The following is a 60,948-nucleotide window of genomic DNA, read 5'->3' on the forward strand; positions in this document are numbered from 1 at the left end:
CGTTTCGTAGAAGCCTTCGTTTGTACATTGTCGAGGAAGCTATTTTAACTTGAATTTTCAATTTATCGTTATGGTTTTCACTTTTTATATTAAAGCTCCCCGTGTGACCGAAGGCTTTAGGGTTGTTAAAACAATTTTGTGTTTAGGTAATTTATTTTAAAGTATCTTGCCCACCGAATCCATGTAATATATTGGTCTGATGATACGCCGGGGACTATCTTTGACGTATCCTAGTTGACATATACGAAATTGAGATTCCATGTAACAAATGTCATCCGGTGCTTACTGGTGGATATCATACAGTAGGTAAATGACATTCTGTCTAATGATTTGATGTTTATTTTAATATGTGGATAATGAAGACCGTAATAGTGAATAGGCCAGCTAGACTAATGTCTCTTGTCTATTTATTGTTATCTGGAAGTTTCTAACTAATTATCACCATTATCTAATACCATTACCTGACGTTTCAAAAGTGCTTACAAACTAAGCCTGATTGAAATGTTGACTTTGACATAATATCCTTTGGAAAATACCAATAAAAATAATTGTAGACTTGGACAATATGGAAACTTACCTACCAAAGCCTCCATGGCCCCAATCCCATAGTTGCTGGACTTACCAATGCTGAGACCTTAAACGCTACCCATTACAAGTCCCGGTGTATGATTTTTTAAGTTAACGGTGGACTCATGAGAAATTTTTATCTATAAAAACATTCGAAATGGCGTCAAACCCATTTTTAACAGTGAATAATTGATTTATTGTCATCTTAAGAGTCCATTATTTACTGTTTATATTGTATTTCTGTAAAACTAGTTTTTGTAAGAGTACCAACATTAACAAAATATTGAAGATTAGTGGTATTTGAACGATCGCCATTTAGAAATTTTTAAAATGATATTGCAATGCGACTGACAGAAATATATCAAAATGGCGACTGCTTTTCTTAGCCCATCGCCATCTTCACTTTTAATTTGCTTTTAACCGCAATATTAACTATTATAAAATTTATTGTAAATAATAACTTGGATTTCCAATGTCTGCTTCCGTTTCAATTGATTTTTACTACAAAAGTGTAATAATAAAATAAACAAAATAATATAAAAAGCTGTCTTGGAAAAGGCTTTTTTGGTAACCAAAAAGGCTTTCTTTAAGACTTTCTAAATATCTCTCTGTTCTAATTTAAGTAAAACAATGTTTTTGTAAAATTATCATTTTACGAACAGTGTTCTTTATAAACTCATCGACATCAAATAGACTATTCAAAATTGTTGTAACTAAACTGAATTGATAGTTCCTGTCAATTTAGTTTTAAATATATGTATTGTGTAACCGAATTAGAACCAATATAATATTATCAGAAAACGATCAACGCTCAGAAACTGTTGAGGACCTCGTAACTTTCTGGCTACTATGTTCTAAAGATAAATATTGAATGGTGATTGATGAATGATTTTCTATAAATTTTTAGAGGATTACAAAAAATATATTAATTTTTCTCTTGCTGATTGTAAAATGACATAAGTGTTATGACATAATTTTACACTCAGTGAGATATGTATAAAAAGTTATCAGATGTTGCCAGTATAAATAAAATGAATACATCCAAATATTGAAACGCCTGTCTGTTTAAAAATTCATTTTTAGGGTTCTGTAGTCAACAACAAACCTTTATAGATTCCCAGTGTGGAATATCGCTATTGGTATTTTTGTGGGTTTTTAGAGGATTTAAGTGCTTATTTAATCTATGAAACCCTACTCTGTATAATTTATTTTATAGAACAGTGGACGCTAAAACCTTTAACTACAGATGTTCTAAATCAATGGCGTTTCAGTATTCGGCCATAAAAGTAGGATATCGATACGAACTCGACTGAAAAGCTTTCTATTTTAAGTGTCGCTTACTTCAGAGACTAATTTGCATTTTTTTTGTAATAATTTGTAGAGTTCCAAAGCCTGTTGGTTAGTAGGTACGTATTGTCTATGAAAATATTATGTAGATGGCGTCGAATTGACAAAGTCGTGCTTTCTTTTTTCCAATATTTATAATTTATTGTGAGGTTTGGATGAAAATATTTACTTGCTTCGATTATTACATTGAATTACATTCAAAATTACACCTATAATTTAACGGATTACAATATATATTGATTGCACCCCAATTTATTGCGTCAAATGGAGTACCGTAACTAAACTTAATATCAATTAAAAATCTTTAACGTGCTCGAAGCTGTGTAAATTAAAATATGTAATAGTCAAGAATGGCAAATATTTTCATCCAGTACCTACTTTGTTTCGATTTTTCATCATTTTTACTGTTCTCTAAATATGTATTTTCTAGAGAATGATGGACTTTTGAACTCTGCAACGCCGACGCTCTGAATAAAGTTCCCATAGACTAGGACTTCTAGTCTAACTCTAGGCTTAGGTGTAGATATGGTTTTTTATAAGACATGTAGGTAGTATTTTCAAATTCTCTATGATTGTAACGAATACGGTATGTTCTGTAAGAATGCGGTATATACAAAATTTATCTCGAAAACATTTTAGGCCCCCTTGTACCGAATGTCATTGCAAGAGAAATAAATCGTTGATAAAATTATATACGAGTTTATTTGTGTCCTCTTTTCCCAATATCCTATTTGTCATCCTCTATTCCCATATCAATATTATACGGACCTATACTACTTAAACGGTTATCCTGAACTTTTGAATACTCGTCTTTAGTGGTACAGAAAAGACAGGGCGCTGAAAGTAATTCTTCTAAACTGATGCTGATAATGATATGTATGGATGACTGTTAGTCAATCATGTCATTACGACTAAACCGATCTGGATGATATTTGTAACAGAAATAGTTTGGAATAGCATGGCTGGTATTTATCCCGATATTTGAAGTTTGAACCAGCCTTGCCAGATGTCCCGAATTTTAAAATCAAAATTACATGTCCCGCTTTTCAGAACTTGACCGTGGGTGCAGACTACTAAGCGCACGCGTGTGGCACACACTTTTTAGACTATTGTTTGAAACGCCATATTTTTCTAATTAATAAAACTTTTTTGATTTTGAATTCTCAGTCTTATTAGTCTTCTGAATAAAAAACAATAAAAGTTATTTTTATTTAGAAACGAATACTTAAGTCTCAACTATTTAGCGATACCTGGTACCATCTGATTTGAAGCATCTTATTTTTTAAAAAATACATTTAGTATGGATATTTTTACAATCTATTGTCACGTAAACGTAATTTGAACTCGAGTAGAAAGATAAATATTCAAAAGCTTTTGTAAGCTTTTTACGATGTCCCGCTTTTTTCACTCAAAAAGTTCCTAAATCCTGACTTGGCAAAAAAAATCTGGCAACGCTGGTTTGAACAGAGTATAACCTGAATGTGTGTAATATGACCTGAATTCGATACGAGTCAAAGATGTGTAAAGAAATTCTTTCTTCACACCAGTAGACAGCAACGCAATCGCAGTATTCATTTGGTACCAGCGCTGAAACCCAAACAAAAACAAAGCAACTATACAATGCGTGCAAAAGTCCTCGACGAATATTCCTATATTTATTGATAATAGTCATCAATCAATAATTTTACCCTGAAAATGTAAACAAAAAATCGCAATTAATTTTAAATATTTTTTTTTATTTAAGCACAAGTATGACAAACATTAAGCATGTTAATTCTCTGCATCTATATAAATGAGCTAATTATTATTATATTCATGTGATTCCTTAAATTCCTGAATTAAATGTCTAATCCCCCCTCAAATATATACTTTACAAATTTATATATAAAACAGTGCGATTCCCAATTGATATTCCAAAAAGTAAAATATTTAATACAAACACTCCTAAACTAGAAAATTCTTAATAACTTACATTTTAAGATATTAATTTGTAGTCATTCAAATTCATTGAATTAATTTTAGTATTCTACGCAAGTGATTATATATAATATAATATTCTAAGAGGCCATAAACCTTCACCGAATTACATAAAAGAAAACAATGACTAAAATGTAGCAAAAAGAATAAAAATGCGGCTAAATAAAAATATCAATAGTTTGATAAAATAATAACAATTAAATGATAATCTAACCCAAATGAATTATCCTAAATTATAATGCCAATTCAAAATTAGAGAAAGGGTACAATTTTTAAAAAATAAATCTACTTCACAGTAAAATAAAAGTACAAGATTGTCTATGACGTCGATATAACGATGAGTCCCGTTGCTTATAGATTATGGTAGTCTATGTTTCTAGTTATCTTGATCTCTTCCCGTTTGTTCGTTGCAAACCATCCAGAAGTTTCCAGTAGATTCGGGTGAAGCGAGCGAAGTCACGGAGGCCTTTTGCACGCATTGCAATTATTATTTCATGTCGGAATTGAATATATTCTTCAAGTATTCAGAAATATGTTAAGTTATACAAAAACAATTCATTAAAAATATTACAATGATCCGATTCCGACATGATGTAAATATAAAAAGTAGACGCCCGCCGAGTACAACTGTGCCAATTTTTAATTTATGAAAAAATGTCACAACATTTATTTTCTTTTTTATTTATAGGTACTTGACGATTAATGCAAGTTTGCTTGATAAAAAAAAATGTATATTGCAACATTTTCTCAGTCCCATTTCTGTAATTAATGAATGAAAATGGTATCAAACATCAGAAAATGAGACAAACGAAGAGCTAATGCATCACATGTACGACAAAGACGACAAAATATAAAAAAAAATCATCAGTTTTGAAATATATGAAATATCAATAAATTGAATTAAAACATATTTACATAAACTATGCACAAAAATTAAGGGAGCAGAAAAAAAATCCAAATTTTTGGGGGATTTTCAACAGGCTGTAACTTATACAAAAATGGTCGTACAGCAAAAAAATAAAAAGCAAATTGTAGCTCTAAGTGTTTAGTTTTTGGATCTGAGTTTGAAAATTTTTTTTTGAAAATATTTTTCGAGTAATCATAAGAAAACCACCGAAAAAAAATTTTCGAAATTTTTTTGGGTTTTTTTTTTATTCTACGGACGTGGAAAAAATTTTTTCGACTCAACCTCCATATGGACCGGATAGCTTGTTTATTCAGATTTAATTTCGTTTTTTTTAAATCTCGATACGAGCATTTCTCGCTGAGATATCGATGTTTGAATGGAAAAAGATCATTTTGTCTTTGATCACGAAAATTAAGAATTTCGCTCTGAAAATGTCATAATTTTTATCAAAAATGAATTTTTTTTTTTTAATTTTTCTCTCAATTCTCTATTAGTGACTAGAAAAATTAAAGAAAAAAAAAATTAGGGAGCGAAATTCTTGCTCCTTTAATTTTTTCAAAAATTCGATCAAGTGGGAAAAAAAACGGTTGGCTGGATTGAATTGAAACTTTGTAGGGTTTTTGTGGGTATATTGAACAGTAAAAGGCACACTTAACGTCAGTGGTTTCCACAATATTTTTGATTGGGCGCTTGATTTTCCGAAAAACGACAAAAAGCCCTTTTTTGGATGCTTTTTCAAATTCATGTAATGATTGAAAAAAATTTTTTTTTTCAAAATTCAATTGCCAATTCTTGTAGAAAATTTATTCAAGTTTTTAAAACCAACCTCAAATTTTTTGTGCGATCATTGGTTGCTGAGATATTGATAATCAAAGACAAAATGATCTTTTTCCATTCAAACATCGATATCTCAGCGAGAAATGCTCGTATCGAGATTTAAAAAAAACGAAATTAAATCTGAATAAACAAGCCATCCGGTCCATATGGAGGTTGAGTCGAAAAATTTTTTTCCACGTCCGTAGATTAAAAAAAAAACCCAAAAAATTTCGAAAATTTTTTTTTCGGTGGTTTTCTTATGATTACTCGAAAAATATTTTCTAAAAAAAATTTTCAAACTCAGATCCAAAAACTAAACACTTAAGAGCTACAATTTGCTTTTTATTTTTTTGCTGTACGACCATTTTTGTATAAGTTACAGCCTGTTGAAAATCCCCCAAAAATTTGGATTTTTTTTCTGCTCCCTTAATTTTTGTGCATAGTATAGAACCAGATAATTAAAATGTTAAAAGGAATATAAAAATAATGAACGAAATATTTATATCTGTTCATCATAACTCTGGGTTAATTTACAATTTGAATAAAAAATTGACTATAAAAAGACAAGCGAGTGATAAAATTATTTACGATTAATGTGAATTATTGCAGAAAAAATATTTAAATCTCGAATTAATTTACTCCTACTCGTAAATATCACTCTCCACGCTTTCACGTGATAAAAAGAACTATTTTCTTTTTTTGTTTAATTACATAAATAAAAGTATTCAATTGTGTATTTATGTTTAAATTAATACTTCGTCAAAATTAAATTAAAATTAATTATTATCATTAATTAAAAACAATTAGCTTCTTGTACTTCTTGGACTTTTTTAATAAAATCGTCAAACCACAAACAAGACGATGACACAAGAAAGTTGGGAAGCCCTACTGTAGTACCATAGACAAGTCATACCGCCATACGAAGGCGTCCAGTAGCGACCGCGATGGCGATTATTTGTAATGATTGATATCAGACGCGTCGATTATAACACGTTGCTACACGTGCACTACATCTGCAGGTCTATTATGTATATTTATCTCAGTATAGATACAACTCAAATAAGTCACTACATCGATTTGTATGGTATTTTCTAATATGTAATCATATAACATAGATATTTCAACGAAATAACTTTGACTTTACGCCAAATGGCAGTGATGTTTTGTTTTTACGATCATTGAAATTATTTGAGTTGTACACCGAGGCCGTATTACACATAATAGGCCTGCTGATCGTAACCGAGCACGCCACCGCGAACGCGAGCTGTACGCCTAGGTTTGGCAAAGACTAAAAGTAAGTAGATGTGATGCATTAGAGGATACAGTTGTGCAATTGTTCTAGACGCGCGTGCACCGTACCTGGCCCCGGTCGCTCCACTTGAGCGCCGAGGCGCGTTCCTCCGCCGCCGCCGTGCAGCCGACTACTCCCTTCCGCGTCCCTCCCGCGTCCCTCCCTAGCCGGCGAGGCAAACAAAACACCAGCTACACCATAAGGCACTCGTATATTTCAATTTTTGTATAAAAAAATAATCTTTGGCGTTATAACGGCGGGCGCGCGACCCGTGGCGCGTTCCCTTTCACGGACTATGGGACGTGTGACGTCATCGTTGTCAAGAAATTGGCGAAAACTTTATATAATTTGCTTCCAATCACGGTAGCTAAAGTATTTCTAAATGTTTATCAACTCTCCTTTATATTTTTATATCCTTCTGTTATAAAAGAAAAATGTACTCGAGCGGAATTCAAGGATCTTTTAACGTAATTAATAATATAAATTTTGTCCATCAAAAAAATTTAAAGAACTTAAAGGCACAAAATATTAAAAAAAAATTACGGCTAAGTCGTATTGTCTTTTGCTAAACACTACTCGAATTCAAATTTATAAATATAATATTGCTTCTAGTTTAAATAGTCTGATAAGATAACTTTTACAGTTATTATCTAAGTCACTGCCCATTGTTCGTGAAACGGAACGACTTCTGTAACCGACTTCTCCGAAAAAAGGAGGTTTCTCTGTGAACATATTGTAGACATAGCCGGGAGGCGCGCACTGTCTCCTGTCCCACTGCGCGGGCCGGTGTCTGTGAGTCCGCTCGCTTCACCCGAATCATTTCCATTGGAAATATCCAGTCTGCCATTTTCTCCTGTGTCAAGCCAGCCCCTCTATGTTTTCACTAGTTTCACTGGCCGCTTCTAATGGGCTTTCTTGAGGGACATCTTTAGGTGCCGGCTCTTGGCTGAATATGTCATCTGATTTTGCTACCTCTTCTTGACAATTTTGTGTATTGTCTATGTCTGTGGACGTTGTATCGACCACTGGAGCTGCAGCGAAACTGGTGTCCACAGCTTCGTTCGCATCGTAAAGATCCATCGGCCCTTGGTCAGTGTCCATCGCGTCTGCTGTAGGTTCATTCGGTTCGTATGTTTGATCATTTTGTTCAGTGTAAGCTGGTTCATTAGATTCTGATTCATTTTCTCCAGGTTCGTATTTATTGCTGTTGTCTTCTGAAATTGCTTCTGGCGCATTTAACATATCACTAGCGTTGCTCTCCTCTGCACTTTGTTGTGCGCTATTGGTCGAGTCTGCAGCTTCTGCTTGTTCTGATTGGATTGCGTCACTGGACGGCTCCTGGGGTATACTCTCCTCCGGCTGACTCTCCTCCGCGGCCCCCCATCTAGATTTTCTATCTTTGTCCCTTCTCTCTTTCCTCTCCTGCTGTTGTTCCTCTCTGGGTGGTCTAGATCTGTCATCGAATGTCCTTCGTCTGTCATTTCTGTCTCTGTTGTCTCTGTTATACCGGTCTTCGTGATCTCTTCCACCTCTCCTATCTCTCCTTCTATCGTCCCAGTCGTTTCTTCTATCCCAATCTCTGTCTCTATCTCCGTTCCAACCTCTGTCATTGTACTGTTCTCTGTCGTCAAATCTCCTATTGCCCCTGTCAAAGAACTCGGGTTGACCTTCGAATCTCGGTCCGTCAAAGGATCTATCACCGTCGAAGTCGTCGAACTGTCTCGGGCCATCGAACGACGGTCGGGGTCCGGGTCCATCGAACGGCGGATTAGGGCCATCGAAAGGTGGTCTGGGTCCATCGAAAGGTGGTCTAGGTCCGTCGAAAGGTGGTCTCGGACCATCGAAAGGCGGTCTCGGTCCATCAAATGGTGGCCGCGATCCGTCGAATGGTGGTCGTGGACCATCGAAGGGCGGTCTCGGGCCATCAAAGGGCGGTCTCGGTCCATCGAAAGGCGGGCGGGGGCCATCGAACGGCGGTCTAGGACCGTCAAACGGAGGTCGCGGTCCATCAAACGGAAGTCTCGGTCCATCGAATGGTCTCGGACCATCGAAGGGCGGTCTGGGGCCGTCGAACGGTGGGCGTGGTCCATCGAATGGCATGCGATTGAACGGTGGCCTCTCGAACATCGGCGGGCCACCTTCGAAGGGGGGTCTCTCGAAGGGAGGTCTGTTAAACGGCGGGGGGCCCATACCATTGAACCTAGGCCCGAAGGGCGCCGGCCCCGGCATATCCATCCACGGCCCTGAAATAAGAGTGATTCGTGTTTAATCTAAAGTAGTTTGGCGCATCGTGAGGAGGGTAGAACAGACCATACCTCTCATTGGGTGTCTAGCGGGTGGACCTCTCATTCTTAGTTCTGCAAATTAAAATAGCTTGTATTTATTTTAATTGGGTATGTACTATTACTACTGATACTATAGACAAACAGTAATATAATTTTTGTTTTTGTCTTTTTAAATTATTGAGATTTTATTCAGCTGTAAAGAAATTATTTTTAAGTAATTTATGATTTAACATTATGTAACACTTAAAGAAAACACAAAAGTTAAGCCATTTCATGCGACTACCACCGGAGTTCGGAGAAGCTGTCTGTCAAGGTTTAAAGCCTATACTGGAGTGAGAGATAGAGCTTGACTTAACCAACTTAAAAGAGGAGTGTTATAAGTTTGGCATGAGTCTGTGTTAGTCATACCTCTGCCATAGGTATAGTATGATCATGGTGTCTTTAAAAAGTAGCGGTAACAAAGGTCCAGACCAAAAAGAGCAATATTTTAGTATATGTTACAAATACGCTAGTTGTCACATTGTTCAAAAGGTCTTAAATTGTTAATTATCGTTTTATTAAAAAATATATCGTGATTTTTTGAGACTTGAATACTCCCAAACATATAAAACACGCAATTTTTTACTTGAGTTTCTAAAGTAATCGTTTATATTAAATTTAGTTTATTTCATCCTTCATTCCAACTTTGTAGTACGAAACTAATAATGTTTATAATCAATTTGATATAAGTCAACTAGCCTAATAAAATATCCTTAAGTAGGTTCATATCAAATAATTAAGTTGGTCCGAAATATATCCGATATCAATTAATAAAAGTTAAAGATTTCTTATAAAACTTAATTTAAATATCACGTATTTTTTCAAATTTTCCAAACGTCAAAAACGCTGTCCATTTTGTGACGTCACTAACACACTTGATGTACTAAACGACGAACTAATTGTTATCTAATATTTTTGTCAAACACTCAATTTGAATTCGTATTGTCAAAAACATGTTTAAAAACTAATATTTTCATGTATTCACGTCTCAAAAAAATATGAGAATTTTTTTCAGTCTAGTAGAACGATAATGAACTATTTAAGACCATTTTAAAAAAAAGTGTCAACTAGCCTATTGCCGGACTCCATCGAGACAACCCTTCGTCAGAGTCGCTTGAAAGCCATAACGGTTTTTTCCAAAGATCAGCACAGGAAGCTAAGTGTCCGAACAATTGAGGTCATGATTTACCATATTGAAGTAAATGTAAAAAAGTGCGTTTGTTTAATGAACTAGTACAATGTTGCCACAAGCCAAAAATATAAAAAAAATATACAAATAGTGTTAGGACTCACCAGCCCTGAATGCGGGCGGCTGGTGGGCGCGCGGCGGCGGTATTGCGGTCCAGCCTCCGGCTTCCTCGCCACCTTCGTTATCTACAACGGAAGATAGCTGCTGTTATCGAATAGTTAACTTTGCGATTGCGATTTAATGACGACCTTTCTGACGCAGTTGGCAGTTCTGCGGCTCTCAACAGAAAGATCCTGGGTTCGATTCCCAGCACGCAGTTAAGGATTTTATAATTGGCTCAAGGCTTAGCTTATTATAGCCACACGCAAAGACATACCGGCAAGCGAATTAGCGTTCCAGTACGATGCCGCGTAGAAACCGTGAGATTTATAGGTAGAATAAAGTTGTAAACTCTTCCCTGCTGCGAATACCAACGCAACAGAAGATATCGTAATGAGTACCAGTGAGTTATATAGCAGCAGTGGAAGATTGTCGCGCGAGTCCGTCTTACTGTTACGAGTAGCTAACTAATAGACTCTTCTTCGAGTTTCATTCACTTCTCTCTGTGTTTCTTACTAAACAAAGTGAATAAGTGTTCTAATAGCGGCGCGACTGTCGCGCTTGTTGTCGCAGGCGGGCAGCTGCCCCCCTGTTAACCATCTCCCACAACTGCTCTTGGAGACTATTCTTGGACTTTGACACACTTCTCTGTCTGTTTTACTTACTAAAGAAATAACTCACTGGTGATCATGACAATCTCGTCTGTTGCGTGGCAGATCCAGCAGCGGCGGATAAAGGCGGAAACACATTACTGACATCCGACGCCACCCGACGTGACGATATCCCACGCGTATCGTACACATTACCAACACGCGATCCCACGACAATTTTTTAAGTTAGTTGAAATTATTATTATATAAGAGGTTTATTTCTCGCATTATTATCCCTGTATTGAGCTAAATACATGTTAAATAAAACATGGTATTGTTTAGCAAGCTAAATTAACTTTTCGACTGATATTTCTGGTGTTTTGCAAAAAAAAAAAACAAACAAGATTCAAGACTGCACGTCACATCACATAAAGAGAAACACGTGATAGAGCAATATTCGCTTGTGAAAATTCTCTGTAATCTGTTATCGCGTGTTGTCTAAGGACACACTGCGTGACATGCTTCGGTTGGTGTGTTTACCCCCACTACCGGTAACACGCTAATCTGGAATGGCTGCGTGGTGGTGGTGTGCGTGCGTCACGTGGCATCGGGTGTTAGATGTGTGTTTCTGGTCATATAAAGTAGTACGATTTGATGTAGCCCAACACGCGTTGGGTCATGTCGGGTCGCGTCGGGTGTCGGTAGTGTGTTTCCCGCTTAATAGTCGCGCGAGTCGGTCTTGCCATTAACCAACTACTAAAAACTCTTCTCCGGGTTAGACTGGCTTTTCTCTCTGTTTTGCCTAGACAAAGATAACTCACTGGTGCTCATGTCGGTCTCCTCGGCCGCGGGCGGTAGGTCCAGCAGCGGCGCGCGACTGTCGCGCTGGTTGTCGCAGTCGGCGGGCTGGTCGTCGGGGCGCGCGTCGTCGCTCTTGCCGTTGACCATCTCCCACAACTGCTCTTGGAGACTATTCATGGACTTTAGACTCACTTCTCTGTCTGTTTTACTTACTAAAGAAATAACTCACTGGTGGTCATGACAATCTCCTCTGCTGCGTGTAGCAAATCCAGCAGCGGCGGATAATAGTCGCGCGAGTCGATCTTGCCATTAACCAACTACTAAAAACTCTTCTCCGGATTAGACTCGCTTTTCTCTGTTTTGCCTAAACAAATATAACTCACTAGTGCTCATGTCGCGCTGTTTGTCGCAGTCGGCGGGCAGCTGCTTGTCGGGGCGCGCGTCGTCGCTCTTGCCGTTGACCATCTCCCACAACTGCTCTTGCACTCTTCTGGCAATTTGACACTTCTCTGTCTGTGTCACTTACTAAACAAAGATAACTCACTGGTGCTCATGTCGGTCTCCTCGGCCGCGGGCGGCAGGTCCAGCAGCGGCGCGCGACTGTCGCGCTGGTTGTCGCAGTCGGCGGGCTGCTCGTCGGGGCGCGCGTCGTCGCTCTTGCCGTTGGCCATCTCCCACAGCCGCTCTTGCAGACTCTTCTCTGAGTTTGGTTCGCTGGCGTTTGTGCTGCGAGGGGACTTCTCGCGACTTCTTTCTCTGTTGGAATTTAATGTCGTCAAGAAATGGATCGACTCGGAAATAATTACTGCCACAAATCGCAGGTGGTCTTGGCGCTACTTAACAAATTGTGATGTACGGCATACCGTGTTAGATAATTTCTGTATTCAACTATTTGGAATAGCAATGTTACATTTAGTATTTTACACAGTTAAGAAAATGAGGTCAAATCCGAGATCTATCCTCTGTGGACTGTTGCCATTGTCTCGTTAATCCCTTAATGGCAAGTTACTAATCTTATCACCATACCGTCATATGAAACCTGAGGTAATTTAGATAAAATAAATAGGATCTCCCGCATATTAGCCTACAACTTCTCCATGCTTAAGAGTATATACCCTTAACTCAGACCAATTATTGTATAGGACCTGCCTCGCTAGACGTTACTTTTCTGTCAAAGTATATGATCAACGATCTAATGCGATTATAAAAACTGTCTCTATAGTATCGATGTTAAATATTTGTAATCGTGTTCGTCGGTTAAAGAGCTCCGTAAAAATACCTTTTTGTGTAATTAAATTGTGTAAAAAACGGACAAAATCTTCTAATTTAATATAAGATATATACAAAATCTAAGCTCGTTTTCCTCAGAAAATGACAGACAATTTTGTTCGTGACTATGAGTGCAATACAGGTCCTTCTATAATTGGTCTGAGACCCTTAACCGTTAAACGATAGAGGCTCACGGGAAGTCTCAAGATGTTGTGACAGCAGATGTTTATTTGGGGTTACGTGCAAAATAATCAGAGCCAAGTATTGAACCATGGCACAGGGGAGTGACCACTTACAGGGACACGGGAGAGAACCCCCCGCGAGCCTGCGCGTGACCACTCACAGCTGCAGTCTGGGAATGGTTTGTCTTCATCATTTTGTTTTGCACAACGCCATAGATGGCGTCAATTTCGCCTTCTTTACTGCCTGCAAGTTACGAGTATCTCTCGTCATAATTGACCCTTTTAAGTTTTATGAAACTCTTCTAGAACCTTTCTAATTTTCGACGTACGATTACACGCGGGAAATTGTGATTGAACTATGTAAATACATAGTTAGATGCAGATTAGCTTTAACTGCCCATATATGGTCATTATGGCATATGCGCCTCACACACAAGCTAAATTTCACTTTTCATAAAAACTACTACTTACTTGAAGTATATTATGTATGCTGGTATACTACTTGAAACGATCTTATATTATATCTTTACCAATATTATAAAGTTGAAGAGTTCGTTTCTTCGATTGAACGCGCTAATCTCAGGATCTACCGGTCCGATTTGTAAAATTCTTTCAGTTTTGGTTGAGGATTGCCATAGTATCCCCGTATTCCTACGGGAACGGGAACCGCGCGCGTCAGCTAGTGATCGTATAAAAAGCTAATCTGCCACTAAAAACCGCACATACTTGTGGTCAGTTTCCAATCAAGATAATTTCGGTTAATCAAGTTTAACTTATGTCTACAATTTAATTCTACTTACGGATTACTATCCCTGGAACTGAATCTGCTGGAACCGTCCCGGTCCCTCCGGTCGCGACCGGCGCCCCGGTCTCGTTCACTCCTGTCACCCCGGTCATTCCGGTCGCCCCGGTCATTTCGGTCGCCTCGGTCGGGTCGGTCGGCTCGGTCAGGCCGGTCGCCTCGGTCTCCCCGTTCGCCGCGGTCGCGGTCCCGGTCTTCCCTCCCGCCTCTTCGGTCGTCTTTTTCTCTGAAAAGCACGTATCAATCAGTATTCAAAAAAATAACCGTCCAAGCTCGTGTCGGGCCGCGAGCAGTGTATGGTTCTGTATATTAAACTTGCAATGTATACCCACAATGCACTAATAACGATACGCCACACTACATGTGGCGAAAGGAAGGAAGGAACCCCTACATTTTTTTTTCTTTAAAATTTTCTTTTTACCACGTAAAACCACGTGTATTTTTTATTGACAAAAATAATGTGACCCGTGCCAACAACTTTCTAGGTATAACAGACGCTGAGTAGTCTACATGGACTGGATCGTGGACTTCATATAGGTTTTCCCAAAATCAATTCTGATGTTGATTCTGATTCAACAAGTAAAAAACTATTTCTATAGTATTTTTAATATTCAGATTTAGTAGATTCAGTGTAAAGGGGGAGTAAATTTTCGTCTATTTTCTCGAATAACTTGAACATTATCTCATCCCTGCCTTCTGTAAATTATACAGAAATTTTTGAGCAAATAGGTGTGAAAAATCTAAAATTCATAAAATTCTGGTTCACAAAAAAATTTATATTATTTTTAGGAAATGGGACAAACTAAAAGCGACAATACTTTTGGTACAACGCGTGCTTTAAATTACGGAAAGAAAAGAAATTCTACCCTAGAGCTGAATAAGCTATTTTATCCCCAGTCTGGTACGCCAAAATCAATAATTATTTTTTTAGAAGTAGTTTAACTTTTTTTTTAGATAAATAATGAAGAACTTACCTATCTCTATCTCTCGTTCTGTCACCTCGGTCCCTTCTGTCACGGTCCCGATTCTCCCCTCGATCCCGAACGTCTCCTCTATTGTCTCTTTGATCTCTATTTTCTCTTTGATCTCTATTTTCTCTTTGATCTCGATTGTCTCTCTGATCTCGATTATCGCGATCACGGATGTCATTACGATCTCGGTTATCATTCCGATCCCGATTGTCATTTCGGTCCCGATCTCGATTGTCCCGCCTGTCCCTCCGTTCCCTGTCACGGTCCCTATCTCTGTCCCTGTCTCTCTCGCGGTCCCGCCTATCTTTGTCCCTGTCTCGCCGGTCGTCGTCACGCTTGTCGTCGGGCGGCGGTTGGGTGGAGTCGAAGGTGGGTTGTGTGTCGGGTGGGTTGAACCCGGGCGGGGGCTCCGATGAGTTGAAAGCGGGCGGCGGTTTCGAGAGTAACGCTTGGATCTGAAAAAAAAAACAAATATTTTTCATAATTTCGTTATTTTCAAAATTACAATGTTGAATGGATCAAACGTTCTAGGTCGAAAAGTCGGAATCCGCATAGATTTTGATGTCACTAATTTTTCGTTACAATATAGATGTAACTGGTGCTATATGATTGCAACAATAAAAATAAGGTTAGTAGTAAGTACGTAAAATTATGGTCTATTAGCATAATTATTATGAATGCCAAGGACATAATCATGTGCAAAACAATCAGAGCCAAGAATTGAACCATGGCACAGGGGAGTGACTACTTACAGGGTGGCGGGAGAGAACCCCCCGCGACCTGCGCGTGACCACTCACACCTGCAGTCTGGGAATGGTTTGCCGTCATCATTTAGTTTTGCACAGTTTCTAGTTTTAACCAACGCAAAAAAGACGTATGTAAGCCCAATTTGTATCTGTGCAACGTATCTCTTAATTTTTAATTTCAAATCTCTTTACGTCTTATATCAAGATACTCTGAGCATGATTTTCTTTATTACCTATGTGTAAACTCACAATTACTGATCATGTCTAGAGACTACAAATATTTTCAACTTGAAGTTGAAAATATTACAGAATAATTTTCGAGAAATGATTAATGAATTATTTTTACAAACACAATGTAGACACATTTAATATTAACAAAATTATGCAGCATTTTACATTTACCTAAACAACTTATGGGGATACAAGCAGAGAAACCCTCAATACTCGTGATTAACGAATGTAACGTTGGCCAACTCGTTAGCCCGCTTCCATCTTAGATTGCATCATCACTTACCAGCAGGTGAGATTGTAGTCAAGGGCTAACTTGTAAAGATTAAAAAAGGCAACAAGTTAAGAGTGTGCAATATGTAATTTGGTGGTTACAAATGGTTCTGGATCTCAGATTCTGGAAAACTTAGGAGCCTGATATTTGGGTAAATGATATTTCAAAGTGTTTAGCTTCGTTATGACTATACAAAATACACAATTTGTAAAACTTTTCTCGGTAGTTAATTTTTTTGAAAAATACATGTTTGCTCACATTTAGCTTTCAATCTCAGGAAAAGCAAACTTATTTTCTTAAATTTTTGTTTTGTATAGAAAACTAGGTATATATCTTGAACATGGCCATTTTGTTTTTCGTTATGTTGTTTAATTTACTTGCAATTAGGTAAAAATGGTTTTGGCGCTCACGTCATAAAATTTGCGTCGCGCGTCAATCGCTCTGTGCTTTTCACTCACGTGAAAGTCATAATTCGGCGTCTCGTTTGCGCTTCGAATTTTATTCATATCGTACCGACGCGCTGCGCGCTCTTAATGTGAGTTTAGCCTGTCGAACGCGGCTGTGTAGGGTTGTGCCTGACCTGGTCCAAGGAGAGCGGCGGCGCGGGCGGCGCGGGCTCGTCGTCGTGCTCCGACGTGTCCAGCTCCATGGCGTCGTCCGCCTCGCGCGCCGCCTGCTGCTGCTGCTGCTGCTGCTGGAGATCAGCACTCAATTACTTCATCATCATCATCATCATCATCATCATCATCATCATCATCATCATCATCATCATCATCATCATCATCATCATCATCATCATCATCATCATCATCATCATCACCATCAACGTCATCATCATTATTTTTATTTTTTAAAACGTTCGCTGCGGCACTGATTTTTCAGTACTTTACCAATACAACTAACTAAAAATCATTGCTGCATACTTTTTTTTGGATAGGAAGTATGTAGCAAAATGCTGAGTTAGGGCCTTTTTCTAGGTTATGCCACATATTGCAGGGCGTTCTTCTTTTTTTGCTCTAGCTATAAGCTATATATTTAGAATTTATTATTGTAATGTGTGGCACTGCCTAAAAATAAAGATATTTCTTTCTTTCTTTCTTTCTTACAATACGAGGTTTTTTGACCTCGTACTAAAACTTTATGTGGTATGGTACGAGGTTAATTGACCTCGTACCGTGCAATACGAGGTGTTTTGACCTCGCACTAAAACTTTGGTGTGGTACGAGGTTAATTGACCTCGTTCCGCAGCGAACGTGTTAAAAGAATATTTGCCTTATCTTTTATAATATTACTAGAGGACGCCCGCGACTTCGTCCGCGTGAAACTCGTTGTAAACTTTCAACTACCCCTATCCTACCCCTACCCCTACTCCTTCCCTACCCCTACCCTATACTTACCTAACTACCCCTACCCTACCCCTAACCTCCCTACCCCCTTAAATAAAAAAATGGTTGTTGTGCCTCACTCGACATGGATAGGTATAGTGAGTCGCAGACTTTTTTGTAGATATTTATAAGATCTACAATTAATTACAACATTTTATGGTTCTATCTTTTATAGTTTAGGCAGCGTACGCAAAATAAGTAACTTTTCTGGTTGATTTTTTACACCTTGTGTCCAAAAAACCCAAATATCCTACGGAACCCTATTTTTTTTCCTAAATAAGATTTAGCCATGTTACTTGTGGATAATGCAGCTTTTGAATGGTGTAAGAATTTTTAAAATCGGTCCAGTAGTTTTTGAGCCTATTCATTACAAACAAACAAACATACAAACAAAGTTTTCTTCTTTATAATATTAGTATAGATGAACGTCGCCATTTATTTGCTATACCACATGGCAGAACAAAAGTGACTCAGCACGCACCGTGCGCCTGCTCAGTGATCTAACTGGTAACATTGGTATTGGACGTTTATCTCTCCACCGCCGATGCTTGTAAAAACCATTCAATTATTATTAATGGAGTAGGTATAGGAGATTCATTTTCCTATTTTGTTAAATTGAAATGTATGTTATTATTATTATTGATTAATGTTTTTGTTTTTTATTTATGTTGTTTTAGTTATGTTATTTTTGTTGTAGTTTGTAAATGATGTCTCACCAGGAATTTCATTAGTAAGTTAGTAATTATGTAAAATTATAATGTATATTTATAGCCTGGGAAGACGAATTGGGCAACTGTAATGTCTTCTCATAACAAACATAGATTGAATTTGAATAGATTTACACAAAAACTACCAACTAGCTATGGTTTGTGATTCTCAAGTCACACGATTTCGTATTTAGTGTTAATTCATTGCTAACTTTGGAACTATTAAACCGCTTTTAATTGGACTCACTGGAAGGTTATCGAGCAACAATGGGCTACTTTCTATCCCATAAAACTCTATGGTTCCAGAGGCCTGATTCTTTAAAATATGTGATATGTCACTCACAATGGCGTGTTGCGGCGGCCTGGCGGGCTGCGCGAGCGGGTGCGGCGCGTGCAGCGGCAGCACGAGCCCGCCCACGTTCATGCCCACGCCCACGTTCATGCCCACGCCCATCAGCCCGCTCAGGAAGCCGCCCACCATGCCCGGCACGCTGCCTGAGAACAACACAGAAGTAACAATAAAACCCTTAATAGCAGTAGAAATATACTTAGCAGTTCATTTGATCAGAATATGATCCAGAGACTGATCTTCGATTAACACAATGCCACTGTCACGTAATGAGGCACGAGTGCTACAATGGCTAATTACGGGAAGTGGCATTCAATACTTTTTCTACAACCGTGATAACAGACATAAAAGAATTAACAAAACTTGGTAAATAATATACAAATTGGCGTGGACCATTGGCAAAGGACTCAACCGTCCAAAATGTAATAAGAAAAAAATATTGCTTTATTTAATGACTACTTTTTGACAACCATAAATCAATGAACGGACATTTTTTATCAGTTTCGTATGTAAGTAACATTTGGTTCTATTTTTTATCAACAGTTGAATTGAAGATTTGTAAGAAGTTAATATATTTCAATATTAGTAAATTAACCATGGTACTTACTACCTACTGCAGTTTTACATTTAGTGATATTGTAACCTATTGTAACCATTATTTTAAAAACTTAAACATTTCTAAATTAATCACATACACACAACAACAAAAAATTACTTAGCTTATTAAATTCATTTATTCATTTTTAAAACAAATGTCTTTTCTTATATTTTTTTGACTGACTTCATTTATTATTTTTTTAAATATTATTAAAATTTGGCTGCTTTATAATATGTTTTAGGTAGGAATTGTAGGGTAGGAATGTTACGAAGTTAGTAACATAACTTCCTAACGTGCGAGTAAATCTTGAAACTAATTTTTAAAACAAAATGGTGACGTCTGTAACAACAAACAACAGTTGTTAATTGTTACAGAGGTCATTATATACTCAATATAGCGGACTTTCAAACATGGTGACGATGACTTGGTATTTTTAATGCATCATCATATTATAGATAACAAATAAAACCATAATGAATGAATTAATACAAGAATGAAAAAATATAGGTTACTCTAAAAGGTTGTTTCAAATTAATTATTTAATAATTTCGGTTGAATCAAACAAAAAATTGATTTATTTAAAGTTGTCTTCTAAAGAAACAATTCACTATTATAAAATAGCACATATAAAAAGTAGTCAATCAGTGAGTATTCTTTATATACATTCATTTAATGAGAATATTAATTATTAAGTAGGGACTCCACCATCAATTTTGAAAGCAGATTGTAGACGACAGTAGATCTTACCTGGTTGTGGCATTGTCTGGGGCGGCATGCCGGGCGGAAAGCCTAGCATTGGGCCCGTGGGCGGCATTGTTGCATCTCTTTGTAGACCTGGTGCAACATATCACGGAATAAATACTTGCTACATGCACTTACATACACAAATAGAAACACTGATACATACTGTATTTTACATACAGATTTGTCTTTTATAAGGAAGACTGAATATTTGTAGCCTTAGTATTTATTAGTATTTAATTAGTATTTGAATGTTTGTAGTATATAATGACATGGAACTATTTATAAATTTAAAAAATCATTGAATGTGTACATGAATGAATAGCTTTGTGATATAATTTGAGGTTTTATATTATGTAGATTACGAAATGGGAGTAGAAAAAATTCTTTACCAACTCTGGGCAGGGAAAATTTACTAATAATATTTTAGTTGAAAGAATAGTTTAGTAGTTATTCCTTGACCCGACCCAGGATTTGAACCCAGGACTTCGTGATCCGAAGCCACAATTTGCTAACCATTAAACCACAAGATACATTAGTTATTTGGGAAATAATTGTATTACCTGGTACCGGAGTCCTAATTGCAGGCACTCCCGCCGCCAGCGCAGGCGGCAGACCACCGGGCATCCTGTGACAAACGCAATATATTACATCATTTATACATATCATAAAACAACGTAAGCCTGTCTGTCTGTTTGCAATAAACTCAAAATTACTAAACGGATGGTAGTGATACATGAGGACGGATCTATTTTCGGCGCACTGCTGAACTCGAGCCTCCTCTCAGAATGAGAGGGGTTAATCCAATAGTCCAACCACAGACTTGTAGAAAATTAAAAAAAAATCTCAGGTATGCAGGTTTTCTCACAATAATTTTCCTTTACCGTTTAAGTTACATGTATTTTAAGTAAACGCATATTCGAACCCACAACCTCCAAATCAGTTGCAGAGTATCCACCGAGCTTCCATATCGGAAGCTAAATAGCTCGGTGGATAGCTTTTTAATATTAAATAATATTGCTAAATATTGTTTCTTATCAATATTTAAGTTTTGAGTGTGTTAGTCATAGTCATATTTTATTCGTAAATGTTCATATTAATGGTCATAAAATCATTATTATTATAATTATAAATTATCTTTATCAATAAATGTAAATTCTAAATAAATTTTAAAATCATTATACATTATAGTACTAACACTATATAACAAACTAAATGTCCCAATTTAATTTTCTAGAAATTTGTTGTAGCTATAGAAAGTCTTCTCGACACATTTTACTTCAGTCAAATAAATGTATCAATACATACCCGGGCGGCGGCATCCTCGGAACAGGCATGGGGATGCTGGCGGGCGGCACCGGCATGCCGGCGGGCAGGGGCAGCCCGCCGGGCGGCATACCGGGCGGCAGGCCCGTCGGCAGGCCGGGCAGCGGACCCGCCAGCATGCCCGCGGCGGACACGGGCGGCAGGCCGCCCATCATGGGCATGCCCTCTGGTATCGCTTTGGGTATTATCTGGAAATTATTAATACCGTGAATTACTGGCTACACAACAATACACATTAAGCAAAAATCAAACGGTTCAAAAAGTGCGAATATGCAAATGCGTCCGTTTTATACGTCACAAACTGTGCAAATAAAACTAGAGGTCGTATATATTTGGTAGAGGAAATTTAAAGATATTTTTTGAATGTAGGAATTTTAAACTAGTGATTTCCAAGTAGTGATAAAGAAAGAATTAAATGAATAAAGTTATGAGTTAAATCATGCTACATTACGTACGCTATTATGTACGCTACGTCTGGTTTACAGCCAGAGCGCGTGTGAAGCCGGTCAGGGTCTGTAGCCATGTGGCACGTCAATTCTTTTTCTACAAACGCTAATACTAGTCACAAACGGTCAATTATTCACTCACGACTATAATTGATCGTGTGTTGGTCACTGCGCTCACTATAATTGATCGTGTGTTGGTCACACTTAGATTAGAACAGTATGCCGCGTGGGTACTGCCGTTTGCTTTTCAGAAACGTGAGAATAATTGTCAATGGCGATCTTAACGCTTCGAAAACTAGAAAAATATATAGGAATGATACCCGTTGATAGCACGTGTCACTCCTATAATTTTTTTACTTTTCGAAATGTTTGCGATTGTAGAAAGAGAATCAACGTGCCACACAGGGTAGATACGATCTCACAGCGCCATCTAGTAGTCTGCACTCGCAACTCACCCTCGGCGGCAGCCACGGGGGCAGCGTCTCCTCGTCGACCGCGCCGCCGTCCTCCAGCGCGTCGAGCGACAGCGCGCCCAGCAGCCAGCGCGCGTGCAGCGCCGGCCACGGCAGATACGCCACTCCGAGCTCCGCCTCCCAGTAGTCCTTCCACTCGCGCCCCTTCACGCCCTTGCCCGCCGCCCACGCCACCTGCCAGTTACATCACTGTTAACATCTCGTAGCACATGGCACTTTGGCACAAGAGACACTTCAAGAAAATGTTCGCATAAAAGAGGTAGACTAGCTGGGCCTGTAGCCATGTGGCACGTCGATTCTCTTTCTACAAACGTTAACGCTTCGAAAATTTAATAATGTATGGGAATGACATTCACTATCAACAAGTCACGTGATCAGGTTGTCAATTGGATATGTCAATCCCATACATTTTGTTAGTTTTCGAAACGATTGTAGTTAGAGAATTGACGTACCACATGGCTAAGGCCTCTGGTAATTATTAATGCAGATAAAATTACAAAATTAAAATAATGAAATTGAGTAGACAGTAATCCAAACAAATAAAAATAGTGATGTTAGTTCCAGTTTTGGCCACTGTGTTAGAAAAGTATTCAACAATATTTTTTGTCTAGCCCTCGACTACAATGTCACCTGATGGTAAGTGACGATGCAATTAAGATGGAAGCAGAGGTAAATGAAAATCCACACCCCTTCTACATGACATCATACTGAAACGTTAAACCGCTTGGCGGTACGTCTTTGTCGGTAGGGAGATAAACACTCCCACCAGCCAATCTACACTAATATTATAAAGCTGAAGAGTTTGTTTGTTTGATTGATTGATTGAGCGCGCGAATCTCAGGAACTACTGATTCAATTTAAAAAATTCTTTCAGTGTTAGATAGCCCATTTATCGAGGAAGGCTATAGGCTATATATTATCCTCATATTTCTACGGGAACGCGTACCACGCGGGCGAAACCGCGCGGCGCCAGCTAGTGTATGATAAGTCGTAACAGACGGAGAGTAAAGCTTTAGTATAACTGACGGTGATCTCCTTAGAGTGCAGCTTGTGCTTGTTGAGCTTGGCGAGCGCCTTGGCGGCGTCGCGGCGGCGCTCCATGACCACGAAGGCGCAGCCCCGGGGCGCCACCACGTCGATGGAGACCACGCCGCCCAGCGCGCCGAACAGGTCCGACAGCTCCTCCGGCGTCGCCAGCTTGGACAGGTGCCCCACCCACAACGTCGTGCTGCACACTGCAAACACAACATCACATCTATATCCTTTTTTTTTTTATTTATTTATTTAATTATATATAATAATTACATGATAAAAATTAAAAGGTGCAGACATAAACTTGTTAAAGTTTTTGTGCGCACCCTTCGCCGTTGACAATACTGTAATTAAATCTACTACTATATAATACTCTAATACTAATCTACTATGAACTTAAAAATAATTAAAAATTAGAAAGTGAAATCTATTTTTACAATTAAAACTACACATAATACATAAAAACACTACGTTTAACTTAAAAACAATAATTAGAAACAAAATGTAAACATAAACAGAAAAGGTAGGTATGAAGTGAATAAAACTGACATCTGAGTGATATTTTTATATACAGGCTGTTCATAGACCTTAATCTACTAACCTATAGTACGCGCGTTAACAACTGAGTCTTAGGGCCATAAATCATTTCTCTATATCTATCTCGCTTGCACTTATGGGTCTTATGGAGCCGTCTAGTGAAGGGTGTAACAATGAAAGACATATTATCGATAAGTAAAGTTTATTATCGTATCTTGTTCACAAAATTAAAAAAATTAACAATATTTGATTTAATATAATACATATTTCATATTATATAATTATTAACTAAATAAAATTAATCTTCATCTGAGTCTTCATCATCAGAATCTTCGTCTTCTGCCAAATTTATTATAAGCGGCGCGTGATCTCTAATTAGAGCTTTTTGTAAATCTTTGTTTTGAAGTTCTTCGGCATGCCTAACACATTTGGCCCAGTCTTCTCGTGTGACATTTTCTATGGCTCGGTGGAGGTGATTTTCGACATCTGCTATCTTGAAGGTATTATTATTCTTCGCAACTTCTCCCTTTACTTGTGCCCAAATTAATTCTATTGGGTTATATTGACAGTGATATGGAGGGAGCCTTATTACTTCATGACCTCGTTCATTTGCCAGATGGTCTAAAGCGTAGACCTTCTGCGGGTTACTGGCTTTTACTTTTCTTATTAATTCTTCAATAATTTCGTTGCTGGAATATGGAATCTTTTTTGAAATTTAGAGAAGCCACTTTATTCGGATCACTTTTCAATTCATTGAGAAACAGGAATACGTTGTGAATCAGTGTTCGAGCTTGAGGGCTAATATCGCCATGTAATTTCTTCAGATCAACGTTAGAAAATAAAGTATCCATAGTGCGCAACGAGTAACACATGAATGTATTTATTTAATTGCAGTAAACACATTTATAGCAAAAAAAATACGCAATGCAATTACATTAGAAACCGACCAATCAGAATCGTCCAAATCATTATTGACTCATCATTAGCACGTGCGCAGGTAGCCGTTTATCGATAATTAGGGTGCGCAGGTAGGCGCGCTGCACATTCCTATCTTTTTTGACTTTTATGACCGGACGACTCAGATGATAACGCGCATACTATAACTAACCTTAACAATAATAACCTATACGGAGAAAGAAAACTTAATTATGTTATTCCTAATTTAATTAATCAGCTTCCTAAGTCATCAAAACACATTCTATCTATAAAAAATATAAAACAAAAATTAAAAGAGTATTATGTAAAAGTTATCATTAATTAATATGAGTAACATAAGTATTACATAATATTGTATGAAATCATCATTTTGGTAAAATTCATGGTGTAAAAAACTGAATTCCACGCAGACGAAGTGGCGGGCGTTAGTTAGTTTACACAAATATTTTTAAATAATATTTAAGCTTTATGCTTATTAACAATAATAATAATAAAAACTCACCGCTAAGGTTTTCCTTTTTGATAGGAGGTAGCCCTTTCTTTTCTCTTTCTCTCTGTTTTTCTTTCTCCGCTTCCCGTTCCTTGTAACTTTTCTCACGATCCCGGTCTCTGTCTTTGTCTCTAAAACAAAAATCATTGTTTGTAAGTTAAATTTCATTACAGTTACATGAATTGTATTGGTAGTTAATTTATCATGATATCATACAGGAATTATTCCTTTATGATATCATGATATATTTTTTTTTTATAATAAAGAATATACTTTCCTATGCCCTTCCAACTAGTCGGGAAAGACTGTGCTAGGAGTGGGTACGACAATAAACCAACTGGGTGGGGATTAAACCACCATCCCTCAGTGATAAGTCCAACCGCTCTTACCATTGAGCTATTGAGGCTTACATTAAAATTATATGAATGATGTCGTGATACGGGCCATATTTTAATATTAGAGTTGCCACAAATCACTCAACAATTTTACATGCTAAGCACTGCGAAAGGATAACATTTCCGAGTTGTGGAATCATTACATTTGTATGGGTGTTCAAACAAAATTACAAATATCTTTGTTATTTGCGCGTTTATGGTTATCTACTTCTCACACATAAAGATAAATGTCAAATTTAATATAAAGAAGTTAAAAATGTATGATTCTTTGTTTCTTTTTTTTTTAAATATTTGCCATATCTTTTTAATATGACCAATATTCCCATTCCACTCCAAGTCGGTTTGACAATAGTCCATTGAAATTGTGGGTATGATAATAGTCCGGGGCAGGGATTGAACCACCACCCCTCAGTGATGGCTCGGTTGACCAGCGTGGTTATTATGTATTTTGTGTACCATTCAAATAATGAGTCACTGCATAATTTTTCATCGTATTTACGTTTTTGAAAACATACAAAACATTGTTTACAACTAACAATCTGAAACAAACTGTAAACAAATAGTGTATTCTTGTGTGTACATTTTTGTGTATGTTTTAATCTCTCACAAATTAAAAATGTCGACCAATAGCAGCGGCGTTGTCTCATCTCTTTCGTGAATAATTTCAAAAAAGAAAAAAATGCGCCGCTATTTGTCAACATTTGCCTATTTCTCGTGTATTTCTCACCTGTCTCGATCTCTGTCCCTTCGTCTTCGTGGAGAGCGCGAGCGGGAGCGGGAGCCTCTCCGTCTTCTCCGTGGTGACTTCGACCTCGACCTGTGCCTCCGGGACTTTGGGGACGGACTTCTGGAGTTACAGTCATTTTTATGTACTCTCCTATCATAAAATTTTAAAAAAAGAAAAAAATCAAGCAGGCTTAGTTTAAAAGGAATTGCTGCCAAATAGGTTCTTAAAGTTCATTTTTTGGCGCCGCCTACAAACTGATCAATAGAAAAGACAGCTATGATGTTATTTTTCGCTTTTCAGAGTAATGCATCTTTGAAGTCGGTTAAATTTTTTTGCTATAAAGATTATTAGAAGATATTATCTGTTTTGAGTGTTCCTATAGTATAGTCAACGTAAACCCCACAGTATGGGCGATTTTATTCATTTATTTCAGTTATTTTGATTTTAGCACAAAATTACTAAACCTATTTTCGTAAAATTAAATGGTACCTACCAATCAGGAAGTATACTCTTGCAAAAAAATTTTTTTTTTTTAACTGGTTAATAAAATGACAAAGTTATGAGGTTACAAACATTAAAAAAAACATGCGTACATATCTAAGAACCTCCTCCTTTTTTTGAAGTCGGTTAAAAAAACTTACCTACCGGCAAAGACCTACCTATGTCATGAAGAAACTGAAAGGGGTGTGGATTTTCATCTTCCTCCTAACAAGTTAGCCCGCTTTCATCTTAGATTGCATCATCCCTTATCAGGGGAAATTGTAGTCAAGGGCTAAAAAAAACTACTGTTGCTTGTTAATTTGGCAAAAGTTTTTCTAAGCAAATGAAATGATAAAGTAATATTGTGTAAGCACCTGGAGTCATTGGCGTCTGGTATCTCTATGACCTGCGGGCCCGTCTCTACAAACTCTATGTCAGACTCGGCCATGTCGTCCTTCGCTTCGTTCTGTTGCTTTGGCGCCTCCTGTTGCGAATTCTGGAATGAGAATATTGCATAATCAATGCACAATATTTTAATTTTTGCCAGTTACTATCAATGCCATCGCCTTTATTATCTATCACTAAAGTAGTTCAATTCCTTAAGAATACGGGGGCAAAATATAGTCTATGTTACTTGTGGATATTTTTTCCACTGATTTTCACAAAAAATTCTTAGCCAAAGTTGGGCTTGGCACTTTGTATTTCGGAAAGCACAGTAAGCCAAAAAAAGATATATTTTTGCACAACACTTACTAAAAATGGTAAATTTTGATTTTGGTTCTGCTGCTGTAACTGCATATCAGACATCTGTTGGAGATGCATCAAATTCTGAAATTAAATAAACATTATTAAGACGGTTGAAACAATAAAATATACTGTAATATAGGACTTCTTGATTTTATTCCAAGACAAGTAGGCCTAGCATGCAACCAACAAATTACGTGAAGACAAATGGACGTATGGCGGCAGAGTTGTCCTAGTCCAATTCTTTTTTGTCCCAATCCAATGAAAGACAGCAATATTTTTGATTGTGCAGCTATTTGTTGATATTTGTCTATTTCTCTGCACAAGATAATTATGTTGATGGTCGCATGTTAGGAATAAAGGTAGTGTTTTAAGGCATCTTTTTCTTCAATCAAGAAATAGATATTACTTAAGTCAATTTTCTTTTCTTAATCAGCACATTTTCTTAATGTAACATAATTTTTTCATCACATCACAATCATCATAATTATCAGCTGATACATTTTGTCCTGTTTGTTTGTATTTGACGCGAAGTAGCGAGCGTCCATCAGTACAGATATATGTATACTCACAGGCAGATTCATTCCAGTCATGAGTTGCATTTGCGCCTGTAGACTCTGCAGCTGCCTCATGATTTCTGGATTTGTCAATATACTGAAAGCAAAACGAAAATAATGACCAAAATTTCAACGGGCAACTAGCAATCCAAGTGAAATCAAAAAAAATCAAAGTAAATATGAAAAAAGCCATCCAAGCAAAAAGTACAGAGATTTTTTACTAAGAGAGAATATGGAGCTCAGACCTATCACTGTGGCAGGCATTTAATTATTATTATTTTTTCTCTATCTGTATATTGACTATAAAGTGTTTTTCAGATAGCATGGGTATGGTGACAGTTGCCTTATGACGTTCAACAACTGTAACCATATACTACGCTGGCTCAATGCGGATTGGCAGACTTCACACACGCAGAGAATTAAGATAATTCTCTAGTATGCAGGTTTCCTCACGATGTTTTCCTTCACCGATTGAGACACGTGATATTTAATTTTTTAAAATGCACACAACTGAAAAGTTGGAGGTTCATGCCCCGGACCGGATTCGAACCCACACCCTCCGGAATCTGAGGCAGAGGTCATATCCACTGGGCTATCACAGCTCACTGTACCCATGCTATCTGAAAACCACTAAAAGGTACTATAGTATAATACACATCAACAGACCTGCCCAGTGTGTCGGTGGTAGTGCTAGCGCCGTGCGCGGAGTGGTGCGGCGCACTGTTGTGCGGCTCGGGCGGCGCGTCGTCTTCGCTCTCGTATTCGAAGTCGTTCAGCAGCTTGCGGTTGAACTTGGCCGGTTGGGGACCCGATGAGTCATCTTGGAACTGAAATATTCAAATGAAATCTTTGTTGATTTTTAATTTTCGTTTATCTGTAAATTATAGTCTTAAGTTAGCCCTTGACTGCACCCTTTATTAACCTTCTCACCTGATGTTAAGTGAGAGATGCAATCTGAGATTGAAGTTCGTTCTCCCTGTAGCTCGGACTGTTTCTATGCGGTATCATCCCAAAATTTCAACATAGTATTGTATTAACTAACTCTGATGTAGTTTTACAATATTCAATAAATATGAATTGGCAAGATTATGATTTCATAGAGGCACTGTTATCTCAGTTGTTGACCTCACTGTCCATTATTTTTTTTTATTATTTACAATTTAGCCCTTGACTACCATCTCACCTAATGGTAAGTGATGATGCAATCTAAGATGGAAGCAATGTTATCTCAGTTTTTGACCTCACTCTCTATTTTATTTTTTTATTCTTTACAAGTTAGCCCTTAACTACAATCTCACACAAAGGTCTGTGATGATGCAATTTAAGATGGAAGCAGGCTAACTTGTTAAATTCCTACTATAAAATGTATATACCTGATCACCCATCATGGGTGAATTATGAGCAGACTCCTGACGAGGCATGGGTGAAATCCTATTATCTGTCGTGTTGTGGGAGACATTAAGGCTACTTCCTGGAAAAATATAATTAAATAAGATTAGTATATAAAACATATATGAGACAAATCATAAAAACATATAGTTAAAGATTTACTTTGTATTATGAACTTTAAAAAAATATTTAATTAATCTTATTCGGGATTTTATTATGATGACAGTGGACACTTGAGAATTTATTCATATCAATTTCTGTTTTCATAAATTAAATAGTGACTATGGATTTTTCTGGGACAAAAAATACCCTATGTTCATTTATCACTGTATTAAAATTCATTTAAATTGGTTTTAGCAGTTTAGCCATGTAAAGGTAACAGACTGACAAACTTACTATCACATTTATTAGTATTATTTTAGTATTAAATAATAAAAAACAAAGCCTCAATAGCTCAATGGTAAAGGGGCCGGACTCATAACAAGAGGTTGTGGTTCAATCCCTGCCAGCTAGACTAATATTGTATATCTTTTCACTTAGAAAAGACTTTATGGTCCAGAGACTAATCTCAGAAGGAACAAGATAAAAAAAAATGAAAAGACTCTTTGAACTACTTGAAAGTCAAATAAGAATATTTCACATATTTAAAATAAGGTATAGCAAACATTCTTTTTTTTTTCCTAATAATTTTAACATGAAAATATATTTCACTGTTACCATTGGCAGTGTTGTTTTGTTGTTGCTGTTGTATCTCCTGGTGCAGGGGGTGGTTGGGGTCGGCCATGTCCAGCAGGGGTTGAATGACCTCTGGACTGAACACACTGTTCTTCTGCCACAGGTTCAACACTCTGATTATGTTCCGCTAAAACAACAATCAATACTTTTAATGTGGCACATCCCAATCAACATCTTTTTGAATTCTTATTGGCTGATGCCAAACAGCAAGAAAAACAATTAATATAGTGCCTGCTGATCAACAAAGACACTAATAGAATTAAACTAAAATACACATTAATAGATTAATTAATAAGCTTTCTGCAGTCAAATAATATAATCTAATCAAACAGAAGAATGACTCAATGTTGTATGAGAGATTGCAGTCACAGAATAAGAAAAAAGAAAGTAGAAGAATAAGAATAAATTCTTATTTTATTCATCTGTGCTAGAGATATTTGATTATGAGGTGTTGATCATGCAAAATACCTATAACTATTATAATATTTTTTTTTTTTATACAAAGTGTGAACTGATTATTTATTACTCTAGTAGGGATATGGTAGTGTGATGGTGGGTTATACTTCATGAAAATCCTAAAGATAATCTTCACAGATTGTTAGATACTTAGCATTTTTATTATATCTGTATACTAATAAACTTTTCGATACTTGTTCTTGCACATAAAACTTGGCATTGGTTAGCATAACAAGCCCAATTATAATGTATCCTTACTAAATTGACATAGACATCAACTTCTAAATTAAAGATGATTTTAAGCTGGTATTTTAATTGGGAAAATTATTCTAATCAGCCATTAATTGTAAGACACAAATTATAACCTAAAACTCGTCTTATCTACCTTATCATCATCAGGACATCGAAAGAGGTTCGCAAAGGTTTGCTGCATGTTCTTGGCGAACCTCGGCGCGAAAACATCCTTTTCCTGGCCGAATTGGTGCCGCGACTGCCTCACAATTGAATCTATCACGTATAAACCAGGCACTTTATATTCGGGCTTGCACTTCTGTATAAACTTCTCGACACTGTGTACTACGTGTTTGTAGAACTTTATTGCTTTAATAGCACCTCGAGTGATAGCGCTCATCTTTGCCTTTGATATAGGCGGCTTGTTTTCGTACAACCCGGACAACTGAAAAGGGAAAAATATGTACAAACGATGCCACGGTAAGCTTTATCCACCATCGAACTGTAGGCGAAAATACCTCCGCGTTGAACGCTTTTACTTCCGACGTATCCATTTTATGGCTTTTCTTGCTATTACTATTTAAATTAATGCACTACACTACTTAAATCTAGCTAAATTAATTATTTGCTTTAAGAAAATCATCTTCAAGAACGAATCAACATGTTCAGAATTACAAAATGGCGTAAGTTTGAAAGAGTTGCCACAGTTTAAAAAAATTATGAATTTATGATATTTGGCCATAGCGGTTTGTGTTGGTTTCTGTATTTCACAAAATGTCCCGTAACTATTGAACAAAACGCAAATTGTAGATATACCACCTTAGACCATTATTAAATGGTCTAAGTATACCACCCACATAACACCTATCTAAAACTAATTTGATTTTGAATTACTGCGGTGCCCAAGTTATTTTTTTTTTCAGAATTTTCAAATTTTCCTAATTAGAATAAGTTTTTTCAATGTTATAGCTTTTGTTATTAAGATTTTATTAAAGATCTTATTTTTATTTTATCTGATCTGCTTTGTAGAAGAAGCTTTGTGTGCAATAATTATTTTTTTTTTTCATGATGATGACCCGATTTAAAAAACATGTCCTGTAAAAAAACTGCAAATTAGGTTAAAGCTTGTGTCTCCTTCTGTAGTTACAAAGTTGCTGGTAAAAATGTATGGGAATGAATTTTGATGAAATAAATTTTCAATACAAGAAAAAAAAGTGTGCACGATAGGGATTTTTCAAAACTATTCAAATTAATTTTAGATGATTACGTGATAAATATACCATTTGCAATTTAACTGATATCTACGTACGGGACCTTTCAAAAAAACCAAACACAGAGGAGTATGCATAAATAGTTTATGTATAATTTAGTCAAAGCCAAAGAATATATTAAGGCCTAGTTCGGCCTACTTTAGTAGTCAAACTCCAAGGAGGTCATAATCTAATCTGTGGTCATAGCTATTAGCCACAAACACAGAGGAGTATGCATAAACAATAGAGCGTTAAGGTGTCAAATTTAATTAGGGCTGTTGATATTTTTTAAATATCGGACTGTTGATATATCGATATTTTTAAATATATCAATATCGAACTTTGATATGTCGAAAAAAATCTGATGGGTCTAAATATATTTTTTTATACAAAGGAATTTTTTATTTTAGTGATGTTAGTGTTATGTTCGAAAATATGCAAATAAATAAACTAAAAGATGAAAACCATAATATATATTATATATGAAATGCAGTTTATGATGTTGTCATTCAAATACTTAGCGAGAGAATATAAAAAAAATATATTTTTTTTAAATATTGAGTTTCGATATCCGTGTTTCAATATCGAACTATCGATATATCGTACATAAAAATATTAGTAATAAATATCGATATTTGGATATATGGATATTTTATTTTATCAACAGCCCTAAATTTAATTAGAGAAAAAAAATCTGTTGTTTGTTTTGTTGTTCGTATTCAAAGGATAATTTATTTTTATTCTATTTATAAATAAGTTTGATAACATTATAAGAATGGGTGATGAGTATGCAGCTGTAAAACGTGGTAAACTAATACTCAAAGGCGATAAACCTAAGTAAGCTGGTGTAAATAGATATATAGAATAGATTAAGAATATTATTCATAATCCACTTTTTTTAATTGTTATTTGTTGCTATAATATCTACAGGAATAAAAAGCGAAAGCATAAGAAGAAAGAAAATACCGAAGATGATAAAGTAGACGAGGACTGTATAAAACACGGCGGTTGGTGGAGAGTTGAGAAAATTGAGGATATATCTGGTTCAATAGCAATTGAGTTTGGACGAAACGCGTTTATTTTAGCTCTAGATAATGGTTTATTCACCATTGGAGCCCCACACGGCGATGGTGAGGGTCCCTCCCCTGAGGAGATATTCACAGCATTCCCTGCTGGTGAAAATAAGTTTGCACTCAAGTCTGGGTATGGAAAGTACTTAGGTGTGTCCAAGGATGGTGTGGTAACTGGACGGTCAGATGCTGTGGGTCCCATGGAACAGTGGGAACCTGTGTGGCAAGATGGTGAGCTTTTTTACTCCCTTTACGTGTTTTACACTATTACCTAAATAACACAAAAAGACAGTTTTATCAGTATTAAAAAATACCAGAATTGTGTGATTTCCTGTATGTAAGAAAATCTCTGTAGATAAGAAGTTATATTTTAAAGAATATTAGGTATTTAGTTTTATTTAATTGTAATATTGATGCTTTGTATCTTGAAATAAAAAAAAAACAAAATTGTGTTGGGAATTGGGATTGTAGTAAAACAGTGTAAAACAGCAGTCTCTGCTTACTTTCCATGCCATTCGTGCAGTGTATGGCGGCCTGGTAAAATGTTACTTTCCAATCCCACCTCCCTCCTTTTTTGGAGGCGGTTAAAAAGGTGTGGACGTAACAAACAATACAAGTCGACCGCCTGACCTGGCGATAGACCTCTTGTATTATCTTGTAACATATTTGTTGTTATGGATTAATAGGTAATAGGTATTCAATTGTGGACATCCATCGGCAGATAAAGATTATGATGGAGACTTTTTTTAACATTTTATAACAATGGTGGTATGTGAATTTACACATTATCTCTTCAAGGTTCAGAGCACAATATGCTAAGGTTTAAGCCAATAACCTATACAATAGACACGGCAGTAGTTTTTTTGTTTATCACTATAGAGTACATAGAATTTTAAAAAACATAAGGTTGGCATTATCATATTCGGTACCTATGTGGTACATTATATCCAAATCAACCTTTTTACTCCTTACTTACTGCTTTTATTACTTCACAGAGCAACATTTGAATTATTAAATAACAATAAATAACAAAACAATTATAGAATGTAGAATCAACAGTTGTTTAATATTATAGTAGGTTATTTAATATTATCAAGTTGCAATATTCAGTGTGAGTGCATTGTGTATGTATTGCAGGCAAAACGGCAATACTGAGTTCGCTCAACAAGTTCATGTCAGTGAATGAAGATGACTCAGTAGTTGTCCACAGCATCTCAGCGGGGGAATCAGAAGTGTGCCAAATCCGCAGCAACAAGAGTCGGGAGATCAGTCGCACTGTTGTGGCTGAAGAGGAAGGGGATTTGAATGAAGTTGAGGTCAATTATGTGTAAGTTTTGGTAACCCTATTAATTAAATCATCATCAATGTCAGCCTATTTTAACTAGCCAGTTTAGGGCCAGGTCTCCAGCATTACAGAGCATAGACCAACCATGCTACTCCAACATGTCTAGGCCTGAGCAGGCTATTTTATAGTTAACTGAATAATTTTCTTTTTTTATTCTTAATGACACTGATGTGGAATGGTATTTCTATCAATTATGTCAATGATTTTAGAACATATTATGTATTGAAGATCTTTGTCCTAAGTTACTAAATACAAGGTACTTTAGGTGTATCAATAGGCCTTGTATTTAATACAATACATAAACATTATTTTGATGGAATGATCAAAAGAAATGTATCACAAAACCATAAATTTGCCATAATGCCTGTTTGTTTTTCTCATAGAATATTTTTCTTATTTGATACCTTTACGATTTAAAATTTCTTTTTCATATTATGAATTATGAAATTTATTGATTATTGATTTAAATTCTAAAATTTCTTTTTCAGAAAAAAGTTCCAGAAATTCCAGGATAAGAAGTTACGTGTGAATGATGGTGGTGCCATAGAACTTAAGCGCGCCAAGATGGAGGGAAACCTACATGAAACTCTTTTAGATAGAAGGAGTAAAATGAAAGCAGACAGATATTGTAAATAAGTGTATGTTTAAGATTTTAAGATTAAATATCAATATACAACATAATCATTATTTCGTATTTATTTCAATTTGCATTGGCTAGCTGCAAACAATAATGTCATATCTATACACAATAGGGACCAGCAGAATCCAAACCATTAATTATTATTTTGACTGAAGCAAGCAAGCAAGATTTTCTTACAGCAGATTGGATGAGGAATCTTGTCTCCACTGGCTTGTCTTGTCTTTTTGGCAACCCTTTACTTGAGATTTGAACTGATTAACTTCTGGGACATGATTATTACCTATATTAATGTGTGCAATGCAATGTTAAAATAAGCTCTGGTTGAAATCTGCTTCTACCTTCCAATGCCACCACAGTTCAAATTCCATAATTGACTACCATACTTTCCTATAGTAGAAGCGTAGGTAGATAAACCTTTAGGCTTCATATAATGAGGTATATCTGGCTATCACAGGTTCGAGGAAAACGTATATGTATGTATATATGTGTGTGTGTGTGTTTTTAAAAGAGCTGGAAGGTGGAACCATAAACCTGTTAACCGAATATTAAAAAAAAAAATTGACATTGACAAATTGATTTGACGTTTGTGATTGACAATTCCGTAATGATCAATGTCAATCAAATCAAGACAAAAAAATAAATATAAAAGGAAATTTTTCGTGTCGGTCTTATCGGTGTTTATAAATTTCTACAAGTATGGAAGGTGTTCAAATTATAACCCAAGATTTCGTGAACGTCCTCATAACCAAGTCGGACAAGGACGACACACCTCCTGTGGAGCGCCGGTTTAAGAAAGACATCACCGTTCAAGAGTTTAAGGTTACGATGATTCACACATTTTTCTTTTTCAGTCATTTATTGATTTATTTGTGCAGCTGTTCAAAGGATTTCAATAAAAAATTGTAATTAACAGTGTAAATTACTATTAAACATAATATAAGTTTTGTTGCTGCATTGTACGATTATAAACATCGAAACTGTTGTTCAATGTTCCACTCTTGTGGAATGGTCTCCACTCCCAACCGTTTAATAGTATACAATGTGGAGATGTGATCTACTAGACCTGAGCCAATTTAGAATCGAATAGAACCTCTTTGTTGAGACCAACCAACTTTACTAACTGCACCAGACAGGTTGTCAAAAAAACAGCTTATTATAGTAGCAAAATGACCACACTTAGGTGAGTAAGTGATGTGCAGAAGGTTTTAACATTTTTCTCTAATTTTTTTAAAAATTATTCTCTAATACAGTTCCTTGATGAATTGTAAGGCTAGGCAATACATTCCATCTATGAAATACCACCACTGGTCTCAGGGCCTAAAATAATTTTGATGCTTTGTAAATTAGTTATCAGCCTCTGTAATACAGATGGTAATGCTGTGGATTTCAATTTAATATTTTCCAAATTGGTTTGTTGGTTGTGGTATACCATGAACAAAACCATACTGACCAGTGATTTAGTGAACATGTAAAAAATATAGTATAATAGTAAAATAAAATTGTACCTCTTCTACATTGTCCCCACTTAAGATGAGTTCATAGTTAAGGGGTCATCATCATCATCAGTAACAGCCGATGGACATCCACTGCTGGACATAAGCTTTTGCATGGACTTCCAAACAAAATAGTATCAATCTGCCACCATCCAGAGGCTCCCTGCAACACGCTTGATGACTTCGGCCACCTAGTGTGGGTCAATCAACACTGTGTGTGTGTGTGTGTGTGCCAGTACCTTGAGACCCCAACATCAATCGGCTCTTTGAACTACACAGCTGAGGTTAACTTGTCACTAATTTAATCAACTTAAGTATAATGTATTTGTTTCAGACCAAACTGGAACTGGTGACAGGAGGCTCTGCAGCATCTATGAAACTCAAAGTGTATGATGCTAAGAACAACTATGTGTGTGACATAGACAATGATGCAGCTCTGCTTGGCTCCTATCCTATTGATGACGGCATGAGGATACATGTCATAGACAACTTTGCACTTGTTAAGGATTTTGAATCATCAGATGCAGCAGAAAGGTGTGTATTGTATGTTATAAAAATGCAAATTGTGAAGTAAACTTTACACATACATATGAAATAAACAAGTAAGTAGTGTTGTAAATTAATTAAGACAATATATCTTAGCATTCCATGGATTCACTGCGCAGGTGCAGGATCTATTGTGTGGTAGAGAGAAATACTCTGAGCAGATCCTCAGACTTGTGACTCATTGGTGTAGGTTTAATGACATCCTTGACAGTTAACTAACACTCCCCTTCTCAGCTCAATATATCAGATAAAGGGGAATGCCCACCGGCCCAAGGAACCCAGGTATTCTCCCTCAGATAGATGATGATAATATGATGTATAATAAATAAGGACTCAATAAAAATATGTTTCTTGAAGAAAAATGTTTTTTTTTATCACTCTTCTCTACTCTTCTACGGCAAAAAATGTTTGTTGGTGTACCAAAGCCGCATGATGAGGATGATGATGAGCTATTTAACAAGTACATTCTATTCTATTCTAGGTTTCGATTGTCGGAGGAGGAATATGGTAAAAAAGATGACACCCTCCGCTCATTCCTGCAACGCAACAAGCTGGGCAAGTACAACGAGGAGGAGATGAACAAGTTGAAGGAGCAGCAGCAGAAAGAGTTGGAGGATGAAGCTAAGTAAGACTTTTTTAAACTGGCTTTACAGCTATGAGTTCAACCCCTTTTAAGACTTGTGGGTTTTTGCTTGACACCCATATTCACTACAATATGGGTGTCAAGCAAGTGGCTTGCTAAGAATAATTCGAAAAATAAAATAACGTCAGTCCAAATCCAACATGGCGGCATATCTAATATGGCGGATTAGTTAATTTTTGTATTTCAGAATAAAAATTCCAACTGAAATTTCAGTGAAATCTGTTCAGTACTTCTAAGATGAAGTCCCTCATTGATCATGTGGTTAGTCTTGGATCTGGCTGTGAAATAAATATTGAGCTCTTAAATTTTTTTATGTAACTCCCTCAGCTAAAAGAAGCATACAAATATGCTAATAATGATGAGTTTTAGAATAACAGACTGACATTACTATGTCATCCACAGATATAAAAAGTAACTAGATTTATAAAGTCCAATTGTTTGTATTGAAACCAGCGTACCCGGGGGTGTGGCCTTACAAACACATTTATAGTGAAAAATACTTATCACACTGATAAACTCTTCACTTAATTGGCTGTTTAATATTTAGTGAAAAAAGAAATATGTTACCCTTATTTTAAAGTTGAAAATTATTAATTACTGTTGTCTCAGAACAAATGAAAATTCTTGAATGAAAATTTATGAATGAAATCTATAGTACCGCTACTCGTCACTAGTTGTCTCTATTTACAAGCTTTATTACCATAAAACTAAGATTCAAAATGATCCTAACTTTGTTTTATTAATATTGTCGAGGGATGTGAAATAACGATAGTCTTAAACATCGATAGTCTCGTTACTCGCAGTAAATAAAATGAACGTAACAGACGTTCATTTTATTTTTCATTAAAAAAAAATTAGAACAACATAGGTCAATCAAAAAATTATAATATATGAAGAAACACACACAAGAAAGAAAAAAACAAGCATTTTTTTAATGTACCACTCTGAAAAAACATTAATTCAACTGAAACTTTGCACGATTCAAGTTTACACAACAAAGAAGGTCAAACACATGTCCATATCTTGTGAACTTGAAAAATTAAGTACTTTCCACGAAACCTTAACAAATAGAGGATAATCCTATTTCACCCCTTCTATATAATAAGAATGTATAACCTTCTACGTACTATTTGCTTAAATTGTGCTAAGTTTCATTTGATTTTATTAAGTAGTTTCGGAGTGATACATTTGGAAAAACCAATGTTAAACAATGTTTCACAATTTTTCTCAGGACAATTTGACTAACAAATGAAACTGATATAAAAACAAATAATAAAAAATAAAACACGAGATAGTAGAGTGTCGTCATATCTTTCTCAGACCATTCTTTTCCAACTATATTTATTTACAGAAGAAGATTTTTTATAAATTTTCAGTATGTACTCTACAATATTTGCCAATACCAAAATAGACCAAACTGCAAGTATTGTAATGCCTATCTGTCAACTTTAGATATCATCAGAAAAACACCACAATGTCACATTATTGCAATGCTATAACTCGTTCGTTTAAATTTTAAGAAACGTGACCAGCTGTTCTAAGTATTTTTTAAACTTAATTCCTAAATATTTCAGCGAATAGAATCACTCTTTTCTGCTAAATAAAAATAGTTCCCAAATATATAAAAAACAAGATAATATATATTTTTTTGAATTATAAGTATAACTAAGTAGAGGATTTTTATTCGGATCTGGGTGAATTCGTCGGTTCTTGCTGGAAATAACTTAATTATTTCCTATGAGTTTCAAGATAAATGTTATCAGTAGATTCTTTTACGAACCGTTAGTAGTCAATAGGTCAATTACAAATACCCAGACTAACACTTTAAGTACGTCACTTTATTTTTATCCTAAAAGACACGAATACGACTAGTTGAAAAAAAAATCTTTTTGTTCGCGATCCATATTTTTTCCTCTCCAGATTCCTAAAAAAAATTTTCGAAAATATCAACATTAACGTGTCATCATAATATTATAGTAGTAGATATAAAATATCGATATATTATTATCGACATCCCTAAATGAATAGCCCAATGACATATGGCAGCTGCTTAAATTCAAAACTAACATAAATCAAAATTACACTTTTCTCAGGAGAACTAAAACAAGAAAAATATAAACTATTTTAAGGTCTATTTTTTTCTTATTTTATATAAAGCTTAATAAAATATATACATTGGAATCATATTTTTAAAATGTTTTTCAGTTTTCTCGTTTCAGAAAACGTTAAAGAAGATCAATAAACATTCCCCTTCTTCGCTTGTGTTTTTTTTTATTGTAGATCTCCAATCCGATGGTCTGATCTTTTCAAAGAAACAGGTGCCCACACCTTTTTTAGTGCCGTCTAGATGGCCTGTATCCATACTCGATGGAGAAGCATTGTGTATCGAGAGATGACTCGCCAAGGTTGTACCGATCGTCAGTCATGTGGGACCGCCTGAAGAAATTCATTAAAAAATATTAAAGAACCTAAAGGCAAAACGAACACTTTGTCTCTTTGTTTTGACCTTAAAATTGTTCGGCAAAGAAAATGTTCATTTAGATGCATTTTCTATGCCAAACAACTAGTTTTTAAGTAATATAGAAAACCTTAATTTAAAAAAATTACACCAACATGATGATCCTTTATTTAAAGCTGGAGCATTCCTAAATATGGTATTTTTTGTATATAATTAAAAAATAACACAGATTATTTTGTGATTAATGTTCGACTGACAACGCGCAACTCAGAAATAGCAGTTTCGAATACATTTCGCACGTTACACAATATGCAAAATTTATGCAGTTTTGTTAAATATAAAATATTAAGGATTATTAATATTAATAATTAATACATTTAATTAGGAATAGAAGAATTATTGCAATAAAATCATTTTTGTATATTTTTGATTTATGATAGTTTTGTAGTTGTTGTTGATGCAGCGAATGTATGCCCACTGGTGTCAACAGAATCTTCGAGAAAATCGAACTTGTATTAAAATAAAGTAAACTTTAATACTATCCCCGTAAAGTTAATTTTAGTTTGTGACTTTGTATTAAAATTATTTTTCATATTTTAATGAAAATATAATAAAATACGTATTATCGATGGTACGAAACACTATAATTTGATACATGTTTGTGGCGGCTATCATTTTTGTATTCCAAAACGGCACAATACAGCATTTTTCTAACCATATTTACTTATTTTCAATTACCGAATTTGACAACCGCAGGACGTAACGTGTCAGTCAACGAAACAAGACTGCTAGTACATGCGCGGATAGGCTTGCGAAGCTCCGCACACCCGGGTGTAAGCGGGCCACGCCCCTATGCTACTTCTATTGCTAAAAGCGTTAGCTTTTAGCGATCTCTGTTCTGTGATGTCATCAAATACATCACACTTTCTAATCATCAATCTAGTAGTCCCAAGTCCCATCTGTTTCGTCACAATGCAATCCAAAGAAATATTTCCGGTTGTGCTGCTACGGGTTGACTTTTGTTTATTCATACAACTTATGTAGTTTGGGCGCATGTTAGAGTCTCAGGAGACGTTCAAAGAGAATTTTACATTGTTCGCATGTGTGCCCGCCAGGCTAGCGGAGGCTGTGCTGGTGGGCGCGCGCTGCGAGGTGCGCGTGCCGGCGCAGGGCGCGCGGCGCGCCACCGTGCGCTACAACGGGCCGCTGGAGGGCGCGCGCGGGCTGTGGATCGGGGTGCAGTACGACGAGCCGAGGGGCAAGAACGACGGCTCGTGAGTTGGGAAACTACCCTCCTTTTAAGCTTTTTTGAACAACCTCATATAAGGCCTAGTTTGGACTACTTTAGTATTTTAGTCGAGTAACAACATTTTTTGGATGTACCGCCCAAAAATTGTTCGTACTCGACTAAAATACTAAAGTGGTCTGTACGGCCTCTTAAAGAAGCACAACTACAAAGTTCTAAATACATATTTAATAAATGAAACTAATAAATGACAGTTTAGAGAAGACAATACAGTCTAATGATATTTTTTTTATAAAAACTAACAGGAACATATAATGATCCTATGTGAAATCTTTAATGACTAATGATTTTAAACTTATTTCGTGGTTGTTCATTATGGATATTATTTAAACGGGTACATACCACGATAAAACGACGAGATTTTTTAATGTCGATATTTCGACCCAGTTGCATGGATCGTGGTCCCGTCGTGACCACTTTAACTTTAATGACTATTTCATAAATTTAAACAAAATAACAACTTTAAGTAACAACATTAGTCAAATTGTTGTCCACCTAATTTGAAAAACCTCATAAAAAAGAAGCGGGCATTTAAATACTGATTGTACATTATGTTAAAAAACTCTTGTTCCTATTGGAGTATAGTGAATAGGTTCTATTAACAAATTCATATTCAGGGAAGACAAATATCTTACCATTCTATGCAAAGTAATTTAGCCAAGTATATTCTTGATTAATCTTAAGTTGCTGCATCTTTCATTGCAGTGTGAACGGCAAAAGATACTTCACCTGCCCGCCTAAGTATGGAGGCTTTGTGAAGCCCATGTATGTGACAGTGGGAGACTTCCCTGAAGAAGAGCTGGACCTGGAGGACGAGATATAGACCTCACTTGAGGCGCGCGGAGGAATGCTTTAAATAGTCATTAAGTTAGTTGCAGCGGCGTCTGTATCTGTGGATACCAGTAGCGAGGGTTGAAATTTTGTAATAAGTAACCTGATCATGTGTTTTAGCTAAGGCGTTTCTTGTACAGATTGTAGAAATTCTGTCATAATATGATGTATCTATTTCGAGCGTATACAATATATAACTATAATGAATATGTTCGAATATGTATGGATTTTTAAAAGGTAAGCCGCTAGGAATTCAGTTTTGAGAATACATTGCCCCTGGTGGGTACATAATTTGAGATTGATCACTGTGTTCAATTTCCTTGATCTGTATTCTTTTTTTAAGTTGATAACGTCATAAATTTATTAAAATTTAAGTCCCAGTCTCGAAGCTATACATTTTATTAGATAGATAGACATAAGAAAATGATTGATAGCTCGACTACTCAGTTGATAACGCAAGGCTTCGGCCGTGGCTAGTTACCACCCTACCGACAAAGACGTATCGCCAAGCGATTTACCGTTCCGGTACGATGTCGTGTAGAAACAGAAAGGGGTGTGGATTTTCATCATACTCATAACAATTTAGCCCGCTGCCATCTTAGATTACATCGTCACTTACCATTAGGTGAAATTGTAGTCAAGGGCTAACTTGTAAAGAAAAAAAAAACAGTGTATATTAAGATGTATACATCTCTATAACGACTGTGTTGCCAGCTCAACACGCCGCTGCAAACGCGAGAATTTTTTATAAATTTTTTTCAAGATTAAATTAATTAGGTGCTTTTAACATAATCATAGATTGTATTGTTTTGTACTGTTTAGCTATATTTATAATTATTAGTATTGTCTAGTTATTTTAGTGTGTAATTCATATTTAATATTATAATTTAGGGGGCTGTCCTTATGGATATAAACGCCAGTTTCAGAAAGTGGCAAATCTTCTCACTGTCGAGTAGAAGGAAGGATTTATTAATAAAACCTATTGTTCAATAATAATATAGAATACTTATATTAATATTCTATCCTGAACCACGACAATGTTTTTTTGAGTAGATACAATGCATTGGTAGTCCCATACATTCGCCTCCACAAAATTTAAATATACAAAAAAATATGTTACCTATTTTTTTAAACTAAGACTTATAAAAACCTTTACTCTCATAAAATTTGGAAACTCCAAAGTTATAGTAAATGGTTATGGTTACTAAATAAAAATACAAATCTCAGATTTCTAGACTATTAGAATTAATTTTAACAGTGCATTTTGTTTACTTACCAATTAATTTTATAATCTACTAGTTGAAGCCGCGCAGTTTCACCCGCGTGGTTTCCATTCCCGTATAAATATGGGTATAATATATATATTATATAATGATAACATATAACCTTCCTCGATAAATGGGCTATCTAACACTGAAAGAAGTTTTCAAATCGAACTAGTTCCCGAGATTAACGCGTTCAACCAAACAAACTCTTCAGCTTTATAATATTAGTATAGTTATGTCTAAATATTTTAATATTACCGACCATTACCAAGCATTTACCTTAAAAAGCCCTTCTTACTGTATTCTTTGTCTTTTTAATTAATAAGGCTTTTTATTAATTTAATTTTGTGTTTAGAACATTACTCAATGTAATGTGAGTAATGTTCACATTCCGGGAATGAGATTGTATATATTTTTTTAACTTACGAGTGTAATGTCGCACATATTTATTTGCTATGTATGTATTTAATTTGATCACATCATGACTGATATATTTTTTTTAATAAAATTATATGAACATTTTTGGGATTTTATTTTGTTAACACAATACAATTACATGATTTAGGTGTTCGAGCCTTCAGCTTGATCCACTTACGAGATTACCCTCCAAATTTTGCCCGTTTGCAGTGTTCCTACCCTACATTTCATTGGGTAAATGAGGTTTTGACATAACATCACGCCGTCATCCGCCGGCATGTCGCTTGACAGTTGTCAATGTCAATCAGTACGTCTTCAAATTTTGTTAAGTGAGCAGTGTTAAATGTGAATATTAATAAATAGTGATAGTGCACAGTGAAATTTGTTGGAGAATATTTTTGTCAACGGTCTAGTTAGATGAGAGATTATTCTCAATTCTAAGCGAATACCCGCTCTCCGGACGGTAGACTCGCTGGATAGACCTAGTTACCAAATGAAGACAGTAACGAAAAAATCGTAGCCATCTTGTACAACCGATGTGTATTGTTCGCTGTCGAGTGTCGACGTGACTCCCGACAAGCTTTTTCATCTTAGCGAATGCCCGCTCTTCGGACGGCAGACTTGCTATGTAGATCTATACTGAATGAGAGTTTTTCTCTTTTTCATCTTAGCGAATGCCCGCTCTTCGGACGGCAGACTCGCTGTATAGTCCTACTGAATGATGAGCAGATGACGTCCGAGCCTGGGACGTCGTCTGAGACGTCGGCTGCTCAGACTACAGCTGAGACGTCGGCCGAGATGTCGGCTGCGCAGACGTCAGCTGAGACGTCGGCTGCTCAGACGTCGGCTGAGACGTCGGCCGAGATGTCGGCTGCGCAGACGTCAGCTGAGACGTCGGCTGCTCAGACGTCGGCTGAGACGTCAGCCGAGATGTCGGCTGAGACGTCGGCTGCTCAGACGTCGGCTGAGACGTCGGCTGATCAGACGTCGGCTGAGACGTCGGCTGCTCAGACGTCGGCTGTACAGACGTCGGCTGAGACGTCGGCTGTGCAGACGTCGGCTGAGACGTCGGCTGTACAGACGTCGGCTGAGACGTCGGCTATGCAGACGTCGGCCGCACAGACGTCGGCTGCTCAGACGTTGGCTGAGGTGTCGTTTAATGGGACTTCATCTGAGATGTCGGCTGACGTGTCGTCTGAGATGTCGGCTGATTCGCTGATTGAGACGTTGTCTAAAATATCGGCTGACGCGTCGTCTGGGATGTTGACCAACGCGTCGCCTGGAATGTCGGCTGCACGGCTGATTCGCTAACTGAGACGTCATCTGAGTTGTCCGTCGATGCTTTGGCTGAGACGGCCGGCGTTTACGATGCCTATTTGTCAGCTATTTGCTATTTGCTTGTCCTTTAAGTGACCTCTGACAGCTGCCTTGTCGGCTGCGCGCCTGAAGTCTAAGGCGCGTATTTGGGTACTCTTCAATTACCAGGGTCCCTGAACGTCAGTAATCAGCTTAATGACGATCTTTATAGATCATGGAATACATAACGTGTGTAAACTCAAGTTGATTGGGAGTCTTTAAGAAAGTTATAAATGCTTGATGAATTTTTATTATCAATATTGAAGCTCCTTGGTAACACATCAAACCTGGATGTGTTCGAAGAAAAGATTTCAGTGGAATATGAAAATTACGCGTTTACTGCGTTTCACTATACCTACTCTCCATCTACCGCATGTTTATAGTGTCTAAAGCTCGCATGGGCTTAGAGAACGCAAAAGCATACTTATCATTTGAAGCTAATATAATTATTTAACTACTGCTGTGAGTCCTGATTTATTTCCTACTTTCAACAATGAAACAAATCTTTCTGATCGATGCATACGATAATAGGTTCTTTAAAACGGATATTCTTTGTCCTTACTGCCCTTCTGCTATTTTGAGAGGCTTTGTATATATTAAGAGATCCAGTTGATGGCCTTTCTTATGGACGAAGTTGCCTCGTCTTGACTGTATCGGAAGAAAAATTTACTTTGCACAGAAAGTTTATTGGAGCAACGTAATAAAATCTTAGAACCAAGCATCATACAATGTTATTAGAGTATATAAATACTGAATGTTGTTGGATTGCTCCCGTTCAGTTAGAAGATTATCTTAGCAAGACAAGCAAGACCAGGAAACTAATCTTTTTATTTTGATAAATACTTTATCTTAAAGCAAAATGGGACATGCAGTAAAAATTCCTAGCCAAGCAAGGATATCATTCCCAGAAGCTTCGCGAATATTCGAATATACAACAACAGTCCAGTCTTCACTTGACTGAAGATAATACTAAATAGTGCATTAGCAAAGATGACCCCGCGTTCACAGACAATCACTTCATAATGCAGTGACAGTGACACTGCACTGCACTGCACTGCACTTTAGATACAAAAAGGGTGGAAATCATACAATGCCTGAGACCTATATATAAAGCCTCCAATAAGAGATTCCACAATCTTTTGCAATGTATTTCACTGTACAACACCCATTTAGCCACCGAAAGTCAACTGGCTTTATCATACTAAAATGCAAGATGTAATAAATAAATATTTTCCGGTATGGGTTAGTCATTATTGGCTAGATACTTGGCTCACACACAAAGGCTCGGGCTCGATTCCCGGTACCAGACCCAATTAAAACAGGTCACTCCATAGAAGCTCTGGCTCGAGAAAATGTCCACGAACTAAATATGAGAAGGAAAAATAAATAAATTATATTTGAAGTCAGAAAAGATCTTAGTGCTCAAAATATTCATGCACTTAATTAAGTGTGCCTGGATCTAAAATTACACTTTGTTTGCATTTCTTCTCTAAGTTTGTCAATCTGTCATATATGATAGATTTAAAATTAATCTATTGAAATTTTTTCATATAATACATATATTGTGGGGAAATTAAGAGAGTTAGGAACGAATAAATATTTCCTTCTCCTTCAAGGGGAAAATATGGCCGTATTAATTAATTACTCTTGCCCACAAAAGCTTATTTGATTTGCCGATACAATCATTCCGTCGCTTTATATATCTTGAATGTACAGGCAAAGGTATCACAAGCCACATCTTTCCCTGCCTCATAAACGGTTTCTGTTCTTAAACTTTTGAAAAATGTCTACTTTGTAGAATGATAACTCTGTATAGATTTGTTAATGGATATATATTTAGCTAAATAATTCAGATTTCATCCTACTTATACTTAGTTACTTTACTTATAGATGATATTCTTTTAACAACGATTCAAGCATACTGCCTCTATTCATCATATAGGTGGTAGATACAGCTACCCAATATTGGGTGGTATCTATATAAACTATCGAAAATTCAATCTCATGTCAACACAAATAGGAAAATCGCCTGTATTTCGCCAAAGACAGTACAAAAGAACAGTCAAGAAATGCTACTTACTCATAAAGAAATTTCGCTGGTGGGCATGGTGGCTTGCAACTGTTATAGCAGTGTATAATATTTATAAATTATGCATGCTCCTCGCCTCATTCAGTATACATTATACAATATATCTGCATACGTATTAGAGAAGACCATCTACTTGAAATTTTATAACATCAGATGCAGTAGGATTCAGTAGAGAACTATAAGAAACTTAATATTCATAAACAGTTTCTAAAATGAACGGCAACATGTTTGACACAAGCTTACAGAGATATTATGGATTGTATTGGATTTTCTATGAGAGAGAGAGTGAGAAAGGACCTTAGATAGAAAAAACTGTATGCAATATTTCAAGAAGATAACAAATATATAAATCTATACCTCTTTGCATTAAGCAGTAAATTCTAGATTTAGCTAACCAACTTCAAATATACCTAAGCCAGGTACTTTTCTGAGATTATAGACGGGTCTATACCGATTATTAGAATTGCTAGATTAAATTCTAAAGTTACGAAGCTCTTCAGACAACATTCAAGGTGATGGAAAAACCAGAAGTAGACTTGTTTACCAGTACAAGGGCAGTGATCTAACCAATCTAAAATATGATTGCTTTTCTAGTATTGCCCATTCGTCGACGTCTTCAGCAAAGACTTAAACTAAAGGCTGTGGTGGCCCTAGCTTATTTCCATCTTCAACGCTAGTACCTTCAATTCGAGACATCTTAATCACTGCTTGAGAACCTATCTTCTGGTAGCTCCAGATAGGAGAGAAAGTTTATGATATTCCTCTTCTCCAGGTCTCCATTGTAGCAGAGAACCAAGAGCCAACCATTTACAATTAACAATCTTTTCGCGAGTACCAACAGGTCACATTCAGTAACATATTGTATGTGCTTGCTGTACTACTAAGGTCCTTGGCAACAGAGGACAGAATATTTTAGAAACTGCTTGGCGTAAATTCACAATTAATACGTGTAATCAAGCCTGGATATGTTGGAATGGGTTAACAGTTAGATCCTACTTCGGTAGGACTTCATTTTAGCAAATACTTAATAAATAAATCAGAACTCGTACTCAGAACTATTGATCTTTAGAAATCCTTAGTCAAATAGGTTTATAAACCCAAAAATTATCGAGTATATAATTACCTAGGTACTTGATCAACCTAAAGTTAGACTAGCATTGAAACCAATTTTAAAACCAAAACCTCTAACATGGTTGGTCACCTATGAGTCTATTTAAATACTCAACTGATAGCTTATTTTAAGTAGCATGTCATGACTCCTTGTTTTTATCTTGAGTGGAGAGTTCATGTTTTGACTATACACAGTACGGTTCTGACAAAATACAGATCAAACATTGGTTTGGTTAACTTTATGTTGTCAGAGGGCTATATCTATTAGTACAAACTGATATTACAAATTTGTTATATTTGGGTAAAGAAATTATTGGACATGTCAATGAATCTGGTTTGTTTATTATGTCTAGCAGAAGACAAAGATTAAAGTAGCTGCTCGCAGTCATTTCGGTATAACTGCGAAGCTTATTGAAATTAGCACGTTTTCAGCTTTCTCAGATAATTTTAAAAGCATCTGTAAATACAGATTTAATAAAATACAATAGAATTTTAAAGTAGGTAGTCAATATATCTACGCTGTCTTGAAGAAGTTCCTCAGATGTTTTGAGATTTACTTTACTACTTTACAGCATTAAGTGCAGCATATTTACACCAATTTAAATGAATATATGGGTTGTATAGGTTTTGTTTTTACCATTAAATAAAATATCAATTAATAAAAATATGTGTGTTACTTTTGGGTGAAATCTACATTAATAACTGTGATTAATTAAATGACAATAATTTTAATATCAATTAAATTTGATATCTTGTTAATTACTTCAGAGATGAGAAAAATATTTTGTCTCTATGATAATCACTGATAATATACTGATTTATATACTGATAATTTAAACGTCGTTGATCATTAATTTACATGTATAATGATTATCATTTCTTTTACTATTATAAAAAATGGTCATCACAGTACGCCTTGCCATCGCCGGCAGAATATAAACACATCTCGTAAGTGGATCAAGCTGAAGGCTCGAACACCTAAATATAACCGTTTTCCCCCCAAAGGGCAGAAAACGATTATTTAGGTTTCAGCCGAAGCTTGATCCACTAAAATTTCATGCCTTGCCGGCTTACGAGAGTACTGTTTGACATTGACAACTGTCAAGCGACATGCCGGCGGATGACGGCGTGATGTTATGTCAAAACCTCATTTACCCAATGAAATGTAGGATAGGAACACTGCAAACGGGCAAAATTTGGAGGGTAATCTCGTAAGTGGATCAAGCTTCGGCTGAAACCTAAATAATCGTTTTCTGCCCTTTGGGGGGAAAACGGTTATATTTAATATTAAATCGATGTTATTTACTAATGTATTGTTGAAGTTTTATATTAAATCTATGGTAAAAAAAAAATACCAAGGAATTAATGATGTTACACGCAAAAAAAAAACAATGAGAGACGTGATATGACCTCTGCCTCCAATTCCGGAGGGTGTGGGTTCGAATCCGCTCCGGGTATGCACCTTCAACTTTTCAGTTGTGTGCACTTTAAGAAATTAAATATCACGTGTCTCAAACGGTGAAGGAAAACATCGTGAGGAAACCTGCATACCAGAGAATTTCTTAATAGATTAGATTATACGATTCGGTACAAGGCCAACCCGCATTGGGCCAGCGTGGTGAGACTATTGGCCTAACCCCTCTCATTCTGAGAGGAGACTCGAGCTCACCAGTGAGCGGTATATGGATTGATAACATCAACAACAACACGCAAAAATTACATCATGAATTTTACTAGAATAACGACCGAAATTAACCTACGAAATTAGTTTTGTAATCAAATTAGGTACCCACACATCATGTTGTTTCATTGATACACACCAGTTGAAGATATCTGATCATTGATCAACAAGTGTCGGATAGTTTAAACACTTTCATTAACCTATGTCAAACAACAAAGATATCCGGCACATTAAAAGTGAAACTGACCCTAACAAATCAAAAACAAAACTAGTATGAATATAAAAACGTCATTTATTTCTTAGGCTAGTTTCCGTTTGTCTAGAACTTCCGTCGCTTCAGTATCTCGGGGCGCCAGTTGATGGGGTGCGTCTCCTCCGAGGCGCTGTCGTCCTCGCGGTAGATCTTGATGGTCTTGTCGGCCTCGGCGGTGATGAGGCGCGAGCCCGACTGGTCGAACGTCAGCGCGAAGATGCCCGCCTCGGAGTCCATCGACCCCGGCTGTACTGCCGACTGGAATAGGGTAGTTGACTCGTATCAACACTAGCGTCATAATCCAACGCGATATTTATGTGTCCAATACAAGGAATCCCTCAGTTTTATTAAAAATGAGCTCAAGTAAATACACACTAAAATTTCCTCTTCTATAAGAATCATAATGTAAAAATAACACTAATAGAGTAGTTTTTATTACAAAATATATACCCTTATTTTTTTTAGTTTTTTTAACTTTTGCAATTGTTTATGTGCGTGTATAATATTTTAGCACATTTTTCTAGACATGACTACAAATTTAATTCACAGTATCAGTAATTAGTAATAAATAATTAATAAGGCTTAGAACTTGTGCGTCGGGCTACTGATAATTTTATTGTGCCGTATTGTATTTGTATTGCATTGTGCAAGAGTCGCCATTTATTTAAATGACGTCAAGGAGTGAACCTTTTGTATTTATTATGTATTTTTTATATATTTATTATGTTTGTCCGGGCTAATTTTCGGAATAATTGAATTGTATTGGGACTTTTATGATATTGAGCAACATATAGAATACTTTTATCCCGAAAAAATCAATGGCTACCGCAGGATTCATGAAAATCTGAATTTCTCGCGGACGAAGTTGCGAGCGTTAGTAAATACAACACAGTAGTTTGTCCAGGCTAATTTTCGGATTAACTGAACCGATTGAAAAGAGACTTTTATGATAGATGAGGTTATTGAGCAACTTATAGATAGACGACTTTTTATCCCAAAAACAAATCAATGGTTCCCACAAGAAAAGCTGAATTTCACGCCGACGAAGTTGCGGGCGTCCGTAAATATAATAGTAGACAACGACAACGAACCTGTAACCTCTGGAAGTTGTATCCAGTCCTCCAGTCCCAGCAGTACATCGTGCCGTTGTCCCCCCCACTGACCAGCACACCCTCCGGGTTGACCGCCATACAGTTGACGATGGCATTGTGCCCGGACAGGTTCTGTATGAACTTGCCGTCCGGACACTTCCACTGCTTGATGTTGTCCGGGGACGCGGACGCGAAGGTGTACAGCGTGGGGTGCACCGCTATGGCTCGCACCGACTTCTTGTGGTTCGTGAGGGTGCACATGGACTTGCCCGTGGCCAAGTCCCACAGGCGGATGGTTGAGTCGTGCGAGCCTGTTATGATCTGAAATATATCACTTTTAATTGATTATTTGATTATTATTGAAAGCAAGGGACAAAGGATTATGGAAGTGTCTGGAGGAGGCCTATCTGAAAGCAAGCTAAAGAAAGAATTCCAGGCATGTGGCTAAACACCTTTATGTTACAGGTTGATGATCACAATACTTTGTTGGGGTATCTGAAGATAGTTTGATTTAAAACAAAAGATTAGCCGCAGGTGACTCACCTGCGGCTCGGCGGCCTGGCACGCCAGCGACGCGACGGTGTCCGTGTGTCCGGCGAGCGTGTGCACGTTGGCTTTGGTGCGCATGTACACACGCGCGCGGTGACTCACCTGCGGCTCGGCGGCCTGGCACGCCAGCGACGCGACGGTGTCCGTGTGTCCGGCGAGCGTGTGCACGTTGGCCTTGGTGCGCATGTCCCACACGCGCGCGGTGCCGTCTCTGCCGGCCGTCAGCAGCACGTCGATGGTGGGGTGCAGCGCCAGCGTGTACACCGCCGACAGGTGCCCGTGGTAGTGACGGATCACCTTGCAAAGTTACACATATATTCATTGTAAAATGTTAATAATGAGTGTTATTGTGACCAAGTCTCGCATTTGTGGAATAAAGTAAAGTCCTTCAAATTCAATACCTTATTGTATTCCAGGTCCCAGCACTTCACCTGCCTGTCCTCGCCACAGCTGAACAAGTAGGGGTGGCGAGGTGACACCTCAAGTCCTGAATCATATAAGAAACATATGTACACATGTGTTGAAACAAGCTTTTTCAAGGCTACATAACATGCAATAACTTTATGTTTGGTTGAATAACGCAGGCAAGTCACATACCTCGAACAGTACTGACGTGTCCAGTGAGAGACACTTTCAACTTCCCACTAGCCAGGTCCCATATTTTGATAACTCTATCAGCCGCACCTGTAATTATATTAAATTTGGTTAAAAACTGAGTGGTTATGGCAAGTCTTATGATATAACTAAACTATTTCTACTTTGTACCTCTATATTGTCTATGAATGACGCAAACTGCCATTTGTAGTCACTTCAGTATGACATCAAGCCTATCATTTCAAAGATATTACACAAGGACATCATAATTAAACGAAATGAGGTACATACAAGTAATAATTTACATACATACAACAAAATGATGATACCTGTAGCAAACCACTCATTCCCTGGCTCAACAGCCACACAGCGCACCCAGCCAAGGTGTCCAGATATGACCCGGAACAGCTTCCAAGGTGCATGCCACTTGGGGCGTGGCATGGTGGGCGCTTTCCGTGGTGCCGGCACTATGGCTGTAGGGGTTGGTATGCTGGGCACACTGTACGGTAACATTGCACCGTCTGAGCCCAATGCTGCTGATTCAGCTATTTCTGTGAATTAAAGTATAAACCTATCTTAATCTGTATTTTAATTTTCCCGGATGAAGTATTTCTATTGTTGATATAACAACAAATACTAATAAACAGAATATAATAAATATTACGGGGCTCCCATACAACAAATGTGAGTTTTCAGTTAATTTTGGTTTGATATTGATAACGGTATAAGGTAGATACTTGAAATATACACAAAATATTGAGTAATATTATTCACTTTGAAAATATATAATTGTGTGAAAGTGATATTTTTGATTGGTAGGTAGGATAGTAGTAGGAGGTAGGAGTATGTCACACCAAAATCAAGTCTAGACATTTTCAACTATGGTAATGTATCACATGATGTTTGGGGTTCTGTGTCAGGGGCAATTGGAAAGCATTATGAGCATATCCAATCAAACATTCTGGTCAAAGATTCCACAGCTGTGTTGCAACTCTTAGTATTTTAAAAGTGCTTACCAGTGTCGTGAGGAGTGTCGGGTCGAATCATGGCCTCCTGCTGTTTGACAGCCTGTGCCTTCTGCACAGCAGACATCACCTGCCCATAGCTGTCTCTAGCCTTCACTGCTTTCAGGATTTTCTCTCTGCAACAGTAATACAAACCTCAATTTGAGACCTTTTTTTAAACCCTTAATAGTATACAGACTGCTGTATAGTCAAAAAACTGTTGCGTATTTAAACCATTTACCATTTCATAAGACTTGGTAGGAATATGTGTTGCCTATTCACTATTTTGGTCTACAATATCAACCTTTTATAATAAACATCAAATCAATTCAGAAAAGTCATCTATTTACCTACAAATATCTTAGCATTCCATGGATTCACTGTGTGGGTGCCGGGACCATTGTGTGGCAGAGAGAAAAACAATTGATTAAGACTCCCCTCCTCCGCTCGTGTTGTTCTCCCTGCCTAGCCAAATTTGGTAAAATCCTACTAAAGCTGCTTAGGGTACCCACCATTAGGTTTGATATCCGCCAGTAGGTACCAGATGAAATTTGTTACATAGAATCTTAATTTTGTATATCAACTTGCATTATTATGTCAAAGATAGATGAATTAGCCTGCTGGGCACATCAAGCTAATCCTTATTCAGCAAGTGCATGCAATAAAGCCAGATTTATGTTTGACAAAAGTAAATCTGCCTTTACACTGGAATACATAACCTTCAGACAACACAGTATCCTTGGCAGTAGACATACTTACAGATGAGTTTTGACATAAAGATACTCTTTTAATACTACTTTTATATTACAATGTTTTGTAATATAAAAAAATATGTTAACATCTTAACAAGATGACTTTTACAAACAACAAAATATCCAACCAAGTATTTCTTGTGTATAGTTATCATCATCTCCCATTGTTAATTTAACCTAATAAACTTAATAGACTAATCTGTGTTTTTTTTTGTAAGCGTGAAATTACCTGCATAAGGTGAATTTTGGCTCTTTTTCACTGAAATATACCGAGTGGCAGGCCCCAATGCATATTCAAATGCACCCTCCGACAGCGAGTATAGCAAAGAGCGCAATGAATGAAAGTAAGCAGTAAACAGCGAAAAGAATTAATACAGCCAACAAATTCTGGATATTTGCTAGGATATGTATATAATATAGATTCAATAACTTACGCTTTTTCATCAATTGGAGGCAGCATACTCTGGTTTGAGAGAAACATATCATGAGATCTCTTCAGAGACCTAAACACGAGAGTGTGCACTGAATGTTTTATTACTTCGTCGGCCATGTTTAGTCCTTTTCTTTATTACACGGTTAAAAATATTATTTTCATATTAAGTATAAATAAATTAAAATAAATCACTAAAGTTTAGCAGCGTCCAACACACCGCGTCGCGTTGTTATGATTTTTGATTTTAACACATTATCACAGATCACTATCACATTATTGACGTTTGAATTTTTAAATGTCAAATTAAATGTACGCCAAAGACAACAGAATCTAGATAACAAATATGTCACTTCTCTTTCTTGTCTATGGAACGTGATAAAGTTTAGCGCACATTTAATGTTCTAATTTATGTGGCAAAAAAGAAGTATACCCAAAAATAGAAAAATAATAAGAAAACATCATATCACCACCTTAACTTAGCAGAATGGTACAATGACTGGGGTAGAAGGCCTCTTCAGCGAATAGAAAAAGCACCCTTTTGGGGTTAGAGTTTTTACTGAGAATTTTAATATTTTGTAGCTCGATTAGATAAGACATGAATCTAGGTCTTCGTGATCCGAAAGCCAAAGTTAGCCACTGAATCAACATTAAAATTTTAATTAAAGCTTTTAAATAAATAATAAATATTATTAATTAAATTAATAAATTAGTCTTTATTCCTCGAAGGGACTAATATTTACTTACTAAGTATAAATGCAAAATGTGAATTTATTTTGTAGTAAATAATCGACTAAACCAATAAACGGATTTTAAAATTCTTTCATAAATGGAAAGCTACATTACCAGCTAGTAACAGATTATATTTAAGTGTTTTCCCACAGGAAATAGGAAACCATGGGGCATCTGTTACTATTGAATATTTATAACGGACATGTATTGATTATTATTAGACTACTAAGAACTTAATAGCTAAAAATCAAAAGTAAAATATGTTGCCAAATATTTCATTTTATTAATTAAGTATAAAATTGTTTGTGATGCTATTTTATTTTAACATGGATTTTGACAATTGAGTTAAATACTATTGCTCGAAGTAAAGTGTGAGTGACAGAAGACATTAAGATTATGTAAATTCAATAATAGTAGTATTACTAACACACGCAAATATATAATATTTATATTTTTAAATTATGACTAGATAAATATTATCAATAATCTTAGATGTATGTCAAGAGTATTATACATTACATAATGCAGTTGCTATAATTTAGTAGATCATCACCACCACTGTGTAGAATTTAGTAGAACGTCCACTATTGTGTAAAATCGTTTGGAGGGATTACCGAAGCACTGCGGTCCCAAAATCGACTAACACTACCACTAACCACTTTCTAGTGGGAATTCCAGCAATTTTGCAGCTATTATTTTCTAGTATATTGTATTTACACAAACTTAATATAACATAACCTGCTAAAGTTTAAATGTGCATATAGAATAGAAAAATGTTACAAACAGTTAGGCAAGTCTATTGCATATAAAAAAATTACGGTTGGGAGACCCCCTTTCTTATTCATAATTCAATAAATAAATATAAAATAGAGAATTGTGATTTATGTACAAAAAATCCGTGTTATATTAAAACGGATTATAAATTAATAACTGACAAAATAAAACTAATAGTACCTAAATGACATTTATCTACACATTAAACACAACGAAAGTGTCAAGCACACACATACACATACACTTTGTTTAGCGCTTTTCCGTTACGTGACGATTTCTACCACTTCACTCTATTGTAAACCGCAAAAATAGGATTTTATTCCAAAAAAAATGAAGACCCATATATAAAGTCGGTTGTTTACCTACTCATATACTACATTTCATTGGTATGATTTTATTATGAGAACAGCTACCCTAGCTTGCTAGCCTAGCTAACATAGCGTTGATTGTGGAATTTTGTTAAATTACAGAATTCTACATGATTTTTCATACTTACATACTAGGTGTTACAGGTAGGGTATATAATTATGTACAGACGAATTTACTTTAAAAGTTAACTGCTACTGTAATAAAGCATTGTTGTTACGTTAGCTATAATTTTGCGGTGGCTTGGAATTCGTGATCTATATGTTCTACCTATTAATCTGACCAGTAGCATTTGTAGTTTCTGACTAAGGTAAGCAATAAAAAAGGAAATTATGATCAGTGCATCTACTCATAATATTTGCTTTTGTAACTGCAAAATAATGGTTCTCAAACGAGTCGGTCGACGTTGGAATCGTTTATCGACCACTCGTAATCGATGTCAGTTGAATCGGCGACGGAAAATACCGCGCCATTCTCGGTTCAGATAGCCGACTTTTCCGGGTTATTTGCATCGCTGACGCGGCGTGAATGTGGGGCTCTTCGGAGGGTCCTGGGCTGAAGATTCAGTGGGGGCAAGTTTGGCCTTTCGATCCTGGTAGGAGAAGAAACCAGAGGGCGGTTCCCTCGACGGAGGGTCTCCATTCCGCTACGGAAGTATTCCTCTGTTCTGTCGGAGTAACTTTCGATTAGTGGTGCCGGGTCTTCGTATTCAACGTTGAAGTGTCGAGTGATAGCGAGGTCGTCTGGAGGGCCGAGCTTGTATAGTGGAGGTTCGACGCACTCGTAGTGATGGTCCTCAGTTTCGTCGTGAGGATAAGTGTCGGCGACGAAGTGCCGCGTGCCCCGGGGAGTGAGGGCCGCCCAGAGGACTCGCGAGTCCAATGCAGCGCTTCCGTACAAAGCGTTAGAACCGCCCGCCTTGCCAGTTCCACTCTTGCATCCGCCACGCGCTCTACACAAAAAAAAAAACATTTATAATTTTAAAATTAATAATGGATATTTTGCAGCAGTACGTCTAATACTTTAGCGATATATGAAAAAAATAATGTAAGCCAAAAGTCTCGTTGTTCCTGTGAAGTTTCGGACCATGAGGTCCTGGGTTCGACACCTGGGTTTTAAATTCTTTTAAGAAATTTTCAGAAGCCTCAGAGAGCATGTTAAGCCGTCGGTCCCGGTCACTATTACTAACATCTGATGGTAATAGTTAATAAGTTTAACATTATTACCCTAAGTCCGCCAACCCGCATTCGAGCAGCGTGGTGAGTCTAAGCTCCATAATTATCCCCACGCCGATAAGGAAGAAGGTCTGGCCTTGTTAGCCTGATAATGATGACACCAAAAGAAAATGGACTTACTCTCGGCACTTGAGCAAGAACAGCGCCAGCAAAGCTGCGATACACAGAACGGCGATGCAGCATGTGATCAGCACCAGGAACCACGTGTCGTCTGTGCTGGCCGGCTCTAAAACCAAATCGACAGATAAATTTTAATTGTTCCCAATTAGAGATGATTTAACTGAAGTTTTAACTGAATGAGTGCATTGATCAAACACATTTTTGATATCTAAATAGGGAGAGAGGTAAAAGGTCATATTTTATATGTTTTATATCTTTTAGTTTAGTAGAAGCTTGTTTTATTATTTATTTAAATGTATTTTACTTAAAGCGCAATAATTATAATGTCAGTAAAATTAGACGCCATTTCAAAGTTACATCGACTGTTGGACCCAATGGACACAAACACAGCACACAGCAAGACGTTTTTATGTAGGCATGCAGTATGCAAAACGTACAAATTATACATAATGTAAAATTCCTTTTCCAATAAAAATGAGCACTCAGGGTAGGGCAGTGCATTTTTACATCTATGAAGTGCGTAAGTAAACAGCCATACTTTCCTATTTAATAAATTAAAATTAATTTTAATAACTATTTATAACTCAGTCAGTCAGAAATATATGCCTAATAAAAACACAGAATCTCCTCTGTTAATGTAAATGTTTGGGATTGATTTACCATGTCTCGGTAGTTCGTGATACTCGACACCGGGAAACAGCGCGTTCTCTTCCGCATTGTGCGTGGGGGGACACTTGGACGCTCGGCAGGGCGGCGTCAGGTTGGCGATGTTGGCGAGGAAGGCGGGCAGCGGCGGCGGCGGCATGTGCATGATGGAGTCGGGCGGTGGGCCCAGGGAAAGGCATTCCGCCCCGCAAGACATTCTGAAATGTTATCTATAGGTATTAATATTTTAAATAACCTGTTACCAATCGAAAGTTACATTCTCTGCGAGTAATATAGACACAATTTTATCACCGTATTACCACGGATTACCGTGTAAATGTAATAGTATTTCTCATTAAGAACTACGTGGGTGAAACCATTGGAGCTACCTGCTCGTGTATATATACTATATTTACATACTACCTGACCCGGCAAAAGTTAATCTACCATAATAATTATAAGTTTTGTCATACTAAAATCGCAATTAAATTGAAATATACGATGAAAAATACTTAACGACCTTTCCTCATACCTACCTAACAAATTTTTGCTACTTTATACATTGTATGTAGGTATAACATAAGCAAATTACAAAAATCCCAAAACCACAATAGACCAAAAATCGAATTCGGTAATATTTGTATTTTTTTCGAATAATCGACTTGATTCGATTCGACGTCAATGTTAGGTGGGAAAGTTCACGAGATCCTAAAATGAATTTATTTTATAAGAAACTAAGGTTAATTATTATTATTATATAATAATAGCTTGAATTTAAAAAAAATAATACGCGCCAAGCATAATATCTTGAAAACTGGTTTATTTACATTCATAGACAAAATGTAAAAAAAAAGTAATTATAGGCATTTTTACACGAAAAGTGGGTACTTAATATATAAAATGGCGCTACCGAGCTCTCGGGGAAAATATATCTTGTTAAACTTGAAATTAATTGAAATCCAAGTAGAGTTTTTATACGAAAAAAATCGCAATAATGAAAATAAATACCTACTTATTAATTTAATGTTAACAAACTTACATTAAAACCTTTTTTACGGACTTTTTCACAAAACGAACCACTTTTCCCAGATATTTGGTTACACTTGTTCAAAATGGTCAACGGATGTTAAGCGCATGCGTTAATTTTTGCTACTAACAACAAGGTTTTTCATTACTACCGCAACTTTATATTTATTATCAGCATCCATTGCGTGTTTTTAATACAAGTAGTTGTACCGTAGCGTGGCAGAAAGTCAATGGATATCATACATTTTAATACGCACACGTTATTACAGATCATTGTATGAGCCAAGTTATTGATTCACGCAAGCGCGGGCTTTGATTTCGCTACCCTTCAAGTTTGGATTCAAAGTAGGGGCAGATAAAATAAGTCTATCTCTGTTTGTCACATTGAAGTGTATGACTAAAGTGCAAATAAAACGCGGGGATTAAGATTTTGTCACGGTAGGGGATGTAAAAGATCTGTTGATTAGAAACAATAATGCAAAATATTTTACAATAACAAACTAAAATTGAGAACAATACATTAATTAAACTTGTCGTAAACGACAAAAAAGGGATTTATTATATATTTTAATACTATTATATTTCCATGCTATCTATACAAAATTCATCGATCTAATAAGTAAAATTAGGTAGGTATATTTTACATTAAACGCGTCTGCCATAATAATATTTAAATTCAATAGGCCGTTTTTAAGTTTTGAGTTAGAAAAAAGATAACTATTTTAATATTTAAATTACTTAGTTTGTCTAATCGGCAAATCGG

The 60,948-nt window shown here is 36.5% G+C and overlaps 6 protein-coding genes across 12 annotated transcripts in view; 3 read left to right on the top strand and 3 right to left on the bottom strand.

Moving 5' to 3' along the window:
• LOC112050893 (DCN1-like protein 5) overlaps positions 1 to 2,605 on the top strand; it is an 11,633-nt gene extending 9,028 nt beyond the window's left edge. The window contains exon 9 of the mRNA XM_024089296.2: positions 1 to 2,605. This exon is cut by the window's left edge and continues 2,392 nt beyond it. The gene's annotated coding sequence lies outside the window, so the exon portion shown is untranslated.
• A 4,183-nt stretch (positions 2,606 to 6,788) lies between these two features.
• On the bottom strand, positions 6,789 to 31,801 carry LOC112050902 (SR-related and CTD-associated factor 4). Of its 6 annotated transcripts, none has more exons than XM_052885126.1 (23): positions 31,633 to 31,801; positions 31,269 to 31,559; positions 30,410 to 30,554; positions 29,677 to 29,774; positions 28,970 to 29,130; positions 28,319 to 28,400; positions 27,756 to 27,830; positions 27,377 to 27,498; positions 26,523 to 26,639; positions 25,413 to 25,531; positions 23,432 to 23,640; positions 22,388 to 22,579; positions 21,469 to 21,674; positions 20,724 to 20,788; positions 20,167 to 20,253; positions 18,817 to 18,967; positions 16,961 to 17,078; positions 15,136 to 15,587; positions 14,160 to 14,387; positions 12,453 to 12,664; positions 10,523 to 10,603; positions 9,221 to 9,262; positions 6,789 to 9,148 (listed from the first exon to the last, which is right to left on the bottom strand). In XM_052885126.1, exons 1-23 carry the CDS (start codon positions 31,666 to 31,668, stop codon positions 7,764 to 7,766), a joined length of 4,674 nt encoding a protein of 1,557 aa, XP_052741086.1. In that variant the 5' UTR covers positions 31,669 to 31,801; the 3' UTR covers positions 6,789 to 7,763. The 6 variants fall into 6 exon arrangements, with proteins under 6 accessions (XP_052741086.1, XP_052741085.1, XP_052741082.1 ...); XM_052885125.1 differs by having other exon boundaries at positions 26,523 to 26,642; XM_052885122.1 differs by having other exon boundaries at positions 26,523 to 26,672.
• A 1,233-nt stretch (positions 31,802 to 33,034) lies between these two features.
• Positions 33,035 to 35,466, top strand: LOC112050894 (protein FRG1 homolog). The gene is made up of 4 exons (XM_024089297.2): positions 33,035 to 33,201; positions 33,295 to 33,665; positions 34,572 to 34,761; positions 35,268 to 35,466. Exons 1-4 carry the CDS (start codon positions 33,140 to 33,142, stop codon positions 35,413 to 35,415), a joined length of 771 nt encoding a protein of 256 aa, XP_023945065.2. The 5' UTR covers positions 33,035 to 33,139; the 3' UTR covers positions 35,416 to 35,466.
• Positions 35,467 to 36,023: 557 nt separating this feature from the next.
• On the top strand, positions 36,024 to 43,894 carry LOC112050900 (tubulin-folding cofactor B). Its single transcript, XM_024089308.2, has 5 exons — positions 36,024 to 36,238; positions 37,247 to 37,446; positions 37,940 to 38,083; positions 41,675 to 41,833; positions 42,571 to 43,894. Exons 1-5 carry the CDS (start codon positions 36,116 to 36,118, stop codon positions 42,686 to 42,688), a joined length of 744 nt encoding a protein of 247 aa, XP_023945076.2. The 5' UTR covers positions 36,024 to 36,115; the 3' UTR covers positions 42,689 to 43,894.
• Positions 43,895 to 50,886: 6,992 nt separating this feature from the next.
• Positions 50,887 to 55,532, bottom strand: LOC112050899 (pleiotropic regulator 1). 2 transcript variants are annotated; one of them, XM_024089307.2, is made up of 8 exons: positions 55,292 to 55,532; positions 54,118 to 54,242; positions 53,431 to 53,652; positions 53,105 to 53,191; positions 52,909 to 52,994; positions 52,610 to 52,804; positions 51,959 to 52,279; positions 50,887 to 51,125 (listed from the first exon to the last, which is right to left on the bottom strand). In XM_024089307.2, the coding sequence occupies exons 1-8, from the start codon at positions 55,405 to 55,407 to the stop codon at positions 50,934 to 50,936; spliced, it is 1,344 nt and encodes a 447-aa protein (XP_023945075.1). In that variant the 5' UTR covers positions 55,408 to 55,532; the 3' UTR covers positions 50,887 to 50,933. The 2 variants fall into 2 exon arrangements, with proteins under 2 accessions (XP_023945075.1, XP_052741088.1); XM_052885128.1 differs by having other exon boundaries at positions 52,502 to 52,804.
• Positions 55,533 to 56,280: 748 nt separating this feature from the next.
• LOC112050896 (uncharacterized) lies at positions 56,281 to 60,300 on the bottom strand. Its single transcript, XM_024089304.2, has 4 exons — positions 60,199 to 60,300; positions 59,175 to 59,377; positions 58,515 to 58,620; positions 56,281 to 58,111 (listed from the first exon to the last, which is right to left on the bottom strand). The coding sequence occupies exons 2-4, from the start codon at positions 59,374 to 59,376 to the stop codon at positions 57,640 to 57,642; spliced, it is 780 nt and encodes a 259-aa protein (XP_023945072.2). The 5' UTR covers position 59,377; positions 60,199 to 60,300; the 3' UTR covers positions 56,281 to 57,639.
• Between the last annotated feature and the right edge of the window lie 648 nt (positions 60,301 to 60,948).

The sequence above is a fragment of the Bicyclus anynana genome, chromosome 13 (genome assembly GCF_947172395.1).
Source record: "Bicyclus anynana chromosome 13, ilBicAnyn1.1, whole genome shotgun sequence".
Taxonomy (NCBI): domain Eukaryota; kingdom Metazoa; phylum Arthropoda; class Insecta; order Lepidoptera; family Nymphalidae; genus Bicyclus; species Bicyclus anynana.

Coding starts and splice junctions, on each gene's coding strand:
- LOC112050902 (XM_052885122.1), bottom strand. CDS start 31,668: ATGGATACGTCGGAAGTAAAAGCGTTCAACGCGGAG. Junction 29,775..30,409: donor ACAAAACAACACTGCCAATG/GTAACAGTGAAA, acceptor ATATTTTTCCAG/GAAGTAGCCTTAATGTCTCC. Junction 25,532..26,522: donor AGGGACAGAGATCGAGACAG/GTGAGAAATACA, acceptor TTTTTGTTTTAG/AGACAAAGACAGAGACCGGG.
- LOC112050894 (XM_024089297.2), top strand. CDS start 33,140: ATGGGTGATGAGTATGCAGCTGTAAAACGTGGTAAACTAATACTCAAA. Junction 33,666..34,571: donor GGAACCTGTGTGGCAAGATG/GTGAGCTTTTTT, acceptor TATGTATTGCAG/GCAAAACGGCAATACTGAGT. Junction 34,762..35,267: donor GAAGTTGAGGTCAATTATGT/GTAAGTTTTGGT, acceptor TTTCTTTTTCAG/AAAAAAGTTCCAGAAATTCC.
- LOC112050900 (XM_024089308.2), top strand. CDS start 36,116: ATGGAAGGTGTTCAAATTATAACCCAAGATTTCGTGAACGTCCTCATA. Junction 37,447..37,939: donor TCATCAGATGCAGCAGAAAG/GTGTGTATTGTA, acceptor ATTCTATTCTAG/GTTTCGATTGTCGGAGGAGG. Junction 38,084..41,674: donor GAGTTGGAGGATGAAGCTAA/GTAAGACTTTTT, acceptor TGTGCCCGCCAG/GCTAGCGGAGGCTGTGCTGG.
- LOC112050899 (XM_052885128.1), bottom strand. CDS start 55,407: ATGGCCGACGAAGTAATAAAACATTCAGTGCACACTCTCGTGTTTAGG. Junction 54,243..55,291: donor CCTCCAATTGATGAAAAAGC/GTAAGTTATTGA, acceptor TTACTGTTGCAG/AGAGAAAATCCTGAAAGCAG. Junction 53,653..54,117: donor CGACACTCCTCACGACACTG/GTAAGCACTTTT, acceptor TTTAATTCACAG/AAATAGCTGAATCAGCAGCA.
- LOC112050896 (XM_024089304.2), bottom strand. CDS start 59,376: ATGTCTTGCGGGGCGGAATGCCTTTCCCTGGGCCCACCGCCCGACTCC. Junction 58,621..59,174: donor TCACGAACTACCGAGACATG/GTAAATCAATCC, acceptor ATTTGGTTTTAG/AGCCGGCCAGCACAGACGAC. Junction 58,112..58,514: donor TTCTTGCTCAAGTGCCGAGA/GTAAGTCCATTT, acceptor TTTTTTGTGTAG/AGCGCGTGGCGGATGCAAGA.